Source organism: Sus scrofa, unplaced genomic scaffold (genome assembly GCF_000003025.6).
Source record: "Sus scrofa isolate TJ Tabasco breed Duroc unplaced genomic scaffold, Sscrofa11.1 Contig1052, whole genome shotgun sequence".
Lineage (NCBI taxonomy): Eukaryota > Metazoa > Chordata > Mammalia > Artiodactyla > Suidae > Sus > Sus scrofa.
The window spans coordinates 170,514-241,406 of NW_018084804.1; the positions used below are offsets into that span (position 1 = coordinate 170,514).

The following is a 70,893-nucleotide window of genomic DNA, read 5'->3' on the forward strand; positions in this document are numbered from 1 at the left end:
GTGGAGGGGAAATACCTTGATTATGATTGTGAAATATTTCAATGGCAGCTTCTTACTTCACTCCAGTGTATGGTTTTTGTTTCACACCACCAAGCAATAAACTCAATCCTGACACTATTTACCTGGTATTAGTGTCAGAGCCCATGGGTTAAGGGATCAGTCCCATAAGACTGCACCCTTTCCCACTCCCCTCTTCAGAAACCAGTCTCAAGTCTAGGTTATTAATCTGTGCTTCTGACTAGATCAGAGGTTCCCAGGACCCCACTCCCTCCTTGAGTTCAATTAATTCTCTATAGCAGTTCATAGAACTCAGATAAACATTTACTTGAATTTATCATTTTATTATAGAGGCTGTTACAAAGAATACAGATGAACAGCCAGATGAAGATCTGGAAGGGTCCAGAATCTAGAAGATTCTTCCCCCATGAAATGGGACAAATTAGCTAGAGCTTGGTTTAGCAGGGATAAATTTAAGTTTTTTGTCATACTCCTTTAGGAAAGAGTTAGTCTCACCCAGAAACCAGTTCCAAGCTCCAGTGTGATTCTTAGGCAAGAATGAAGAATAGTTCATTTGAACCTGTAGATATGTGAAACTCAGAAGGTAGGTAAAATATTGGGAGTGTTTATTCACTCTGAGACTTCCCTTTTAAAAATTGTTTGTAATATTCAGTCTTTCTGTTTCAGGAAAATATGCTCATTATATCCAGAAAGATTTATAAAACACATAATTGTGTACTGGCTAAAAATTGTTTGGAAGGTAATAGGGAGTGACTATCTGACTTGTTTGGCTTTTAAAGTGCGAGTAAATAATGCAGAATAGTGCTTGCTTTGGCAGTATGTATATTAAAGTTGGAAATGATACAGAATTACTATGGCCCTTGCTCAAGGATGACACATAAATTCATGAATATTCCTTTTTTTTTTTTTTTTGTATTATTAGGGCCGCACTCGCAGCACATGGAGGTTCCCAGGCTAGGGGTCCAATGGAGCTATAGCCACCAGCCTACTCCAGAGCCACAGCAATGCCAGATCTGAGCCGCATTTGCTACCTACATACACCACGGCTCACGGCACCTGAGCTGTTGCCCACTGAGCGAGGCCAGAGATCGAACCCACAACCTCATGGTTCCTAGTTGGGGTCATTTCCACCGCACTAGGACAGGAACTCCCCCTTTTTTTTTTTGACTGTGCCCATGGTATGTGGAAGTCCCCAGGTCAAGGATGGAACCCGAGCCATGGCAGTGACCTGGACTGCTACAGTGACAACACCAGACACTTAACCTGCTGCACCACAAGGGAACGTCTATATTTTTAGAAGAAATTCAAAATTAAAATATCAATAAATGAAGCTTTGACTAAGCTATCCCAGGAATGGTTTGTTTGTTTTTTCTTTTCAGGGGTGCACTTGTGGCATGCAGAAGTTCCCTGGCTAGGGGTCAAATCAGAGCCACAGCTGCAGCCACAGCAATGCGGGATCTGAGCCTCATCTGCTACCTGCACCACAGCTCATAGCAACCTGGGATCCTTAACCCACTGAATGAGGCCAGCGACTAATCCCACATCTTTATGGATTCTAGTTGGGCTTGTTATTGCTGGGCCCCAGTGGGAACTTCCTGGAATGAGAAATTTTATCCTAGCAAGTGAGTTCGTATGATCGACCTAACCAATACTAACCAGTGTAAAGCATGTATAAGATTTAAAAAGTGAAGATAAAATTCAACTAATTTGTGGACATCTCTGGCTGAAATAAAAATTAGAATACTTTAAAATAAATGTGCAATACCCAGCATAGAAAGTAAGTTCAGAAGGAGACCACACTATACCACTGCAAAACAGGCCCCATATCTCCACTAATGCATGGATATACAGTTGTCCCTTGGTATCTATGAGGGACTGGTTCCAGGAACCCCAGTGGATACTCAAGTTCCTTATATAAAATGGCATAGTTGGAGTTACCTGGTGGGTTTCATCCCTAGCCTGGGAACTTCCACATGCTGAGGGTGCAGCCCAAAAATTAAAATAAAAAAATAAAATGGTATAGTTATTTGCATAAAATCTACACACATTCTCCTATTTTGTTTGTTTGCTTGTTTATTTTATGCTTTTTAGGGCTGCATCCGTGGCATATGGAGGTTCCCAGGCTAGGGGTCGAATGGGAGCTGCAGCTGCTGGCCTACACCACAGCCACAGCAACACCAGATCCAAGCAGCGTCTGTGACCTACACCGCAGCTCTCAGCAATGCAGGATCCTTAACCCACTGAGCAAGGCCAGGGATTGAACCTGCAACCTCATGGTTCCTAGTCGGATTTTTTTTTCTGTTGGCCTATTTACTTTAAATCATCTCTAGATTCCTCATAATACCTAATACAGAGTAAATACTATGTAAATATTTGCTGGTGCATGGCAAATTCAAGTTTCCTGTTTGGAACTTTCTGGACTTCTTTTCTGAATATTTTCCGTATGAGATTTGTTGAATCCATGGATGCTGAACCTGCAGATATGGAAGTCTGACTGTAAATGAGATGAGTGTGGTCCACCAGCAGAGGGCTCCTAGGAAAGCTCTAGCACAAGTCTCAAAGTCTGATTTCTCTTTGAAACATCATTAGGCCAGTGTTTTTTAGCAGAAAATTCAATTAACCATCTGCCTTAGTATCCTATATATATAATACATTTGATATAAAAAGGTAGCACTTTATCAAAATGTTACTTATTCCTATTTTAACCCCATTTCATCCATTTTTATCAGAGATACCCCATTTTATGGAACATGAGATGAGAAAGAGATTGTACTTCACCACTTAAAATATCATACTCTGCGAGTTCTTGCTGTGGTGCAGCAGTTAGGATCTGGCGTTGTCCCTGTGGCAGCATGGGTTCGATCCTGGCCCGGCTCAGTGGGTTAAGGATCCTGAGTTACTGTCACTGTGGCATAGGTTGAAGCTGCAGCTTGGATTCATTCCCTGGCCTGGGAACTTCCCCATATGCCATGGGTGTGGCAAAAAAAATTTTAAATAAAATATTATGCCCTTCTTCAACATGATAACGAGCATTTATAAAAAATTGCAGCTAACATCATCAATACCCTAACATTTTGAAAGACTAAACACTTTCCATCAAAGATCAAGAATGAGACAGGATTCCTGTTTCACCACTGCCATTCAACATTGTACTGAATGTTCTAGACAAAGCAATTAGACAAAGTCATCAAAAGCATCCAAATTGGAAAGGAAGAACTAATACTGTCTCTAGTCACAGATGACACAATCTTCTATATAGAAAATCCCAAAGAACCCACAAGAAAATTTCTAAAGCTGAGAGATGAATTCAGCAAAGTTGCAGAGTGGAAGATCAACGTACAAAAGTTGTGTTTCTGTGTACCAGCAATATACAATCCAAAAAGAAAATTAAGAAAGCAATTTCAATTACAACAGCATCTAAAAGAATAAAATAACTGGGAATGAATTTAACCAGGGAGGTGAAAGAATTGTACATTAAAATCTATAAAACATTGCTGAAAAGAAGGGAAACTTAAATGAATGGAAAGATATCTCAAGTTCCTAAATAGGAATAGTATCTTTAAGATGTTAATACTACCCAAGGTGATCTATATATTCAATATAACTCCTATCCAAATTCCAGCAGCTTTTTTTTTCCAGAAAATCCATTCCTTAAATTCATATCAAATTGCAATATGAATAACCAAAACATTCTTGAAAAAGAACAAATCTGGAGGACTCTCAGTCCAGAATTCAGCTCCAGAATTCAAAGCTTAGTTAAAGCTGCAGTAACCGAAATGATATGGTGCTGGCACAAGGACAGGCATATAAACCAATATAATAGAACTGAGAATTCGGAAATAAACCCATAGGCTTATGACCAATTGTTTTCAGTGAATATTTATTTATTTATTTATTTTGTTGTGGTAAAAAATCTTAACCATTTCAAGTGTACTGTTAAGTAGTGTTAGGAGTGTCTGTATTGCTCTGGAATAAATCTGCATAGCTCTTTTTTTATCTTGCAAAATTGAAACTCTATACCAATTAAATAACTCCCTATTTCTCCTTCTTTCCTTTTGATTACTGTAGATACTTTGTGATGGAATAAAATTTACCTTTTTAAGGCAGGACAAGAAAACTTAAGTGTAACATACTCCCTGTCTGACAAAGCCTTCTCTAATGTGGAGTGTGCATCTGTATGGTATATTAACCAGACCTCCTCAAAGACAGGAATGTTGGCTCAACCATAAAGGTCAGTGTTTTTTCCTTCTCAGTGTAATGCCAGCAGCATAATTTCTTAGAAGATAAAATTTGACCTGCTGATCACTGTGTACACGTAGATCTGGACTCTGTGTTTTTGGTGAACTTTGTGTAAAATGTCATTGTGTCATTTTGATGAATGATCCTTTGTTTTGAAAACGTATATAACTCTACCTCTGACCTCTAACAAGCAAAACAGTCCTCGGTTTTCTGAAAGATTGTCTCCCAGGCTATAATCTTCAGGTTGGCTTGAATAAAATTCTTTTTCTTCTTTAGGTCAACTGTTAATTTTTCATCTACATTTATATAAACGAAACCATATAGTACTTGTCTTTTTGTAACTGACTTATTTCACTTAGCATAATGTCCTTAATGTTTATTCATGGAGTATCATGTGACAGGATTTCCTTCCTTTTAAAGACAATATTCCATGGTATATACCACATTTTGTTTATCTGTGTATCCTTCCAAGGATATCTGGGTTTATTCCACTTTTTTTTGGCTGTTGTGAATAATGCTGCTATGAACATGAGTACAAATATCTCTTTGAGACCCTGCTTTCAATTCTTTTGGATATGTACCCAGAAGTGGAATTTCTTGCTGGATCATATAGTAGTTCTATTTTTAAATTATTTGAGGAGCCTTCCAACTGTTCAGATCCATTAATGACATTTGTACTCTTGCTAAAATGACTACAGAGAAGTTGCTCCAGAGGACAGTTTGGAATAAAAGCCTGCTGGTGGCTCCCTCATTTAGGCTTTTCTCTGAGATTGCTATTTGGGAGATAGAGCCAGTTATGTTTATGGTAGCTAATGAAAATCTGGGGAACACTGCTGGAGGAATCAGACTCCCTGACTTCAGAGTATACTACTACAAAGGGACAGTAATCAAAACAGTGTGGTACTGGCACAAAAACAGAAATATAGATCAATGGAACCAGATAAAAAGCCCAGAAATAAACCCAAGCACTATGGTCAACTAATCTTGCCTCTAAGGCAGCAAGAACTTACAGTGGAGGAAAGATAGTATTTTCAATAAGTGGTGCTGGGAAAACTGGAAGGATGTAGAAGGATGAAATTAGAACATCCTGTAACACAATACACAAAAATAAACTCAATGGATTAAAGACCTAAACATAAGGCCAGATACTATAAAACTCCCAGAGGAAAACATAGGCAGAATGCTCTTTGACATAAATCACAACAACATCTTCTTTGATCCACCTCCTAGAAATGACAATAAAAACTGAAATAAACCACCGGGACCTAACTAAACTCAAAAGCTTTTGCACAACAAAGGAAACCATTAAAAAAAAAAAAAAAAAAAAAAAAAGACAACCCACAGAATGGGAGAACATCTTTGCTAGTGATGCAGCTGACAAGGGCCTAATCTCTAAAATATACAAACAATTCATACAATTCAACCAAAAAAACCCCACAAAACAACAACAACAACAAAAAAACCCCATACCCAATAAAAAAATGGGCAGAAGACTGAAATAGGCATTTCTCCAAAGAAGACATGTGGATAGCCGATAGGCACATACAAAATGCTCAACATCACTTATTATTAGAGAAACGCAAATGAGGAGTTCCCGTCGTGGCGCAGTGGTTAACGAATCCGACTAGGCTCAGTGGGTTAACGATCCGGCGTTGCCGTGAGCTGTGGTGTACGTTGCAGACGCGGCTCAGATCCCGCGTTGCTGTGGCTCTGGCGTAGGCTGGTGGCTACAGCTCCGATTGGACCCCTAGCCTGGGAACCTCCATATGCCGTGGGAGCGGCCCAAGAAATAGCAACAACAACAAAAGACAAAAGAAAAAAAAAAAAAAAAAGCAAATGAAAACCACAATGCCTCACCACCTTACTCTGGTCAGAAGGGCCATCATTAACAAGTCTACAAACAATAAATGCAGGAGAGGGTGTGGAGAAAAGAGGACCTTCCCTCACTTTTGGCAGTAATGTAAATTGGTACAACCTCAATGGAAAACAGTATGGAGTTCCTCAGAAAGCTAAATATAGAACTACCATGTGATCCAGCAACCCCACTCCTGGGCATATATCTGGACAAAACTGTAAATCAAAAAGATACATGCACCCCTATGTTCACTGCAGCACTCATTGCAATAGCCAAGACATGGAAACAACCTAAATGTCCATTGACAGTTGAATGGATTAAGATGTGGTACATAAATGCAATGGAATACTACTACTCAGCCATAAAGAACAAAATAATGCAATTTGCAGCAACATCGATGCAACTGGAGATTATCATACTGAGTGAAGTAAGTCAGAAAGAGAAACCATATGATATCACATATGTCGAATCTAAAATGTGGCACAAATGTACCTGTCTACAAAACAGAAAGAGACTCATAAATATAGAGAACAGACTTAAGGTTGCCAAGGGGGAGAGGGAGGGAGTGGGAAGGACTGGGAGTTTGGGGTTGTTAAATGCAAAGTATTATGTTTAGAAATGATAAGCAATGCGGTCCTACTATACAGCACAGGTATGTCCAATCTCTTGGGATAGAACGTGATGGAAGATAACATGAGAAAAAGAATGTATATGTATGACTGGGTCACTTTATTGTACAGCAGAAATTGGCACAACACTGTATGTCAACTACAAAAAAAAAAAAAAAAAAAAAAAAACCGTCTGGAGTTCCTGTAGTGGCTCAGTGGTTAATGAGCTCGGCTAGCATACATGAGGACGACGGTTCGATCCCTGACCTCGCTCAGTGGGTTAAAGATCCGGTGTTGCTGTGAGATGAGGTGTAGATCCCAGACCTGGTGCGGCTCCTGAGTTGCTGCGGTTGTGGTGTAGGCCAGCAGCTGCAGCTCCGATTGGACCTCTGGCCTGGGAACCTCCATATGCCGCAGGTGCGGCCCTAAAAAAAGACCAATAAATAAATAAATTTTAAAAAATAAAATAAATCTGAATAACACCGATTTAAAATCATTGAGAGTCACAATGGTAGAGAATTCTAATCAGAGACTCACCATTACCATATTCACTTGATTTTTTTATAGTGACCCCTCCTCTCACCAAAAAAAAAAAATCAATATTTCAACTTTGAAAAGACCAAATGCCTTCAGATTCTCAGAGTCAACAGTATTAATCCTCTGCCAAGAATAATTAAACTGTCTAAAAAAGCCCCCATCTCTTATTTATTTCTCAGCCGGTGGTACACTCATCACACACACTTTAACAAGTGCAGGCATCCATACATACAACATATATAGAGTTGGTTGGTGGATTGATTGATTGATTGATTTGACAACTAGAGGACAGCAACAATAAGGAAGAGGAAAGTTAGACTTGTAGATCTTGGAAGTTTCATCTAGGTCAGCAGCAGATCACATCAGCAAAGGTGAAGAAAAGACGACCACGAAGGGACTCGAACCCTCAATCTTCTGATCCGGAATCAGACGCCTTATCCATTAGGCCACGCGGCCATCCGCTGGGATGCCTTTCTCAGGTATGGTACAAAAGGTATATAGACTGGAGGGGGCGGGGGCTTTTCTGTTTGAGATTAAATTCACCAACAGTTAAAACTCTCTACAATAACGTCTAAAATTTGTAGAAACTAATATGTAAATGTTTGGAATTGTTATATGGTTAATCAATGTGGACCCTGTCGAAATTTTTGATTATTGACTTCCAGAGGTAGAGTAGAGAGAAGACTTTGAGCTGATGCTGCATTCCTTTTGGAAAACAGCAAAGAAGAGGGAGGGAGCACAAACAGCGCTTACGGAGGGCGGGAGTCTGAAAGGAATGATCACGGTGCTGGAAGAAGGGCAGTGATGGTCTAGAAGGTTCGTAGAAGATTCTCCTGGAAGTGCAAGGTTGGCTTAAGCCTAGTAAAAATACTTTATTCAGTTCATATATACTGTAGGTTTAAAAAGAATGGGGCGAATGGACATTGTCAAGGAATTTGGCGATTTCCTCGCTTGACTTGAATTCTTCCCATGTTTGACTTGTTCTTGACAAAAAGATGTCCACTGGTTCATTTATGGGTTAAGCTACAGAACAATAGGGTTTTTTGAAAGAACCACGGACATAAAAAATGTGGGTGGAATAGGAAAGATGTGAAACGTCCAACCGTAAAAGTAAAGCAATGACACTCGTCTATCTACTCAATAGTTTTGGCCCCTTGAAAACGGCGACTTATTTGAAACAAAACCAAATCAAAGCAAAATTTATGCCCTCCTGCATCTTACACTCTTTCATAAAAAGACTTTCTCTGGCCCACGTCTCTCATTTCCACCTCTCTTTTCTCCTACAGTATCTTCTCTCGGGGTTAATGTAAAACTCAAATTATCTATGAATTTGTCAGTCAACATTTTTGGAATGTCCACTGTAGACTTTGACATATAGCTCAGGGGTGGAATCTAGGGGCATTGATGAGGGAGCAACCACTGGGGTGGAGGGGGTGGGTGTCCCAAAATGAGTACAAGTGTGCTTCCCCCAGTCACCACAACATAGGATGACACAAACTATTGCAGAGCACAAGAAGCGACAAAAATATTCCAATTCATTTTAGGAAGGTAGTGTAGGGGAGGAAAAAGTTTTCCTCCACCCTCTTAGGGTCTCTGCCTGTGTCTGAAAATTCAAATGTCAAAGACAGTTTAATAAGAGAAGAGCATACAAATTTATTAAATATAAGTTTTCCATGACATAGGAGACTTCGTAAGGAAGTGAAGACCCTAAGAAATGGTTAAACCTGGCATTCCCATTGTGACTCAGCAGGTTAAGAACGCAACTAGCATTCCATGAGAATTCCGTTTGGATCCCTGGCCTCCCTAAGTGGGTTGAAGATCCCTCATTGCCCCAAGCTGCGGTGTTGCTGTGGTGTAAGCCGCCAGCTGCAGCTCTGGATCATCCCTTGCCTGGGAATTTCCATGTGCTGCAGGTGCGTAGCCCTAAAAAGAAGGGGGGTGGGGGCGGGGAAGGTTAGACCTGAGTATTTTTATGCTGGGTTTGATGAAGAGCGTACAGTTGTGGAGAAATGATAGGTCAAAAAGTATGAGGAGAGTGTAGTAAACTGGGGAAAACTTAACAAGGCTTTTTTGCTAGGATTCCTCTTAATGTCCCTCTTTCTTTGGAGATAAGGATGCTCTTCTCCTCAGTGTAGAGGAAGGGCACCTCTCACTTGAGGGATTTATGATCTGTTTCAGGGGAGAAGGGTGGGAAGAAGGTCAGAGTAACATTCCTGCTTCAGCCCTTTTCTCCAACTCCTTCAGCTTAAAATATTCAATATGCCAAGATGATATGTTTTGGGATAGCAGGTCCTGGACGCCATCATATCCCTTGGGTAAAATGTGAAAGATTTACAATTCCTGTTCACCAAGCATTTTCACTCTTAAAGATTTATTTCTGCAAAGGATGGGACTCTTTAGTCAAATTACTTTTGGAGTAGGACCTTGAGATAATAATTTCAATTCAGCCCAGACTATAACCACAGAATATTAAACCTGAGTCTTAACACTCTGCCAACTGAACTACTTTGATTATTAAAAACAGTGTATGTTTTTTTTGCGTAAGGTGATCTTTTAGCAGATGGGCTTCACAAAGACCATGCTGCTCATGATCAGAGAAAGCCACTTGAGTCCTAGGTAGGGCTGGTTTAACAGAGAAGAAGGAATGCATCTTCTGTTTTCAGAGACCTGGGTAATGGTTGGGCTCACTTGCCCCAAACCTCACTGGAAAGAATCTCTGTACATTCTGTCTAAATGGAGTCTTCCCTCTTGCTTTCTCTCTTGCTTTCTCCTCCCCAACTTTGACTGCTTAACAGATTTTCCTTCCCCCATTCATACTTAGAAATCAAAATATTTGCACTGCCATAAAAGTAACTTTAGGATTAAAAACCTTATAATTTTACTCAGCCATAAAAAAGAATGAAATAATGCCATTTGCAGTAACATGGATGGAACAAGAGATTATCATTTTTAGTGAAATAAGTCAGAAAGAGAAAGACAAATGCCATATTATTTATCCCTTATATGTGGAATCTAAAATATGGCACAAATGAACTTATCTATGGAATAGAAACAGACCCACAGATATAGAGAACAGACTTGTGGTTGCCAAAGAAAGGGGTTGGGGGAGTAGGACTGAGAGTTTGGGGTTAGTTGATACAACACATTATATGTAGAATGGATAAACAATAAGGTCCTACTGTATAGCACAGGAAACTAGATCCAATCTCTTGTGATAGAACGTGATGCAAAGTAATATGAGAAAAAGAATGTACATATATATATACATACATATATATATGTATGACTGGGTCACTTTGCTGTACAGCAGAAATTGACACGACATCGTAAATTAAAAAAAAACTTTTTAAAAAAGAAAAGGGGGAGTTCCCATCGTGGCTCAGCAGAAACGAATCTGATTAACATCCATGAGGATGCAAGTTCCATCCCTGGCCCCTCTCAGTAGGTTAAGGATCCTGCATTGCCTTGAGCTGTGGTGTAGGCCAAAGATGCAGCTCGGATCCCGAGTTGCTGTGGCTGTGGTTTAGGCTGGCAGCTGAAGCTCCAGCCGGACCCCTACCCCGGGAAACTCCATATGCTGAGGGTGCAGCCCTAAAAAGCAAAAAAAAAAAAAAAAAAAAAAAGACTTTGATTAAAAGCTTTCCCACAGCACTTCTCTTGTGGCACACACTGGGCTAAGGCTCTGGCATTGTCATTGCAGCAGCTAGGGTCACTGCTGTGGCATGGGTTCAATTCCTGGCCTGGGAACTTCCATATGCTGTGGGTGCAGCCAAAAAAAAAAAAAAAAAAAAAAAAAGTAAAGGTCCAGCAATAATGATATAACTTTAAGTATTTTGCTTTAATTGAAACATCACCGATCTTTTGAAAAGGAAGAGGAGAAATTCCTTGTATGTTTCTTTCATTAGTCACACTTAAAAGACATCTTGTACAGATTCCCATTTCTATTTATTTAAAGGGAGTGAGAACTTCAAGATGTTTTGAATCTGAGTGGAGAATCCTTTTAGATGTTTACATCACTTCCCTTCTTTGTTCATGACGATAATTGTGTTTTATTAATAGCTGTTGCCTTTTTAGGCAATCTTTGCAACTTTTAAAATCAAGGTTAAGCTACCAAAGGGTTGAATCAACTTCTTTCATGCTGTTAATGTGATATTTTGACTTCTGCTCATGAATCATGAATGCTGTTAATGATATTTAGAATAGTGACTCTTTTCCAGAAGGTTTTCAATTTACTTTGCCCAAATCCATCAGAGAAATCACTATCTATGGAGTGGAATCTTAAACCAGTCAATCTGGAATTACCTGATCAGCACTAGTGGGCTAATCTGCCTGATAGATCCCTCCCATCTCCAAAGGAAAATGACCTTGCCACAAATAATCCTCTCTTTGCTACTAACCTTGTCCTGCCCTCTTCTGTCTGTAAAAGTCTTTCATTTTGTACAGCTCCTTTGGCCTAGTAGATGAAATGCTGCCCAATTTGTTAACTGTTGAATAAAGTTACTAAGATCTCTTAAATTTACTCAGTTGAATTCGTTTCTTAACAATGCCCATATTCAGAAATTGTTTTGTTTTTGTTGTTGTTTTTTTCCTGAAAATCATGTAAAGCATACACATTTGTCTATTGTCTGTCTTCCCATACTCTGCCTGGGAAACCCAACCAAACATAAAAACAACCAAGCAGAGTCAATGTTTCCCATTGCTGCTCCAGCCACTCAGGTCTAAAGAGACAGCATTCTTCAACACTCAACACTGCTCCCTGATAACCATACAGATTGACTTCCCTGTTGCACTTTGGAGAGACATGTGGTATATATGGTTACATAGCTTTCAACTTAGGAGAGGAAAAATAATTTTCCCTCTGCCTTCTAAGGCCCCTGTAACAAAACACAGATGAAGGAGAGAAGAGCAAACATGTTTATTAACACATATTTCATATACACATGGGCGACACCCAGGAAAATAAACTCTCAAAGAAGTGGCTTAGAATTCAGGCTTAACTATGACCTTCAGCAAAAAACAAAACAAAATAAAACAAAAAAACAACAAAAAACAGAGAAAAAAGGGTGTGAGGAGTTCACCCAGAAAAACTGGGGAAAAAAGGGTAAAATTTATTATGCAGATTTAATTCCCGGCCTTCTCCATTGATGAGATTCTCTTATGATTTAGAGTCTACAAAAGTTGTGAAATTTGGTCCCAGGATCCATCAGGGTAATCTGGTGACCTGTTAGAACTGCAAATTCTCCTGCCCCACCCCAGACCCCCTGAAACAAGTTCTGAGGATAATGTCCTCCATTTATTTTATTTTATTTTAAAATAAATTTTATTGGACTGTAGTTGACTTACAAAGTTGTGTTAGTTTTGATGTTCTCAGTTCATATTCAACGGGCCCTCCAGATGATTCTGACACACCTAAAGTTTGTGAATGACTGGACTAGTTAGGACCAATGTCTTCTGTTCTCTCACCTTAAAGCAAGGGGCCTTGTTTTCTCTCCTACCCAGAGAAGCGCAGAGGCGACAGGGATCTGGGATACATCCATTTTTTGGTGCATCCAAATCCTGAGCATCTTGAAGGACCCGATCCACAGCACTCTTCCTCCCATCTTTCTGCCTCATGCTCCCAAGTCTCCTCTTTCCTTCTTGTTTTTCTCCTCCTCCTGTGCTAACTTTCTCAGGATCCTAGTTCATTTCAGTTTCTGTCCCTAGATTTTCAGGCCCAGAGGTTCCTAAACGGCTTTGTAATAATGTGAGTATTTCTGCGTACTTTTCAGTCCGTGGAGCATTCGTCCCGAAAGGGGGCGCTCTAAAGCGGCTCGCTTTTTTCCCGCTCGTCTTTTCCCGGGGCGCGCGTCTCGGTGGTGCGCTCGTTCCAGGGCGCACAGCCGGGAGACGCAGCCGCCATGTTGGCTGGGAGGCTGGACGCGGCAACCTCCCGGAGGAGTAGGGGCTGAGACTGAGGCGGCGTAGGTGCAGTTCCCCTCCGTTCTTTTCCAACCTAGACCTAATTCCCCATTGCATTCTTTAGAGTTTTCCTCTTCTAATCCTCCAGAATTGTACTGTTTTCTGGTACCCGTTTTAAGCAGACCTCTCCCTGGGGGGCGGCCAGGCAGGCCTGCCCCCTTCTCCACAGACAGGTGGTCGTCGTGCTGGCGTCCGTCAGGGTGACCCGTAGTGGGAGATCTCAGGACCAGACGAGGACTTTCGGTATAATATTTAGTTTTCCTTTTCACATCCTAGCTACAAGTCAGTATCCAGATAGAAAGTATCCAGTATCCGGATAGAATGATGGAATAGAATTTCTTTTGTCGATACCGAACATGTAGTAGATGGTTATAGACCTATTTCTAGGCTCTGTTAGCAGGAAGGGGGTGTAGCTCAGTGGTAGAGCGCGTGCTTAGCATGCACGAGGCCCCGGGTTCAATCCCCGGCACCTCCACTTTTTTTTTCCAAAGAATATTTTCAGTTCTAAATCATCCTTGGGTGCATCATCATTTGCTGAGAATGCCCATGGCAAGCCATAGAGAATGCGTCTTACGTTTTCTTTCAGGTCTTTTAAGTCACACACAAAAAAAACAAGGAAAACAAAATGACTGTATTTTGTTTTTAATATGGACACTTTTTGCCCTAGGGCCTTGGCACCGCCTTGGGCAGCTGGGTCAACTGGTGAAAAACAAGATTGAAGAAGACGCTGGGGGAGCAGCAAACCGCTCAGGATTCCAGAAATCGAAAAACAACCGAGGTACTAAATTAACAAGACCGATTACAGTAGTTAGATTTTGCAGTGTTACTTAACAGCAAGAAACACAGAGAGAAAACAAATATGTAAGTCCACAGGGAATTTTCTTTAGATTCCTTAGTTTTCTGAGCAGTTCCCTGGTCAAGGAATAAATACAAGAAGAGAAAAGCTTTCCTATGAGTTTCCCTACTACCCTCTCCCCATTAAAGCCTCCCCTTCTTCTTTTCCTCATCCCACCGTTTTTTATACTTCATATGCATTTCTTTGACTCATTCCTGACTTTAACTGGAGTAACTTTTAAAGTATAAGGTAAGCTTCAGATCTAGACAGAAGTTCTTTGTGTTAATAAGTTCTGCCCTTTCTACCTGACTGGCTTGAAACAGTATGTGATTGGCTAATGTTAAAAGATGAGTTAAGGAGAGGAATCAATCAAAAATAAAGATACACGCTCCTACCCCTATTCTTACCACTGCTTATCCCTCTCACATTTTGAAAGGCCTCACACATGCACGTGTGAACATCTCAACACACACTTCCAAGATTCAGACATACCGCTGGCAAAGAGCCACTCCAGGGCCACCTTCTAGGCCTAGGAATTTGCACATTAATGTCATGGCCCACCAGCAGAAGGATTCATCTGGAAAGCGCCTGTGCAGGGCCAGGAAGAAGGGGAGCATCAGCACTATTTGAGTAGAGAATTCTGGGAGTCCTGGTACCATTAGGAAGATATTTGGCCAGGAGAGGACCCAGGGCATAAGAACTTTTTTCCCAGGGTACACATGATACTGACTGTTTGCTCCAGAGTTTAAGGAAATATTTGTGTTTAACAATACCAAAACAGCCCTTTCCCAGTGTAGTTCTAAGGTTAACCTTCCATGCTGTCTTTTCCAAAACATCTTTTCCTGACTCATGTGTGTGTGGTCTGGTAGTATCTCTTGCAATTTGTACCTGCTGGACTATATACTTGACATTAGATTTTGATTCTACTGGCAACATTTGGATATAATGTAGGGGAGGAAAACATTTTCCTTGACTTTTTAGGAGCCTTGGCTGGGCCTGAAAATTGAAACAACAGAGACAGATTAACAGAAGAAAAGCACACAAATTTATTTAAATTTTATGGGACCCCTTATGAGGAAATGAAGACCCAAAGAAATAGTTATACCTGAGTATTTTATGCTAGGTTTGATACATAGTGGATGGTCATGGAGGAATATGATAGGTGATGAAATGAAATTCATACTTTGTGGTAAGATAAGAAAAATTTAAACATAAAATTTTTCTCTGCACATTTGGGTATCCTGTCCTTTAGTGTGTATTAACCATACCTTCTTAGGAGATAATATTTCTTCTTAATCTTGTAAGGGGTCAGGATGACCTACTACTTGCTTTTTACATGAAGATCTGGATTGTGTAAACTATCAATGTCATTTGATGATTTATCCATGACGTATTGTCCCAAAAACTTATGTAACTGTATTTTGACCTCTAACAGGCAGAACAGTCCTCAGAACTTTCTGAACAATTAGCTTTCCCAGGTTATAATCCTCAGATTGGCTCAAATCATATTTTCCATTTCTTTCTTAGATCAATGGTTGATTAATTTTTCATCGACTTGTGTTAAGGAGAATTAGGTATAAATGGGGGAAATTTAGCAAGGATTGTTTTCTATGCATCTTCTTTCTTCTTGGCATCCCTTTGTCTTTGAAGGTGAGGATACTCCTTTCTTGAGGATGGAGGGTGCCTGTCACAGGTCACTTTTTATGACCTGTTTCAGGAAAGAAAGGTAATGAGGGAGATCAGAGTGACCTTTCTTTCTTTGTCTCTCTTTCTTTTTTTCTTTCTTTCTTCTAAGTTTATGTGATTTTTATTTTTTCCATTATAGTTATTTACAGTGTTCTGTCAATTTCTACTGTACAGCAAAGCGACCCAGTCATATATATATATGTGTATGTATATATGTATATATATTCTTTTTCTCATATTATCCTCCATCATGTGCCATCACAAATGACTAGATATAGTTCCCTGTACTATATATATATAGCAGGACCTCACTGCTTATCCACTCCGGATGCAATAATTTGCATCTATTAACCCCAAACTCCAGGTCCATCCCACTCCCTCCCCCTTGGCAACCACAAGTCTGTTCTCCAAGTCTGTGAGTTTCTTTTCTGTGGAAAGGTTCATTTGTGCCCCAATATTAGATTCCAGATATAAGTGATATCATATGGTATTCGTCTTTCTCTTTCTGACTTACTTCACTCAGTATGAGAGTCTCTAGTTCCATCCATGTTGCTGCAAATGGCATTATTTTGTTCTTTTTATGGCTGAGTAGTATTCCAGAGTGAATTTTCTGCTCTTGCTATTTTTCCAAATTCCTTTAACTTAAAATATTTAGTATGCTAAATTTCCATATTTGAGGGTAGTATATCCCAAACTCTGTCAGTAACAAGATAGAATCTGTCAAAGGAAGAATCAATCTAAACTTTATCCATTCCTCTAACAATGTTATATGTTAAAGGTTTATGGGAATTTTGGTGGCCTAGATCATATTATCTTAGTGTTACCTGAAAATTAAGTTCACCTCTTGGTGGATGTTGAGTCAACAGATACAACCAAGCCAAAGAGCAGGAGTGGGAAGGAATTATTACCTGCATGCAGTGAGGAGAACACTGAGGATATTTCTCAAATCTATGTCTCCCGGAACAGCAGAATCGGGGAAGTTTTAAGCTAAGGGTACATGCATATTCATGAAGGGGCTTAAGAGGAGAATTCAGCACAGAATTGGGCCAAAGGTTGGCAGAGTCCAGGCTCTAGTTGATTGAAGACACAAGGATCAGCAAAGGTCAGCATCATCATTCCTTAAGTTCCAGTTTGTCTGGTGGTTTAGCGTTTGAGGAGGTTTGGATCCTGCGCAATAACTCAAGAATGTGCTTCAGGATAATCTCTACCTTTGAAACAGAACTGGGGGTCATTTCAACTGATATACTGTCTCTAATATGGTTAAGTTATTTTCCTAGTCTGGCAATAGCTATTTGTTCTTATATTCTTTTGTTCCCTTAAAATTATTAACTACTGAAACTTACTCTTCTGCAAGGGAGGCATTGTGGCAGGCTTAGATCACAAAATGGCTTAGGCCTAAAATGGCTTCTCTCAGGTCAAGAAAGCCATGCCTGGTTCTCTTTCTCTGTGGACCCCCTTACATATCTGCCTGGATTAGGGCTGTTAAATTAATTAAACAAGGAGGCTGAGAGACTGAAGTGGCTGTAACGCCCACATAAACAACTAAAATTAAGTGTGTAGGAGTTCCCGTCATGGCGCAGTGGTTAACGAATCCGACTAGGAACCATGAGGTTGCAGGTTCGGTCTCCGCACTTGCTCAGTGGGTTAACGATCCGGTGTTGCCGTGAGCTGTGGTGTAGGTTGCAGACGCGGCTCAGATCCCGTGTTGCTGTGGCTCTTGGCGTAGGCCAGTGGCTACAGCTCCGATTCGACCCCTAGCCTGGGAACCTCCATATGCCGCGGGAGCATATAATAAAAATAAAGAGAAATAAGTAGCAAAATAAAGTGTGTAAATATTACTTAAAGGTTACAAAATACAAACATTAAGGACAACCAATCACAAACAGCTTTGAGCTATAATTTGAGAAAACCGAATAATTTTGTTTCTTTGCTTCTGCATCTTTTTTATGTAAGTCTTTCCCCTAGCTCTTGTCAGAAGAGCTCCTCTAACCACTCTGATTTGGTGCTGCCTGACTAGAATTGATTTTTGCTCAAGTAAACTTTGGTTTTTAATATGGTTCAGTTTATCCTTTAATAGAACTAAAGGTAGGAGTTCCCGTTGTGGCTCAGCTGTAACGGATCTGACTAGCATCCATGAGGATGCAGGTTCACTCCCTTGCCTGGCTCAGTGGGTTAAGGATCTGGTGTTGGTAGTAAGCTGTGGTGTACACCAGCAGCTACAGCTCTGACTGGACCCCTAGCCTGGGAACATCCATATGCTGCATGTGCAGCCCTAAAAAGCAAAAAAAAAAAAAAAAAAAAAAAAAAAAAGACTAAAGGTAGAATTTTAGGCTAGAGGAAAACTCTTCTGAAAACTTGAAAATGCTGATTTTAAAAAAATATGAGTGTGAGTTTGGGAGTTCTCTGGTGGCCCGGTGGTTAAGATCTGACATCGTCACTGCTGTGGCTCAGGTTCTGTTGTGCCTCGCACTTGATCCCTGGTCCAGGAACTTCCACATGCCATGGGTATGACCAAAATAATTTTTTTTTTTTTTTTTGGTCTTTTTTGCCATTTCTTGGGCCGCTCCCGTGGCATATGGAGGTTCCCAGGCTAGGGGTCGAATCGGAGCTGTAGCCACCGGCCTACACCACAGCCACAGCAATGCGGGATCCGAGCCGCGTCTGCAACCTACACCACAGTTCACGGCAACACCAGATCGTCAACCCACTGAGCAAGGGCAGGGACCAAACCTGCAACCTCATGGTTCCTAGTCGGATTCGTTAACCACTGCGGCACGACGGGAACTCCCCAAATAATTTTTTTTTAAATGAATTTTTACTACTTTCTCAGAGTTTTGAGAATTATAAAGACAATGAAATAAATGTCTTAATGGGAGACTGTAAAGAATTTCCACTTTGTCAATTAAGAGTGCCAAAGGTATTTCCCAAGTAGAGAAATAAATTCTGTAAACTTTAAATAAATAAATACTATACTTTGGAGTTCCCATTGCGGCTCAGCATATTAAGAACCTGACATAGTCTCTGGGATGCAGGTTCATTCCCTGGCCTCTCTCAGTTGGTTAAGGATCTAGGGCCTACCTGTATAGGTCACAAAGGCAGCTCAGATCCAGCATTTCCATGGCTGTGATGTAGACTGCCAGGTGTCTCCATGAAAAAAAAAAAAAAACAACCAAAAACAACAAAACCGTATTTCTGTAACAGAACTGTTGCCCTAGTCACACTTCAAGCGCTCAACCGCCGTGTGTGGCTAATAGCTACCATTTGGACAGCACAACTATACAATATTTCCATTGTAACAAAAAGTTCTATTCAATAACATTAAGTTAAAATATTAGTCTTTTGGAAGACAAAGCTTCACTCCAACCAAAAGTACAGTTTTACTTTTTTTTTTTTTGGCTATGTCCATGGCATGCAGAAGTTCCCAGGCCAGGGATTAAACCCATACCACAGCACTGACAATGCTGGATCCTTAACCACTAGGTCAGAGAACTCCTATACAGTTTTACTTTCATTATTATTGAAACATTTTAATTTTCAAAACATTTGGATAACTGAATAAAATCTATTTGTAAATATCCAAATGGTCTTTGAGGTAAAGGATTGAAGCCTTGTCATAATTTGAGTTTTTTTCTTTTTTGGGATAAATACAGATAGAAAAGATTCAGCTGCACAAAGAGCTTCTTGGGTAATGTTTTCCTAACAATAACTTTGGAAAGTTTGGCGGAATTTGTCCTCTCCATTATAAGTGCTTACATGTAATTTAAGCATCAAAGTTCTGGAGAATGACTTTGGTACCACCAGACAGTCTTCTTGGGAACACCAAAGTCCTTTGCTATGTATGAGAGTTTTGAGATGGCTAGTATCTTTTTGTAATGGTAGATTGTTGTTTTTCAATATGTGCTTCTGGATTTTTAAAATCATATCAAGAAACCATTTGTACAATACCAATAGTAGTTGTCTAGCGCATTTTTCTTTAGCTCCAAAGGTCTACCTTCAGAACAGGATTTGATATTCATAATTGAGCCATTTTTCAGATGCTGTTTTTCCTCTAATAAATCATTACCATTTTCTAATTTTTAACTGCATTTCCCAAGACAGCTAAAAATCTCCATATATCCACATTATAGCATTCCCAAACCACAAAACCCTGAAGGCATGTGTACTCTCAATAGAGATGTTAACTCAAACCTTTAGCAAAGTATCCTGCTCACATTAGAACTAGGAGTCCAGCCATCTGAGTAGATGTTGGCAAAGAAGTAGCTTCCTTTCCAGAGTGATAAGATGTTACATTATCTCCAGCACAAAATATACCTTGAATTTTTAAAGATATGAACCATTGACAAATCAGAGTTGCCTAGAGGGAGTATCAGTCGGCACATGGAGGTCAGGATATACTCCACCTTTCTTTGACAAAAGGATCAAAGGAGGCTCTTTAGTACAGTCAAATCAATAGGTCACCTCAGTCTTCTTCATCAGCTTTTAAAAATACTCATATCTGACCTCACCAGACCTCTTGCTTCTGAAAAGCTTGGCAGTCAGCACAGGCAGCAGCCTCCTGTAGCTTGGATCTTAATAGGATACTGTTTTAGAATTTCCCCCTCCTTTTTTTTTTTTTCCCCTCGTGCCTGCAGCATGCGGGAGTTTCTGGGCCAAGGATGGAACCCGCCCCACAGTAGAGACCTGAGCCACTCCACAGCATGACAACACAGGATCCTTAACCCACTATACATATATACACATATACTTGCTTATGCGATTCATGTCTTTTCTGAGCTTACAAAAATCAGTAAATCAGAGGAAGCGTTTTTTCTCTGCTTCGGTATTTCCCTCATCTTTTCCTCTGGACAATGTTTAACCACTAAGCTTTTCTTAGGGAGAATCACTAGGTACACCATCCTCGCCATGCAAAAGAACCAGGTGCTGCCTGCAGCACAGAGGGACAGCTGCAGAGATGAACAACTGTGCCAAATACTAACATTCCTAAAGTATTAAAGGAGTTTCTCACTTTATTTGTTTTTAAAATAATTCAGTAAATTTTATTAGATTTACAGTTGTACCACCATCATCACAACCTAATTTTAGAACATTTCCATCCCAAACTCCCAGGAATTCCCCACTTACTTTAAATCATGCTTCAAAGCAAAATCTCGACAAGAACCAGCTAGGAAATCAGAATCTCCTTTCAGCTCTTTTTGTTTAGTTTTGTTTGTCTGTTTGTCTAGCCGTGCCCCTCCTCCCCAATGTGGAAATTCCCAGGCCAGGGATCAAACCCCTCACCCCAGCGGTAACCTGAGCCACAGCAGTGACAGCACAAGCCGAATCCTTAACTGCTAGGCCACCAGGGAACTCGTATTTGTCTACTTTTTAAAAACTCTTTGTTTTTTTTAGTTTGTCTTTTTTTTAGTTTGTCTTTTTTTAGTTTGTCTTTAACCCTTCCTTCAGCATTCTTCCTGGGCTTATTTTGTTCATTTTCTAACATCTTGAATGGAATACTTTATTCATTATTTGTCATTGTTATTAACATCCTTTAATCTCTGATTTGGGAGGTGTTATTTACCGCATTACCTTATTATGACTTTTGCTCATATAAGCGTCTTCCCCAGTGTTATCTGAGGCTCTGTAGGTTTGTGGGGCTAGAAGAGAGAGACTTAGAGCCTCAGAGAAGAATGCGTTTAGTGAACCAGTTCAGCTGTGCAGAGAGTTTTACAAAGAGTTAAGGCGCGTCACAGGCGTGGCCTTCTTTTTAGGCCTTCTATTCTACCCTAAAGGGGACCCGATCTTAGCCCAAGCATCCTCTCTCCTAGGCGACCAAAACAAAGAGCTCCATTGGCCCTTCGGTCTTCCCTCTGCTGCTGGTGCTAATACGGCCTGTATTTTTGGATCCCCTTATTCTTTGTGGCTTTCTGACAGTCCCTTAAAGCAGCAAGGAAAGAGGAAAGAAGAGTGAAGACAAGAGAAAATGTTTCATCCGGGACCCTTCTAACAGAGGCAGGGAAGGGACTCCAGACTGACAGGAGAAGGGTCCCAGGACTAGCAATAGGGCCTTTCGGTCTAGAATGCAATTTTTTTTAAAAATGAAAATTACTCTTCTTTCATTAAAGCGTGACATAGGACCTAGATCAAAAGTTTGAAAATAAAGTTAGGTAGACTGGCTTTTATTTTTAATATTTGCAAAATTTACCCCAAATGACCGTATTGTCTTGAATATATTCCCGAGAGCATAAGTGCAGGAAGGGGGTGTAGCTCAGTGGTAGAGCGCGTGCTTAGCATGCACGAGGCCCCGGGTTCAATCCCCGGCACCTCCAGTTTTTTTTTTCTTTTTCTTCCCACTGTCTCTTGGCTCAAAAAGAAAGTAAACCTATTTCACAATTTGATATCAGTATTAGTGCTGCCCCATTTCTACTCCACCTTAGCGACATACAGGGTAGCTGCATAAGCAAGAGGAGGAAAAGTTGGAAAGAGGACAGATTAGCAGCTCGAGATTCTGAAGCAAAAAGCATGTCACCAAATTGACAAGCCCTTTATTTGGCCTTTAGTTCCATTTTGCAGTATTATTAATAGAGCAGAAAAGAAGAGGTAAAGATGGAAAGATTTAATAAAAGAAAAACACAGAATCTCAAGCCAATTTTTCTTAGTTTCTTTTGTTTTCTGAGCTGTATTGGCCACGAGCAGACTGCAGTTTCGGGGAGAAAAGAGAAGCGTTCCAAACTGGGAAATTGAGAAATTTATTTTCATCAATAGATACAGAGAAGTCACACGTAGGCCACAGTAGCTCTGTTAAGAAGTATATCGCCTGCTGAATAGCATTGAGAACTATGTCTAGATACTCATGTTGCAACAGAAGAAAGGGTGGGGGAAAAAACTGTAATTGCAATGTATACATGTAAGGATAACCTGACCCCCTTGCTGTACAGTGGGAAAATAAAAAAAAAAAAAAAGAAGTATTTCGGTCTGAAGATTTCAAAAGTCACTGATTAATTTCCGGTGTTGTTCTGCCTTTGCTCTTACTCGAGAAGAGGACTCAACTAGGTAACTTGGATGATTAACGGAAGTAATTTTGGCCAAGACTGTTGCGCCCTCTATCGGAAAGAAAATCTCCAGACCTCTGGTCAATGAGGTCTTTGGACCAAGAGTTGGTGGTAGCTGAGAGCTTGTTACAAATACAGGATGTCAGCTCCATCCAGACCCAGTGAACCAGAGCCAGCATCTCAACAGGATCCCCAAGTGTTTCTTTTGCACATTAAAATTTGAGAGGCATTAGTTTAAGCGCTGTGATGTGGATTAAGAGAGTATATAACTATGTGGTTGTATTTAAAATTTTTCAATATCTATTGTAATGCAGAAAAAACAACCGAAAAACATGTATTTGTTGTTGAGCCATTTTGTGTTCTAATGATTGACGCTGTTTCCCCCCTCATAGTAATATGATATTTATTAATATTTTGAATCAGTATATATAATTTAATTTGATGTGAAATTTTCTTTTATATACAAATTTTGCAGGTTTTGCAATCAAGGCTATACTAACTTGCAACATGAATGTGGAAGTTGGTATCTTTGTTTCTGCTTAGCAACTCTTGTTTTTGTTTTTGCCCACCCTTGAGGCGTGTGGAAGTTCCAGGGCCAGGGATCCAACCTGTGTCACAGCAGTGACCCCAGCCACAGTGGTGACAGCACCAAATCCTTAACCCATTGCACCACTAGGGAACTCTCAGCAATGTTTTAAATAGGATAAGATCTTTCTCAAGTTAAAGCGTCTTGGCTTTGGGCTTTATCTTTTCAAAGAAAGATTCAGAGCTAGTGCTCAGGAGCTAGACTTTCTTTAATAGGAGCAATAGGTCATTTTCTGTTCTATTGACATATTTCCTCTCTTCTTGTTTTCAAAGTACAGTTTTATAATGACTCTTTGCCACTTACATTCACTGTGTCAGGAGAAGTGTATTCACATGCCCCAGCCATAGAATTCATCCAGTTGCAAAAGGAAAATAGACAAAATATGCAAAGAATATAATGAATCATTACCATTATTTTTATGTATTATGTTAGGGCTCAGGTCCAGATGGAAATTTTCTTTCCCTTCCAACAATAGACTTCTACAAGGAAATTCACCTCTGTAATTTAAAGGAGAAGATGATGGCGTGGAAAAGCCCAGAGCTTATTATGAGAAAACTATAGAAAACATAAGATGGAAATTTCAAAAAGTTATATGCAGTAAAGACAACATGTGATAAACTGATGTACTTTTTTGAGGACAAGCTGTGTCTAATTTTGGCCCAAGACAAAATGACTCATTTTAAAGTGCATCGTAGATGAATTCTGGAAATTCAGTTTTAATTGGGGGCTCTATCCTTCAACAAGCTCATCTTTTGTTTCGCTTTGTTTAGGGAGGAATTAAAGATTAAGGTGCTCTGAGAGGGAAAGGAGGTGTGTGTGAGAGACCTTCTATGAATGTGTGAGAGGTGGCAGTTGGACAGGACTAGTGGCCCAGGAATATGAAAGCAGATAGTGTCCATTAGGCCATGCAGTCGCTCAAAAGCCAGGGATTTGTTTTTTCAGACATATTTAATAGAAAAAAGGATTACTTAATCCTTTACTGCCTATTTCAGGAATAACTTCTTCATATTCAATCAAATTGAAACTGCACTCCTTCTGTGGGATGCCAACCCAGCCAAAATTCAGAATGGGACTCAAACCCACGATCCCTGATTAGTAGGGGACTCCAACCCATTGTCTTTTAATTAAAACTGCTCACCTGGTATCAGGACTTAATGAAGCTCAGGTTCTTTTGCCTCCTCGCAGGAACAATTCAGTGTGAGGCAAAGTGGCAGGCAGAGAGTGAGTTTATTAGTGTAGGATGTTTGTGAGGGATACAGGCAGGTTGGCAAAGGAATACAGCAGTCCTGAGAACAAAGAGAGCTACATCTTTATAGTCAAGAAAAAAGTAGGGAGGGTCTTGTCAGACCACCTTCTTCCTCATTTTTGGGTAGATATCAGGCTTACATCATTGGTTCCTCCTTTGAACCTATATGGGTCCCCTAATTGGGACTGTCATGGTGCCATTTAAATTATTTATTAGCAAAAAGGTGGTAACATATACTAAAACGTAGTAATTCATCTCAGGTTTTGGTATAACGTCCCCTTTTACTTAGTTTCCCCCACACACCTATATTTCTGTCTCGGCTACATGTGGAAATGCTACTCTTCAGGGACTATTAACTCCTTGATCTCATGTAATGAGGTTGACTTCATGTAACCCCATATCTGTTATCTTGTGTTTTAGGTATCAGGGTTTTTGGCTTGAGTGTGTCTGGCACTTAGATGCACCTGGTCTTCCTTCAAGGTAGTATAGATTGTTGCTAGGCTACTGGATTCTTTTTTTGAGTGGTCATTAGCTTGCAACAATCTCCCAAACTTCCTCAAAATTCTCTTTCTATCTTTAATCCCCTAATGAGATTTTTAATTATTTTACTCTATCTCTATCAAAGATGGGAGACTTAGAGTAATATGACTAAACCTCTCTGTCCATGTCAACAAATTGAGATGTTGTAAACATCAAAGAACATCATGAGTGTTCATTCAAATTCCAGAGCGTAACATAAAAGCTTTTTACGTGTATAATTTACCCCTTTTAGTCTGTCAACTTTGTGTGTGTGTGTGTGTGTGTTAGCTAATGTCTCTGTTGCGTCACATATTATCATTTCTTCTAGTGGTAGAAACAATTAAGTCTCTTAGCAAGTTAAATGTTTTCACTATAGTTTTGTGGTCTATAATCCCTGTACTGTTTATTAGAGCTCCAGGACTTATTTATCTACCAGTTGCAAATATGTACCTTAAACAAGGTCTCTCCAATTCCCCACTCATAAGTCTTTGGTAAGCACCATTCCTCTGTTTTTTCCAGGTTTTTTTTTTTTTTTTTTTTTTTTGGTAAGGTTCCACATATAAGGGACATCATACAGTATTTGTCTTTCTCTGACATTTCACTTAGTATAATGTATTCAAGCTCCACCTATGTTTCTGTTTATATATATATATATATATATATATATATATATATAAAGATGCGATGTATATATATCACATCTTCTTTATCCATTCATCCTCATCTGTCAACTTTTAAAAGATGACACCTGACTAGTTACAATTTTCTCTCTGGTTTTAGATGCATTGAATAGCACTGTATATATCTGCTAATTGTTGTCCCAGAAAATTGATAAACTATCTTTAGCACTCAGTTTCAGTGAAACCTGCACTTCTTTTTTTTTTTTTTTGGCCATACCTGAAACATATGGATTGAATCTGACAGCTGCACCAGATCCTTAACCCACTTCCATATGTTTCCAGGGATCAAACTGCCGCCACCACATAGACAAGCTGGATCACTAACCTGCTGCACCACAGCAGGAACTCTGAAACTTGCCACTTCTGTTTCATTCTATCTGTTCTATCAGCCCCATGAGCCAAGTGAGAAAGAAATTATGCTAGGCCAATAAGGTTTCTCTCAATTTCAAAAGATACTCAATGATATATTTACTAATATAGGCAAAAGCATAAGATGAATGAGGAAGAGATAACACCTCTGGAAGTCTGGTACCAGGAAATGAGTCTTTCTGAATCTTCTATGAAAGTTTCAATGCCATGGTGCTAACCAGTGTGAATCCTAGTGTTTAAGATCAGACTAGGAAAAGTTAAAAACAGTTTTTTGTTTTTGTTTTTGTTTTTGCTTTGCACAACTCTAGGTAAAAGAGTTCCTGATCTCTAAAGCACACTTTGAGTTCTCATTCTCCTCACTCTCAATATGCTTGTGCCTTCTGATCACTCCCACCCCCAAGCATTGGTTCAGAGCACTGGCGGAACCTGTGGATGGATATGTTAAATTCAGCACATCCAAGACCGACCGACCTCATCTCCTTCTCATAATCTCTCTTCCATTCTGAAGAAGATGAAGACAAAGATGAAGGAGGAGGTGGGGAGAGGAAGAAGGAGAAGGAAAAGTGGAAGGAGAAGGAGGAGCCGGAGGAGGGGAACAAGAGGGGAGGGGGGAGGAAGACAACAAATCTCTTTTTTGCTTTTCTTCCTGTTTCTTAAATGACTGAACTCTCTTTTATGTGCCTCCCATTTTGTTTCTTGCTCTGTAAATCCAATAGGTCTCTCCAACTTGTGTCTGGCTACCTACTAACTTGCTTTTAAAATTCCACACGTCTTTCCACCCTTGAATCTACGTTTTAGTTCAAGCCTTGAGCACTATTCTGTAGACTATTCTATGAACCTTCTGAGTTACCTTCAGAATGTATAAAAATGATTCAAAGGTTGAGAGTGAATCGCTGAAGGAATCGTCTGTGGTTTTTATTTTCACCTAGGGGTTTCCCATTAAAATATTGCCCTTAACATTCTTTTGGTGCAAACAGCAAATAATGCTTTGTTTAAGGAAAAGCTGGTCATTTTCTGACACGTTTTCAGTATTTTTCATTCCATTTTGTTTTATTTGCTAAAGAATCGGTCTGCTTCTACAGCTCCTGGGGTCCTCTATCTCAAAGCCATCATAAATCTTGCTCCAACACCCAGTGCTACTATAATAAACCGCAGTTGGGGGGAGAGGGGCCCAAGGAAGATATTCCTTAGTGAATCTCCATAAGCTGATCTTCGGTGAGGGGGTGTAGCTCAGTGGTAGAGCGCGTGCTTCGCATGTACGAGGCCCCGGGTTCAATCCCCGGCACCTCCAACCAACAGTTGCTTTTTTGCAAATTACTAACCAAGGGCAGATTGAGCGGTTTTTTCTTGATTCCTTTACTCTTTGCCGGCTCACAAGAAAAGTAAACATATGGCCCAAGCCGTTCATTTTAATGCTGCACTATTTATATTTTATGAGCCTCAAAACTATTCATGGCAGCTGGCAGAGTAGAAGTTTACCAGGTCAATTAGTTTTCTATGGTTACCTTCTGGAGTCCAGAAGTCCAAAATTAGTATCATCAGACCCACATCAGGGTGTTGGCTGAGTGGTGATCCCTTCGAGGGCTCTAGGGGGTTCTTGCCTCTTCCAGGTAGCTACTGTCATTCCTTGGCTTGCGGCTGCATTGCTTCAATCTCTGCCTCTGGTCACACTGCCTTCTCCTCTCTGTGTGTGAAATCTCCCTCTGCCTCTCCTTGAAGGACACATACATCGAGCCTACCGGCATAATCCAGAGTAATCTCCCCATTTCAAGATCCTTAATGAAATCACATCTGCAAAGACACTTTTTCCATATAGAGTAACATTCCCATGTTCTGGGTATTGGAACCGGCTATCTTCAGAGACATTATTCAGCCTATTAAACGCAGGATCCCCTAAACTCAAAACAAGTCATCATCTTAGCAAATTTACCACCTTGGCTTCTATTTTCCCCTATTACTGAGAGGAGGGGAAAAGAAGAAAGTAAGAGGACTCAGGGAAAACTGTTTTAGTTTCTAAGTTTTAGGATGAGAATCAGGAACTCTTACCTCTGATTTCTCTACTCTCTCTGTTGTCAACAGTGTGGTCCAACAATAAGCCAGAGAATGCTAGATGAATGAGCAAGTGGATGCTACAAGGTAAGGACAGCTGTCAGAAGCTAGAGTCCTATTAAACCTGAAGAAGAAGAAAAAAAATCTGCTTTACATGACTCAGCTTATGCATACCATAGCATAAACAGCTTATGCTGTTTCATACTATCCAATTTCCTTTTATTTTATCACTCATCTGTTTTTCTTCTTTTCAAATCTTTAAATAAAATTCTGCCTGGAAATGTCAGTTAACATCAAATAGGCTAACTATGAAGAATTGTCAAAAAATTTTTTCGTATGTATGTCAAAATAGAAATTATTAGCCTCCAAAACAAGAAGATAAATAGTTCACAAGTGTCTAAGACATTTGCACTGTAGTGAAGGAACAATCATTTCCTCTACTGTTTCCTGTTCATAGAATCACTTCTGCTTTGTATTTTCCAGGCACGCCTCAAAATTTCTAGTCCACTAATGGCCCCAGTAAGGTACTGTTATGGTTTCAAATCCATCACTATCTGTGCTCATCTTTACTGCTGAATTAATAGAGGGGGAAGGGAATTCTCTTTCTCCAGAAAGAAATCCATCTCTCTCAAATGTCCTTAGTAACTCACGAGCAAGAAGTGTGAAGGGAAAATAGAGCAAAACATCTGCTAAATTCTAACATACATTGGGAAATTTGCATCTTTGTCTCTGCTTAGCAATGTTTTAAATAGGTTGGGAACCACTTGAGAACCACATACTGTCCAAATCTGGGGATCATTTCAGAACATTGGGTTGCCTCTCCCTCAGTAGTCAACAACCATGGAATATATATTTACTTAGACAAATATTATTATTTCATAAACCATTTGAGATAATCTGCTGAAATTATATATTCTTATCCACAATCTTCTTATACTTCCACCGTAATTTTTTTTTTACCATAATTTTTAAAATTTTACACTTCAGTGTGTGTTTCTTAAGAGTGAAGACACTTAAAAAAAAAAAAAGAGTAAGGACACTTACCACAGGACAATGATCATATTCAGGAAATTTAACACTGATAGAAATGCCATGTAATATACAGTACGGTGGTTCTTTGTTTTTTTGTTTTTTTTCTTTTTGCCTTTTCTAGGGCCATTCCTGCAGGATTTGGAGGTTCCCAGGATAGGGGTCTAATCGGAGCTGTAGCCGCTGGCCTACACCACAGCCACAGCAACTTGGGATCCAAGCTGAGTCTGCAACCTACACCACAGCTCACGGCAACGCTGGATCCTAACCCACTGAGTGAGGCCAGGGATCGAACCTGCAACCTCATGGTTCCTAGTCGGATTCATTAACCACTGAGCCACGACAGGAACTCCCTTTATTTTATTTTATTATTATTTTTCTTTACAGTGCATATTAGCTAATTTTACCAATAAAATCCTTTATAGAAATTTATCCTCCCCCAAACTAGGGTCTATTTCAAGATCACGTGTGAATTTAGCACTCCTTAGTCTTCTTTAATCTGGCTCAGTTTCTTAATCTTGTCTTTTGTGAGACTAATATGTTTTTGAAGAGCACAGGCTAATGATGTTCTTCAAATTTATGTTTATAGAATGTTCTTCAGTTTATGCTATGATCAGATTCAGGTTATGAATATTCGGGAGGAATATCACAGAAATGATGTTTCCCTTTATCATACCAGTGGACATGTGAAGTCAGTTTTTCCCATTATTGGTGATGTTGGCTTTGATCATGTGGTTAAAATTGTGTCTATTAGTTTTCTTCCCCTGTAAAATTATTATTTTTCCCTTTTATATTATATGTAGTCTGTAAGGAAATACTCTCAGACCATAAAATTACTCTGATCCTCATCAAAATTTTATTTATGTATTTTAGCATTGATTTATGAAGTTTGCAAGAATCTATCATTATTCTGATGGTGGCTAAATTATTTAACTACTTTATTATTATCTCTACATTTATTAGTTGGCATACCCCTGTATAGAAATTTTTCTTATTTTCCATATTTATTCATTTAATTATCCAAGGATTATAACCATTCATTGTCATAATTCATCTAAAAGTGCCCCAGATTTGACCCATGGGAGGCCCTTAAAGTTGACTTCTGGATCATTTTGAATTGTTCTCATGATTTTTTAGCACTTATGTTCTAGCACAGAGAGATAGCTTGTACTTCCCCCGGTCCAGTCCTAGAATCTATGAGTCCTACAAGCAGCTCTGGTTCCTTTTAGTGGGAATGGTATTTAAAAATCAAGATATGGGGCAAGCATTGCTTATTGCTACTAAAGCATTTTTTCTAGGGTCTGGGAGGAAACAGATCTGGGGAAGAAAATTGGATAGATATAATTTCCCATCCAGGGCTCTTTGTTACTTACCTCCTTCAGCAGTGAGAGCCCTGAATTCCAACATCAGTATTTGTATTCCTTTTCCCAATCACACAAAAGTAAGTTTACATACACACACAAATAAGACAGATTCACACAAAATATCAGAATTGCTATCCTCTTGGAGTTCTCTTGTGGCTCAGTGGGTTAAGGATCTGGTGTTGTTGTCAGTGCAGTGTGGGTTCAGTCCCGAGCCTGGGAACTTCCACATGCCAAGGGTGCAGCCAAAAAAAAAAAAAAAAAAAAAAGGAAGAAGAAGAATTGTTATAACCTTAACACTACAAAAAATAACCCTGCTACATAAAAGTTATGGTTTGCTTACTTTTTTTTTTCTTCTCGTCGTTACAGTTGGGATAAAATGTATAAAACATTTTCTTGGATTTGTTCTCTCTTTTTTCTTCAATATGATTATGTTATTTTGAAATGCAGTTAGATTTGTTTCTATTTATCCTTAATTTTAGAGTATTTTAATACACACTTGAGTCTTTTTTTTTTTTTTTTTTGCTATGTAAAACACTAATGTATCCAAGACTCAACAGAATAAAGAAAGTAATAGAAAGATTCCAGGAGGATATTGTGTACGGGGACTTCCCAAGTGATGGGATGCAAGTGCAATCCGAGCAATCTAATCTAACGGGAATCTGACTTTGAGGTGGGCTGAGTATGAGCTGACCACGAATCAGGAACAGTGCCTTTTTTTCTGCCATTAATGTTCCTTTTTCCTAAAGTAGCTATCTCTGGGAGAGGAGGTCGTAAGTGTAAGGAGTATAGTGGCAGTCACTATAACATCACAAAAACCTTCTGAGAGGGTAGTGCACACACGGAAAGTGTAGTTCAGTGACAGAGCACACTCTTAGCATGAATGAGGTCTCAGATTCAATCCCCAGTACCTCCATTCTTGTTTTCTGACTCAGCCATACCCTGTCTAGCTCTTCAGCTGAAAAATGTCTTTGACAAACTGAGTTTGTCTTGGCTTTGGCAATTCAATTCTTTTTTAACCTCTTTGGGATGTGGGGAGGGTTATTTCACTCTTTTATTAAAGTTATTCATTGTTAATTCTGTTATTTGCCCAATCTCGCCAAGCACTCTCAGCAATCACTAGGACGTGGACCACTGTCAATAGGTTACAAAAAAGCAAGTAGCAGTTTTCCCCACCCGATTTCCAGTTGTACAGAATCTGAAAGCAACAGCAAATGTAGGTCTGTGCGGCCTAATGGACAGGCCCTCTGATTCTGGATCAGAAAGTTAAGCGCTCAAGTTCTTTTGTAGTTCTGTAATTCTAGCTCCTTCCTATCCCAGGTTACAGAAGGCCAAGGTGGAAAAGCTTTCACCAAAATATTTCATTAGAATTTCCTTGCCAGAAGTCAAGGACTTGATGTATTGGTTGTTGTTTTCCCAGTCAGAGACCCTCAAACTCTGGAGCTTACCAAAAAAAAGCCACTTAACTACAAACAAATGACAAATGATGAAAAGATAGCAGTCACCTCAGCAGAAATTTATCAAGGCAAATAGTACTTCTTTGGCTATTCTAAGAAAGTTTTCATCTGAAATGGCAAACATTCTGAACTCCAGGGTCTAAGATCAGTCTAGGCAAAAGCTCATTTCCTTGTTTTGCACAAATAAAAAATGAATTCTTATTCTCCCAATTCCAGTAGATCCTTTTCAACCTTACTCTACCTACTCTCCAGGGTCACCCTTCTTCCAAACTGCTGAACAACTCATATCTCCAGATCAGAGGTCTTTGCACAGTTTCAGAATCTGGTATCACATTGCTTAAGTAGAGATGCACAGGAGGATACACTGTCAAGCATCTTAATATCATCTTGTTTAAAAAAAAAAAAAAAAGATCTAGCCACTAAAGGGAAAACCAAGCAAGCTGCTGAACTCTCAGAAAGGAGAAAAGCAGCCCCTCTTTCCAGCTACAGAAGTCAAGAAGCCTGGAGGTCTTCCATACCACCTCATTCCCTTTTCTTACTCTCCAGAAGCTGTAACTACTGTCCACCAGGGTCACAAGCCACCTGTTCAGCCAATTTTGAGGTCATCCACTTGAAGTGTGAGGACTCACGTGTATTGCCTCTGAGCCTATACCAGGAGTGAGGAGAGGTGGCTTCCTCTGTAGGTACCACTAAAAGCTGAGGCTTTTTGCAACCAGAGTCTTCAGACCATGCCCAGCTCTTTAGACTCCTTTGTTGTTGTTTAATTTTTTATTTTATATTGCAGTATAGGTGATTCTTCAGACTACTTTTGAGCCAAGAGCATTATGTGAGGAACAAAGGAGCCTGTCGCAAAAGCCCGGAAGAGTTTCTTCAGGAGAAAGTTGTGTTTCTGGAAGCGTCTAAGAGCTAGAAATATGTGGAGCAAGCAAAGGGGAACTTTCTTATCGTTTGCTTTGCCAGCAAAACCTTAAAAAAAAAATGAGACGCTTCCACGGTCTCGGTTGTGTTCAATCTCAAAGCTGCCGGCCGACGGATCCCTCTTCTTCTGTCCCTCTGCTCCCGCCGCATCCGCGTGCGGACACTTGGCACCCCTGCACCTCCCTCACAAGCTGCCAATCCCAGCGGTTCCTGAACTTCAAACAGAAGTTCACCCTCAGTGCGTCCCCCAAAGGCCTCAGCCTGTCCATCCAGCGATGGAAAGAGCCGTGAGGCGCTCTCGAAGCCACGACAGTCTCGGCAAAAGGAGCCAGATCCTCTACCGCGACAAGCCTAGCTCCCTTGAGAGAACAGCGCATCTCCTCCCTCCAACTTGGACGAAGCAATAGAGATGTGGAGCTTAGACGCCCCCCCTCCCTACCTTCCCTCAAATCTTTTTTGAGGATGCTTCTTTGCCTTTCCCCTCCTCCCCTCTCACCTTTTTCTCCTTTTCTTCCTCGACTTCACCCCATTCCGCCTCTTCCTTCTCGTGTGCTTCCGAAGGAAATTTTCACTGTAGCTCAGCGCAGTACTAGTATTTATGCACGTGTTGAGACTCACGTGTAGCTGATATTTTACTTTCCACCTAGCTTTCTAATTTCTTTTCTTTCTTCTGTTCCCCCGCTCAGGCTTTCACCAACATAGGCTGAGACTTGTTCTGGTGTGGAGTAAGGTGCATGGATTGAGGGGAGAAAGACTCTGTAAGAGAATCTAAAGTATTTTTGGAGGAAGTCATCCAAAAACTTGAATCTGAATTTCCACTCCAAATTTTGACTAAAGGCAAAAACCTCAACTTTTTCCACATCGGAGATTATTTGAGAATCTGTCCAGATATACACAGGGATTTATTAAAATTTGCTTGGTGGGTGGTCCATGGTGCTGCTGTTTCCTCACTCCAAAGATGATTGTTTCTGAAATTCTGAAAGCCCTTGAAATTGTTTCTACTTTATTTAACAAAAGGAGTCCAATGTCCTGATACTGTCCAATTTTTATAAAATGCTTCTAATGCTCACTGATGGGTAAAAAAAGCAAGTCTCAGTCAGACCACACTCTGAAAAACACTAATTATGAGATAAGATGTATTGGAGGTGAGGAGGAATCCAAGAAGATCTTTTTTTCTTCTCCTTTTTCTTGTTATTTAAATTGAAGCTTACCTCACACCAGTTGGAATGGCCATCATTAATAAGTCCACAGATAATGAGTGCTGGAGGGGGCATGGAGAAAAGGGGGAACCCTCCTGCACTGTTGGTGGGAGCTTAAATTGGTACAACCATTATGGAAAACAGTATGGAGGTACCTTAGAAAACTATACATAGAACTAACATATGACCCAGAGATGCCCCTCTTGGGCATATATCTTGACAAAACTCTCCTTGCAAAAGACACATACACCCACATGTTCATTCCAGCGCTATTCACAATAGCCAAGACATGGAAACAATTTAAATGTCCATTGACAGAGGAATGGATTGAGGATGTGGTGTATATATACACAATGGAATACTACTCAGTCATAAAAAAGAACAAAATGATGCCCATTTGCAGCAACATGGATGGAACTAGAAACCCTTATACTTAGTGAAGTAAGTCAGAAAGAGAAAGACGAATACAATATGATATCACTTATATCTGGAATCCAACATATGGCACAAATGAAACTTTTCACAGAAAAGAAAATCATGGACGTGGAGAACAGACTTGTAGTTGCCAAGACGGAGCGGAAGGGAGTGGGATAGATTGGGAATTTGGGGTTAATAGATGCAAACTACTGCCTTTGGAATGGATAAGCAATGAGATTCTGCTGTATAGCACTGGAAACTATATCTAGTCACTTATGATGGAGCATGATGGAGGATAATGTGAGAAAAAAGAATGTATACATGTATGTGTGACTGGGTCACCTTGCTGTACAGTAGAAAATTGATCAAACACTGTAAATTAACTATAATGGAAAAAATAAAAATCATTATAAAAAATAGATGGAGGCTTAAATAATATAAACCAAAATGCATAAAACCTAATTATTTCAGCTTGACAGGTTATTACATATGCACATGCCCATGTAACCAAGAGCTCTGGCAAAGATACATGATTTTTGAGCCCCCCCAACAACTTCTTTGGGCCTCATCCCAAGCAATACCACTCTCTGACCTCTGTCGCCATAGATTAGTTTTTCTTGTGTTTTGAAATAACATAAATAGAATCATGCAACATGTACTCTGAATATGGGGACTTTCAATTTTTTTTAAGTTTAATGATCCATATTGTTGCTAGTAGCAGTAGTTTTTAACCACTGCTCTGTAGTATTCCATTGTATGAATACTGTTCTTCACAACTTCTTAGTTCATTTTATTGTTGATGTACATTTGGAGTGCTCCCAATTTGGGGCTGAAATGTCTAATGCTGCCACTAGCATTCCTGTATATGTCTTTCAAGGGAGATACTCATGCATTTCTCTTGGGTATAAATGTAGCTGTGGAGTTTCAAGGTCATAATTTCTATGTGTATTTAGTTTTAGTCAATATTCCCATTGTGGCTGTACCAGTTACAGTCACATCGGCAGTGTGTGAGTATTCCAGTCACTTCACATGCTTAGCAGCATTTGATATTGTCAGTTCTCTTAAGTGATTCTGGTGAAGAGTGATATTATTTCATTTTATTTTTAAATTTGCATTTCCTTGAGAAAAATGATGTTGGGCACCTTTTAAATTACTTCTTGGCTATTTGAAGTAACCTCATTTTAATTTTTTATTTTATTTTAGTTTAGTTTTTCTCTCTCTCTTTTTTTTTTTTTTTTGCTATTTCTTTGGGCCACTCCGGCGGCATATGGAGGTTCCCAGGCTAGGGGTCTAATCGGAGGATCCAAGCCGCTGTCTGCAACCTACATCACAGCTCACTGCAACACTGGATCGTTAACCCACTGAGCAAGGTCAGGGACTGAACCCGCAACTTCATGGTTCCTAGTCGGATTCATTAACCACTGTACAGCAAGGGGATCAAGTTATCCTTACATGTATACATTACAATTACATTTTTTTCCCCCACCCTTTGTTCTGTTGCAACATGAGTATCTAGACAAAGTTCTCAATGCTACTCAGCAGGATCTCCTTGTAAATCTATTCTAAGTTGTGTCTAATAAGCCCAATCTCCCAATCCCTCCAACTCCCTCCCCTTCCCATCAGGCAGCCACAAGTCTTTTCTCCAAGTCCATGATTTTCTTTTCTGAGGAGATGTGAAGTAACCTCTTTTTTGAGAAATGTATGTTAGTTTGCTCTTTTTAAATGAGATTTTCGTCTTTTTTTCTTGGTGTTTTGTAGAAGTTCTTCATAGACAGGGTCTTTTGTAAAAAATACTGAAATATCTTCTCTCAGATTGTAATTCATCTTTTCTTAAGGAGGAAAAGACTTGGAAAACTTTGTAAAGATAGGAAAGAGAAAAGGAGAGAGAGCTTGAAGTCAGAAGAGAGTTGCATCCAGAAATCTTTTCTGGTGGTTGCAGAAATAATGCTGGGAAGGGAACTTTGAAGAACTGATATGATGAAATGTCTTAGGAGCAGAAACAGTGTTATTTGGTTTACGATCCTTTCATTTCTCCTACTGTAGTAGCTTAAGAGGATATAGTCTACAGGTTTAAAGAAATAGTGGGATTTAAGACAGTGGATATCTTCGAAGTCCCCTCAGAAATATGGTTACTATTTCAAGGAGGATCTTCAAGACCTTTCTGCTGTGAGAGGTGTTTTTCAGTGGTGGTATGTCCTTTCCTTATGAGAGGATTCAAAACCTTACACATGCCTCTACTTTTGTCCTTCTAAAAACACATTTTGCTTTGTCACATGGAAATAAACACATTATCTGATGGATTGCTCTTAATTGCTTCTGGTGTCTACTCTGTGTCTCTCCATAACCCAGGGTGGTGTGTCAGTACAAGGAAGACAAGGAAAAGGAAGTGAATACAGGACAAGAATTGGCTCCTTCAGGATTTCTTCAATCCTAAACAAGAAGCCCATCTTCACATTAACACACCCAATAGTCCTGTTAGCCTTGTCATTGAAGAAGAAGAAGAACCAAAAATGAGGCTTGATAATTTCATTTTGAATTCCCTTAGTTTTCTGAGCAGTCTTTGAGCAGTGGAATAGCCCAAGGCGGCAAAGCAGAAATACATCTTTCTGTACCTGTTTCTCTCCCTTTACTTCCCTCCTCCTTTACCAACCCATCCACTCTCTCCAAAAACTAGGTCCTGTTTTTAGACATGGTTTTCAGGGGAGCCCACATATTTTTGAGCAAACAAATGAATGATATTGAACAAAGCAAGAGTGGACTAACTTTAATATTTTGAGAAAACAAGTAAAGAAGAGAAAATCAGGGGGCCAAAATAGCTCAGTTGGGAGAGCGTTAGACTGAAGATCTAAAGGTCCCTGGTTCAATCCCGGGTTTTGGCAACTCTGCTTTTACCTTGGTGTGAATGTTATACAACCTTGTTCCCCAATTCACAAGGTCTGTATATAACTACAACTTTTTCCTGCTTTTTGCAAATATAGTCAAGGAATATGTGTGCGTATGTATGTATATATGTATATGTATATATGTTACACTTACCCAACAGCTCAATTGTTCAAGTGTTTAATTCTCAAAGTGGCTAGTGGCTACTATTTTGGACAGTGCAGGCTTAAACATACATGTTACATATTTTTAGATTTTCTGAATTGAGTATATATGGTGTCAGTGTGTTCTGTCTCTAAATTTAGGTGTTTAATTACTCAGAAAAATTCTATATTAAATAACTCTGTAGTCTGAAGATCACTATAGATTTTTTAAAAATTGAGTTTAGTTGATTTACAATATCATATTAGTTTCAAGTATAAACATAGTCATTCAATATTTTTATAGCTCTAGATATTTAATTTTAAAAATTCCCTCTTTATTCAAGGGGCAAAAAGAAAAAAAAAAGCATATATTACTATTAGGAATTCCTCAGAACCCCATAGACATGCAGTTTTCTCCAGATGCAATACAACATTATGACCAAGCTGTGGTCCTCCCATCTTTCCTAATATTGGAAATTATCATAACCCTAATATTTTATATCAAATAATCAAGATAATCCTCCTCAGCATTTCATGAGCTAAAAAATTCATGAGCCAACTAAAAGAAAAGTCTGCCAGGTAAATCATATTCTTCCCATTTCAAAAGGGACTCAGTGTTATTTTATGAATATTGGTAAAAGTTCATAAATGAGCAAACCAGAAGGAGAAAAAGTTAACCCCTTGAAATATTATGCCAGGAAATGGGTTTTCTTGTAGTCTTTTTAAGTAGTTCAAAGAACATAGTCTTAACCACTGTAAATCCCAGAGTTCGAGAGCTGTCCAGAAACAAATTTATTTTTCTAAAATATCAATAATGAGCACACTTTTCTGTCCTTATCCACCTTCACATACTTGTGTCTACTGATTATTCACAAACCCAAGGCTGGAGACCCAGGTAATTACCTGAATTCACCATACAACATTCTCACAAGTGTTGGCCACGTAGATCTTGAATTTATTAACATGATCAAATCTAGCTCATCTTCTCCATCTTCCAGTCCTCATCCTGTTTCCAAAAGATTTTTAAAACCTCTCCTTTTTGTGAATTTTCTTCTGTTCGGTAATGACACGGCTTCCCCTCCCCTAAATAAATGAATGAATGAAAATGTAGATAAATACTCTTTTTCGTTATCCCTAAAATCCTGGGGCTATTTGTCTTCAGTCTAGCTCTCATAATTTAATACTCCTCTCCAACTCTCAAGCTGTTTTTTTCATTCATGCCTTATGAATACCTCATGAAGAAGAGATTTTGGATTATTGGCAGGGTCTCTAAATCATCCTGATGCCTAGATTAGAAAAGTCCCTTACAATGCAATGCTGACTGCATCACTCTAGGGTTTTTAAACTGGTCATTGCTTTCCTCCGTCAAACCTGGTCCTTAATATTTCGATGGAACAAAAGACAAATATGAACCGTTTGATGCAGGAAAAAAACTAAATGTTGATAGCCTTATGTCTCAAGTTAAGACATCTGGAGGAAATCAAAAGAGCTGAAAACTGGGACCTGATTTGATCTCTTGTGAAACATAATTAAAGGGAACCCAACTATGTTTTAAAGCCACGGTGGAAACTTCTTAAGGTTATTTGACACGTTTCCAATCTTTCACCTTCCATTTCAAGTTGCATACTCTAAAGCATCAGTATCCTTTGGTTCCCAAAGAGTCTCTTGCCTAAAGTACCTCAGCATCAATACTACTGCCAAAAAACGCTTAGGGACCCAGAACGCCAAGAAATAAAGTTTATCCCCACAGAAGCAATAAGCAGCACTGTGGAGGAGGGGTGTAGCTCAGTGGTAGAGCGCATGCTTTGCATGTATGAGGCCCCGGGTTCGATCCCCGGCACCTCCAGAAGCCAACTTTTTTCTCAAGCAATAGTAGAGTTTGGCTCTTCAAGCTTCTTTTCGTTACAGTCCTGTGTACATAAAGTAAAAAACATAATCTAAAGGTTTCCAATTAATACCCTCACCTTTTGCTTGATCTTGAGCCTCTATCTCACCAAGGCGACTTTAACAACAGAAGGAAGACAAAAAGAAAAGGGGAAAAAGAGCCCTTGGTCCTGACGCCCTGTACATTGACTATTTAAGAATGAGGTGACTGCATTTCTGAAGACTATTTCACATTATTAAAAATATTCAATTACCTCCTTACCTATCTTATTTTTCGTATCTTGTATTACAAACTCAACACACTAAAAAAAGATTCATTCCTACCTATACCCCAGGTGCTGAAGCCTGAAGGTGCAGGCGGATCCTGTTTCTGCTTTGAACGCTTCTGCTACCACTGGCACGTGGAGACTGAGACTCTGTGGCTTCCCTGCCGCGCGGTCGGAAACCGCAAATACGACCCGGACGCACCGAAAACGGAAACTCAACTACATGGACTCTCTCAAGTGTTCCAACAACGGGAAGAGCAGCGAGGCGCTCTGAAAGCCCGTGACAGTCTTGGGCAAACGAAGGGGCTCTTCCTGCGGAAAAGCGCTTTCAGCTCACTTCTCTCACCTGGAATGGGCCTGCCTGCTTCCCACGTACCCAGACAGAGCGCAGCAGAGACGGATAGCAGGGATGCTCACTGCCTCTCCGCCCATCCAAATTTTATGCCAATTTAAGCACTCTCCACTTTTTCTCTCCTTCACCTTCCTGGAGCCGCTGCAACTGCTGCAGCCGCGGACCCCACAGGGTCTCAGCCTCTCTTTCGTTATCATGCTTTCCCTTGACGCATGAATTGCCCTCCGGGTGTTAACTTTCCCACGCATCTCAGCTCTCAGAGAGTCTCAACGGCCGAGAATGGAGTCTCAACGGCCGAGAACGGCCAAGCAAGCCTGGCTGATTTTCAGAATCAGCGGAGAGATATTTTAAACAAGGTCGATTTCTGGCTTAGCCCATCAGAGATAATGTAGGACTTCCTCCAAAGCTAGTACCTGAGCTGACTGTGGCACCAAATTGTGGCTGAAGGTGGGAAGCGTCTACCTTTCCCGCAGGAACTATGGCATCTTAAGAACTAACTTGGCAAACGGCTATTTCATTTTGCACGTCGTGCCCAGAGGCTGAAACTCCTTATAAAAAGTCGGTGCAGCATCCTGCTGTCTCTTCTCGCCCTCACCTTGGCCTTCGTGCGTCTCGGAACCAGAGCCCCAGCAGCTGGGGAAACAAACCGATGCGAGATTTCCCGACCACGGTGCTGGCCCAGGCGTTGGCAAAGGTATTTTATTATTATTATTATTATTATTTTCTTCCTTCTGCTTGCCTTGGGTTTCTTTTGCTCTTTTTCCCTTGGCTGTCTCAGTGAAAACATAGAAAACTAATTTGAGACATTTTTCTTTTCTTGTATTCATTGACTGCTATAAATTTCCTTCTCAGTGCCGTTTTAATATGGTTCAGAAATTTTAATGCTGCTTTAGTGTATCAGAATTTTTGATACCTTGTATTTTTATTTTTTCTATTTATTTTTTAATCTCCATTGGCACTTCCCCTTTATTCCCCGAGTTACTTATTTTTTATTTTATTTTTTAATTAAATTTTTTTATTATAGTTGATTTACAATGTTCTGTCAGTTTTTGCTGTACAGCAAAGTATGTTCCCTGAGTTATTCAGAACTGTGTTGTTTAATTTCCAAGTGTTTGAATATCTGCCTCATCTTTCTGTGACTAATTTTTTGTTTGATTTCACTGTGGTTAAAGAACACACTGTACCAGTCAATTCTATTCAATTTGTTGAGGTTTGTTTTACGTCCCAGGATATGTTCTATACGTTCTGATAGATTTGAAAAGAATGTGCACTCTGCTCATATTGGATGAACTGTTCTGTTTATGGATTCTATTGGTTGATGGTGTTTTTGAGTTTTCCTGTACCCTTGGTATTTTCTGTTTAGTTGTTCCATCAATTATTCTGAGAGAGATGTTGAAGTTGCCAACTCTAAGTGCGGACATGCCTATTTTTTTTCAGTTCTATCCATTTTTTGTTCCTTCCTGTATTTTGCCGCTCTATTATTTGGTGCATGCATATTTTGGATTGCTATGTCTTCATGGCGGATGGGCATTTTTGTCATTACGTAATGTTCTTCTCTGTTAATTTTCTTTGTTCTGATATTTACTTTATCTGATATTAATACAGCTTCCCCTGCTGTCTTTTGATTAATGTTTGCATGACATACAATTTATATATATATATAATTATTTTTATTTTTTTCCTTTATAGCTGTTTACAGTGTTCTGTCAATTTTCTACTGTACGCATGGTGACCCAGTTACACATACATATATAGATTCTTTTTTCTCACTTTATACACTTTTTAATCCCCTTAATTTCCAACTGCCTATATATTTACAGGTTATGTTTGAAGTGAATTTTTTGTAGACAACATATAGCTTGGTCATGTTTTCTAATCTACCCAGTGGATTTAATTGGTGCACTGAGACTATTTACATTTAATGTAATTATTGGTATGTAGGGCTTAAGTCTGGCATTTTATTTTTTTTGTTTTCTGTTTAGTCTCTGTTATTTTTCTGTTCTCTTTTTCTTGCCTTTTTATGGACTACCGTACATATTTTAGAATTCTGTATTCATCTGTCCATAGCATTTTTTATTGTATCTCTTTGTATAGTTTTTTTTTTTTAGTGGTTACTCTAAGAATTACCTTATGTATATTTAACTTACCAGTGTACTCATGTCACCATAGTACTAGTTCAAGTGAAATGTAGCAACATTACTTCCCTTTTTGTCACTTTACTCTTCCTCATTTGTAATATAATTATCCTAACTAATTCTTTCGTATGTATTTACAACTATATCAGACAGTGTTATACTTTTGCTTTGATTTTCAAACACAATTCAGAAAGCCCAAGACAAGAAAAGTTTATTGTACTTACCATGTTTTTTTGCTTGCCATGCCTTTTCTTCCTTTCCCAATAGCCAAAATTCCTTTTTTAAAAATCATTTCCTTTCTGTTTGGAGAACTTACTATAGCCATTCTTTTAAGGTAGTACACTTGGCAGTGAACTAAGGCAGCAAATTGTCTTACTTTCCCTTCATCTGAGAATATCTTGATTTCCCCTTCATTCCCAAAGGGTATTTCACTGGATGTAGTATTCTTTATCATTATTATTACTATTGCTTTTTAGGCTGCACCCCAGCATATGGAAGTTCCCAGGCTAGGGGTCGAATTGGAACTACAGCTGCTGGCTTCACAGCAACACCGGACCCCTGACCCACTGAGCAGGTCCAGGGCTTGAACCTGAATTGTTTCCAGGGCACCACAATGGCACTCCCTGGATGTAGTATTCTTGACTGACAATTTTTGGGGGGCTTCACCTATTGCATATGGAAATTCTTAGGCCAGGAATCTGAGCTGTAGCTGTCACCAACTGCCAGATCCTTAACCTATTGGGCCACTCCGGAACACTGACATTTCTTTTCTTTTGTTCCTTCTTTCCTTTCCTTTCCTTTCCTTTCCTTTCCTTTCCTTTCCTTTCCTTTCCTTTCCTTTCCTTTCCTTTCTTTTCTTGCTTTTTAGGGCCACTCATGTGGCATATGGAAGTTCCCAGGCTAGGGGTCAAATCAAAGCTGCTGCTGCCAGCCTGCACCACAGCCATAGCAACACAGGATGCATGCTGCATCTGCAAGCTGCACCACAGCTCATGGCAATGATGGATCCTTAACCCCCTGAGCAAGGCCAAGAATTGAACCCACATCCTCATGGATACTAGTGGGGCTCGTTACTGCAGGGCCATGAGAGGAACTCCTTTTTTCTGTTTTAAAAAAGTTAAAATGATTATATTGAGGTATAATTTTCATATAATAAAATGCACAGATTTTAGGTGAGTACAGTTTGAGCTTGACAGATACACACACCTGAGTACTCTTACACCAGTTGAGATATAGAACATTTTTCATTCCCTACAAATTGCCCTGACTGATAAATCTTTTCTTTAAGCACTTGAGAAGTATCGTGCTGTTCTTTCTGACTTCCATGGCTTCTGATGAGATAGCTACAGTTATTTGAATTGTTCTGTAGGGGTACAGTGTTATACATCTCTGTATTCAAGATTTCCTCCTTTGTTTTTAGAGGTCAGAAGTTTTGGTTAATGTTTCCTCAGTCAATTGATGAAAGAGATTCTCTTCTAAAAACCAAATAAAATCCAAATCAGCAATCCAAAGTTGGCCATCTCTATAGAGTTTACCACATAATCATAATCACTCCTGTAAAGCAAAATGCAAAGTTCCGTGAACTCTTCCAAAATGTTTAGTAGGCTGCAAAAAGGACAGCGCCTGAACAGGGACTTGAACCCTGGACCCTCAGATTAAAAGTCTGATGCTCTACCGACTGAGCTATTCAGGCCCTTATGCCCAAATTTTGGTAAGCACCTGATCGATCTCCTTAAATTTGGCCAATTTGGCTCTTCATGTTCTAGATCTGGAGTCAGATTTCTTGAATTTTCTTTATTGCTAACAAGATTCTGTCTAAGAGAAATATTATAATCATTAGGATCATTTTCCTTCCTCTTCTCTTCTTTGTTCCTTCTAGGTTTTCAGAACCAGAAATGCACAATCCCTTAGACAAAGCTTTGATGAGTTTCAGACTACATTGCTGGACACAGAGGGTTTCATTTCTTGACAAGTACTTCACCTAAATTTCTCCAGGCAACACTCACAATATTTCTGTTGTATCATTCTATGTTGTCTTGGGCATCTTTCATGCAGCCTTTGTAGTCAGAAGGAAAGAGAGTTGAGGAGGAGGAATTTGAAGATGGAAGAATGTTCCATTAATGGTCCCTTTCTGTTGGTGAATGAAACTGCCCCCAAACATTGCTTTGGCAAGTGGGTCTTGGAGCTGGTAAGCGAGAGGGTGAGAACCTCGTGGAAGAGTGTCTTCAGTTCGGTATTCAGTGACACTTCTCCTGGAGTAGTCACAGCTTCAAAGTCATAGAAATAGTAGTTTGAAATACACCACGCCCTGTGCCAACTAGTCATTCTCCAGACACCCACAGACAAAGGTGACAATTAATCACAGATGCTGTCTTAATAGCTAAGTAGCCAAAGGGTTATTCCTCTGTGGAAGAGAGAGTATTTAGCAAGCAAAAGGGCATGGGTTTAATTTTCTGAGTCTCCATGCTTTCCTTTAAGCTTTCTTCCATGCTTTCCTCTATGTTTGAGCCATTCTTCCTTTAATTTTCTTTTATCCTTCCTTCATTTAATTTTCCTTCTTTCTCTTTCTCTATTTTTCATTTCCTTCTCTCTTTCTCTTCCTCTGTATCTGCCTTTCCTCCCTCCTCGTCCTCCTTTTCATCCTCCTCCTCCTCCCCTTCTCCTTCCATATTCACTTCCTCTTCCATCTTCTCTCCTTCATGTGTTTACTCACTCTTTGCTGCCCATACCCAGAGAAGAAGTGTCTTCAGTACTCGACCATTTAAATTCCATGGGCCTTGGCAACAGTGTGATTATTCCAGCATGAAGAATATTAGACTGAGTGAGACAACAAAAAGATAGTTTTCTCAGGACCTCTCCAACCAGAAGCAATAAATATGCCAACTCCATATTAACTAGCATAGGTTCCTTTGGTTCCAATCACAGTACTACTAAGGAGCAAGAAAGAAAAATGACAAAAAGAAAAAAAAAAGAAAAAGAAAAATAAAAAGAAAAAGAAAGAAAAAAGAAAAGAAAAGAAAACAAAAAACCCACCACCAACAAAAAGATGACCACAGATAATTTTCTGTCCCTATTTTCTTAGCCGTGTCTGTATCAGTGAGAAAGCAGGCAGCAGGTTGAATAGAAAACCTTAAGCCACTGATTTTTTTCTTTATCCTTTTTCTGCATTGTCAACCCCACCTCTACAAATAGGCAAGTTGGGTCAATAGCCAGACCATGAGAGCTGCAGATTTCAGTTCTTTCTGCATAAGTGAGTGAATGTTCATTGCACAAAGGAATCACATCTCATAGAAAATGCAGTGTTTTTCCAAATTCTAAAGTTGAGAAAATCATTAGAGTCTTGGATTATGGGTTTTTGTAGTAGAACAGAAATAATGAAATTGGAAGGTTCTTACTCTGAAGGTCTAAAGCATTGCCCAGTTTGATATAGGGTTTGGCAGGAACAAAAACCTAAACACCTTTCATCAAAGCTCAATAAACAGAAGCCTTCTAACTATGGAACCCCCTCCATCCATTTCCTTAAGAGAAATATCTACACATATAGATATAGTGAGAATAAGGATTCTATGCTTCCAAATATCCCCTAAAATTCCCCATAAAATATTTTTGTTCAAAAGTTTAAAAAATTTTGAGTAACTCCTGCCTCAAAATTAAAAATCCCAGAGAAAGGTACCAGAAAAAGAAGCACTGAACAGCTTTGTAGGGAAAAGTTATTATTTATATAAACACAAGCTTATACACTTTTCAAAATCTACTTCTTAGCTCTTTAGTATAATTTTTCAGATCCCTGTGGCACTCTTTCCTGTAATGCCATAGCATACTCTGAAAAGATAGAAATGTTGTTGGTTTTGCTCAATATGTCAGCCTTACTCTGCTGCCTTTGCCATTGAATTTTTTCCTCCCCGACTGAACAAAAACTATGTTTTTAAATTTTTTAGTGGTATTTCGAGGTTTTGGTCTGTATTCTTTGGGCACAAAACCCACAAGGGAGAAGGTGTGGAACCGCAACTGGGAACAATCGCTAAACAGGTGAATGAGCCTGAGAGCTTGAGAGTCCGTTGTAACCTTTATGCTGGCTGAGCATCCTGCCCAAGTTGGTGTGGATTTTGATTCTTCAACTTCTACTGGAGCTAACAGCCTCCCCAAACAGGAAAGCAACAAAGGACTATTATCCAATCGAACACATCTCTTTGAATGCATTTTGAGGAAGGAAAGGGATTCAACTAAAACAATCTCATAGGAAACAGCAGAAGGCATTTCCTTGATCTAACCAGACTCATTTAGCCCAGGCCCTAGCACTTAGCCCCCGCTGCTCCTGTTAAAGCTTACATATTTTAGTCCCTGAAGGAAGCACCGTTGTTTTGAGACGGAACTGATCAGAACAGACCAAACTCTGATACTCCCTCTCCTTGTGCTGTCACCATCCCTTCATTGCAGGCTTTAGTTCTTGGCTCACAGGAGAAAATTGTTCATCATTTTCGATGACTTTGGTAAGAGAGCCTTTGACGATTGCGTCACGTGTTGCTTCATTGTTCACTGCAGTTGTCTGTTGTCAGGAATCTGATGGAGTTTTGTTTCTTTTAAGGTGGGAATTTGGTTAAAGAAATCTCCCTCCAATTAAAGTTAAAATTTTTTAAAACAGAAACCTGCTAAATTTCAGCTTTCAAGACTGAAAGTGGACCTTTGTCGACCGGCCGCGTGGCCTAATGGATAAGGCGTCTGATTCCGGATCAGAAGATTGAGGGTTCGAGTCCCTTCGTGGTCGTTTGTTCCTTGGCGAACAAGAATTGGTCAGCTTTTTTGCGCATTTTCCAGCCAGTTTCCAATGGCTGACCTTTGAGAAGAAAATCTGAAAGGTGGCAAGAATTTTCAAAAAGGAAAATTAGCTTTTTAAAACAAATAATTGCCAATAACTTGCACTTTGTTATTGGCATCTAATTACCAAATATCAAGTAGCGAAGTACTCATGCCTGTGAGGTTATTGATACCATAGTGACCTTGGATTTTCTGGCTCAGAGTCCTTCTCTAGAACTGGTAGATAGTAGCTAAGAAAAGGATAGGAAGGGGTATAAAAGTGCACTGCGAATTTTTCTCTGAAGAAAGCTGGGTTTCAAAAATTGTCTAAGAGTTGGGAATATGTGTTTGAAAGGCAGGGGTAGATACTAAACCTTGGACATGCACTTGTGACTCAGAGTCTAATGCTTGTCAACTGAACTATCTTGATTCAGGAATCCAACTTTTCCTGAGAACTTACTCAAAGCTAATAAGCGGATTATTCTCTAACCTTTTTTTTTACTGTTTGCCTTCATTATAAATACAGGGCACCAATATTTGAGGAGTTCATGCCACACCTGGTAGAGTGTGGGCTGGACTCCCCCCGACCCCCTACTTTTCCTATCCCATCCTGTCTCCTTTTGCCAAAATAGCCACCCTGTGTGGAACTAAGACTATGGAGTAGAAGTGGGACGGCTGCAAAGGCAATACATTGGATCATGGGTTTTCCTTTCATATGAGCAGGGAAATTGTGAGAAAATGAATGAAAAAGTTCAAGAAGGATTTGGTTACAGAGTAAAGAACACAGATGGAGACACAGGAATATTACTCAAGATTTTGTATGTGGAAGGCACCTATGCAGCTGTAGTCTATCTAGGCACCTGTCCTCTCTTTTTCATTCCCTCCCCTGCCAGAAGATTTAGGATTTTCTCTAAAATCTGTATCTAGATTAACAGTTTGCCTAAAGGTGGGAAGTGTCGGCTTTCTGCCCCTTGGGGACTGATGAACTTTTAGGTTTTGTCCACGCATAGAGAAGGTCTATAAAGAGGAAATTTGTTTCTCAGGTTGTGCCTTGTTTCCCTTGCGCTCTCCTCCTTGCATAAATAATTTAATTTGAAAGAGACGCTTTAATAACAGAGCGCGCACCTTTCTCCTCTCTCCTCTGGTCGCCGCCTCTCTAGCATTGTCTACAGACCCAGAGCTATTAGCTTCGCTATAACAAAACCGCAGTCACATTCCAAATCCAGATGCTAAATATGGTTTGCAAGAGGTGCGAGACTGCCTGAGACACGTACTTACCGCTCTTTGTTTCGGTCAAATATTGGGGATTAATTTATTAACTTCACAACTGGACCTACTTTTTCCTTGGCCGCTCTCACGGAACGCGTCTTTTACTCCCGGCACTCCCTTTTGCGTCTTTTAGGCAGAGGAGGACTTCCAAAAAAAAAAGGAAGAATCTGAAAACAAAATAAACATTTAGTCCCGAGACTCTCCCACGTGGTGGACTGGAACTGATACAAGAGGTAGTTTGGCTAAAAGCAGTCCTTGGTGGGGATGAGGGGTCTGAGAAGATCTAAGGGTTTCTAGTCCTGAATCCTCTTCTCTTTTTTCTGCCGTAGCTGAGAGACAGGATTCAGTCCAGAGGTTTCAGAAACAAGAGAACTGAATAGAATAGATTTTAGCTTGCCAACACCCTCCCACAATGATAAATAAATAATATGGGATAAACAGTAAATGCAGGCGTTAGGGGGTGTAGCTCAGTGGTAGAGCGCGCGCTTAGCATGCACGAGGCCCTGGGTTCAATCCCCAGCACCTCCAGTTATCAGTCGTTGTTTTTGTAACTCCTCACTGCTTAGGTCTACAGCTTTCTTCGTTAAGACCTTATTTTGAGTGTCTTTTGGTACTTAGTCATTTAACTATGGATGTCGACGTTGGACCTTGATATACTTTGGACCTTCCAACTTTGACTACTTCAGTAGGAACAAAACCGGGAAGCAGGTGAAGTAAGGACGATGCTCAGTCAGTCAGTCTCCTGAAGGCAAAACAGCAAACACACCATATATAGCTCATTCTCCTTTGCTGCCCTTTTTTTTTTTTTTTTTTTTTTTTTTTTTTTTTTTTTTTTTTTTAAGGAGCCGGGAAGAAAAAAAGACAGACTGAAAGAGAAGGTTGAAAAGGAGGCCTTTGGAAAAATTCCTTTAGATTACTACCCCCCAACACGGTTTTCCCCTCAGCTGTGCTTGTGGCAATGGACAGACTGCAGGCTCCAGAGAAATTTTTCCTTCTTGCTTGGCTTTCCCTTCTCGCCCCTGCACTTCCGCCACACACGGGACTTCGGTTGCGCAGGAAACAGTCAATCACCAGTCACGAGCTCTGAGTTCTGCGTGTGGAGGTTTAGGATACTGTCCACGGGAAAGACGTTCCTCACGAAACTCAGAGGCTTTCAAAATCCATAGTTGAAAAAAGTATTTCCAGAGTTGGAAAGAGCAGCCAGTCTGTCTCAAAAGCCGCCTTGGGCAAAAAGGGCTGTGCCTTCCTGTGGCACAAACGCTTTTAATCCCGCTCAATTTAGGAGGAAGAGAACTTTCTGGTTTCCTGCATCCCTCGAAGGAGCAGAGGAGACAACAATGTGGGCGCAAATTACCTCCAGGGCCATCCAAAGAGTGCGCATCCGTAAAGACCTAGCCCAAAGCCCCCTTTGCCGTTTCCTCTTCTAGTTCCTCCTCTCCAGTCGCTACTGCCTGCCTCTTCCTATTTCCCCCCTTTCCCACTACCGCTGCGTCACCTTCTCCTCCACTTTCCCTCCCCTTCCGTCTCCCCTTTTATTCCTTTTCACCACTTCCTTGTGGCTAATTGTGTCAGCAATTCACTTCAGTTCCCGCAGCTCCACTTTCTTGGTTAGCAGTTCTCAAACCTGGTTGAGAAACAAAATCATCGGGGGGCGGGGGGGCATTTCAATTGTATAAATCCACCCCACCCGGTCTCGAGATTCTTAGTGCACTCAGGTGGAGGGTAGGAATACAAATATTTTTTTAAATTCTCAGACGGTTCCCCAGGTTCGGAAACCATTGCATTCTACCCTAAAACCTTTATCTCTATGTTAGAGGGTCACTTCTGGCGTCGCCTTTGTTATTCACTAAGTGACTTTTAAAAGTCATCTTGCCTCTAAGCATGCATTTTAGGACTTTTCAGCTCCAGCTGAGCCTCATTCGGTTTTTTGAGGGAGGGGAGGATCAGGGGAGGAATGGAAGAATTGATATAGAATTGGTTTTGATATTCAGGAAAGTACAGATTTTGCACTGGTGAGAAAAAGTAAAAGAGAAGACACAGTGATTTAGGATTACACCTAAAACTCTGTTTGGTCACCACATGTTTTGGCAACAGGAGGAAAATGTCTCTTCCTTGCACCTCTGTGATGGCCGAGGTTTGAGTATTTGTTCAAGAGCATTGAATTGGGGTGGGGAGGTTGTTACACAAGTTTAATTCGCTTCACCGTTCTTGCTCAGCCTCTGAAATGTCTCCATTATGCTTCTTTGTGGATCTCAGAAGCAGAACTGCAGAGTCCCAGAGACAAAGCACTGATGAGTTTCCTGACTTTAACCCTTGGCTCCAGAATTTGCTAGAGTTACTGTCTGCATCAACATATACTTGATGTTTTGGGACCCACTGTCTCTTTCTGTCTAGATCTAAATTCCCCAGGGAAAGTTTCATGTTCTGCTCTTTTGCACCTTTTCCCTAGCATTTTCAGTCGGGGTTGACAGCCAGAAAAGCATTGAAGATGCAGGGCCCCAGTGTGATGAGGTGGAAAACCCATCATCTCACCAGAGGCTACGGGGAGAAGGAGCAACCTATTTGGAGTTCCAGCCTGAAGCCGCTGGAGATAACGTGGGCCATGCGCATCCACGGCTAAGTCTTCATAGTCTTAGGGTTTAGATATTCCCTTCTGGAAAAATGTATCCAGAGTGTGGATTCCCTCATGGGATACAGTGGTTAGAGTACTGTTGCTTATTCGGACTTTTAATCTCTCATGGCTTTTGACAGGTGACTGAGAGATTTCCCTAAGGCAGTATGGGTGCTCCACACCAAATACAGTGAGGCTGTAAAGAACAAAAGGAAAAATGCCCTGAGAATCCATGCTTGGCAGAATGGAAAAAGTTAGTCTAAGCTGTTTTTCACTGCTTTGTCTACTCTCCCAAGTCAGGAGTCTAGAGAAGGAAAGCTCATTCACTTAGTCTTTGCCTTCAAATCGTTTAGACAGCAGCATGACAACTGCATACTTGGATAGAGACAGCCTGAGATGGTCCTGGTAGGAAGGAGGCTTTGGGCTTGGCTGGTTTGAACATCTGTCCAGAGGAAGCTGAGCTATGACTGATCCTGCTCTTTCTTGAGGTCTTAAAGGGACTGGGAGGAGCTTGCTTTCAGTTGCTCCAAATGAGGGAAATTAGACATCATCTTTTAAATGTCGACCTCATGTTTTAAAATATTCTTTTCTAATACCAAAAGTATCATGCAAAGGTTTTGGTAAAGAAAAATGGAACAATTTTGGTACATTCACCCAATATTTCATGTGCACAGAAAACAAAGTGCAGGGCAATGATATTCTGAAGTTTATACTAATTCCTCAACAAGTGTTTTCTGTTTGCTTGTTTCGTTAAATATAAGCAACTTATATGTTTATTCTTATTCTCACCCAAACGGCTTTGGCGACATCTTCCTCTGGGACTTCGATGTGGTGTTACATGAGGTGTTGTTTATCATTTAATGATTTAAGAACAGAAACGTGAAGTTCAGGAAATGTAGAAAGTAAGGAATCGAAATCCACTGCATGCCAGTGTTCCTGAGATTTTACCTCCACTAGATGTATCCGTTGAGGCGATGGTGAGGAGTTAGTATCTCCCAGTACATATTTGGCATAAATTTCCCGTGGAAGTCGATTTAATATGGAATAAAAATAACTGCTGCCAAAACTAGGATCTAACTTTTAAAATCCGTTGGTGAACAGAAGAAAGGGTGGGGGAAAAAATGTAATTGTAATGTATACATGTAAGGATAACCTGACCCCCTTGCTGTACAGTGGGAAAATAAAAAAAAAATTATTTAAAAAAAATCCGTTGGTGGCTTTTCATCTCATCTATTTCTGGTGAGCCTAAGTTAGCCCTTCAGTCTTCCAAATCATGTTTTAAACGTTCGCGTGGCAAAAGTTTTGCTAAGGGCCGCGTTACCTTTGTCCAAGGTCCATGCACTCACCAAGAAATACTTGGGCTCTTGTGTCCTGAACCTCCGTTGCTCACCTCGGATTCCCGGCCGCCCAGGCAGAAGTGGAGGGCGAGGGGATGGCGGTGGGGCCGCTGGAGCTGGGAAAGAGATGCTTAAGGAAACCAATGGGACGCTTTTCTGCTCTTCCGCCTTAGATGGCCCGGTGCTCAAAAAACCAAGGAAACTTCGAGAAACCAATTATTATTATTATTTTTTTAATTTCTGTCCCTTTTCGGTCCTGCTGTTTAGAGATCCTGCCAAATGGAACCCAAAGTGAAATGTCCGTTAATGCGGCAGATTTCGTGCTTCTGGCAGAGGAGGTACTGTCAAGTGTAGTTCTTCCCTTTCTTCTCTTTCTTATTTCTTCCTTCTTCCTTCTGTGAACGCCGGCGTGTTGGTGGCACCAAGCCCCATGGAGTAGAAATGGTGTAATACTCAAGGGAGTCCACTGGCCTACGTATTTCTTTAAATGGGAGCAGAGGAATAAGCCGGACGGGATGAGAAAAAAGAGCAGATGGAGGAGCCGGGGGTTGAACCCGGGGCCTCGTACATGCGAAGCACGCGCTCTACCACTGAGCTACACCCCCTGCTGCCAAGCCCTTTCTGGGAATCATTTATAAAATATTGTTTTTGTTTTGAGATTGTTGGCTTTATTTTCTGATGGCTGGAGAAAATCCATTGGGTTAAACTCCACCACATGTGAAATTACTAAACTGGATATTGTCTAGTGGCTTCACTAAGATTATAGTCCGACTGACACAGTTTCTAATTCTAGGACTTTCCCACTTCTGTTAGCCTGCTCCAAGGTCTACTTACAAGAAAGTACATGAAAATTACTTTCTTTCACCAGGAAAACTCACTGGAAAAAATTTACAAGTTTCCAACATAAATCTTCAGCAGTACTGGTTCGGATAAAGTGCTTCTCAGTCCAGAGGCAGCCGAATTGAACTTCACTCCGTGTTGGGTGGGACGTCCCGCTCATACCCAGCTGACTGTCATTTGCTTGTGCATCTCCACATGTTATGACATTGTCTTCAGTGTTCTGGTTCCACATCACCCCATCTCTTGAGGGTTATGTCCACAAAGGATTTCAGAAAAAGAAAGAAAGAAAAAAAAAAGACCTTTAAAATTCTATCAACTTAAAAAACAAAAACAAAAAAACCCCCACAAAACCTGACTTTTTTTCCCCCTAGACTAGGGGAATGAAAGAGCAAGCAGAAGGCAATGAAGCAAGTTTGGGGAATTTAGCAAACTGTCAAACTGCTTCCCCTGGGAGAATCCATTATCACCATGGGAAAGCCTGTTACAGATATAGATACTTGAAAAAAATAGAGCCAAAAAGCCCTGGAAATCTATAGAGTCTCACCTGTGAATGTGAAAATTTGAGGAGGTCCTGGATATCACAAAGCAGATAGAATTGGCTGGCAGGGAAGAGCAGAGGTGACCGCTGTTTTCTCACTGGGATGTGTTCAGATTTGTATAAGGCCAATAACTTCCATAATGAGTCCAGAGCCTTATACTGCTTCGTTATCAGGGTCTTCCATGTGATACTGATGCAAGTAATCCAGGAAGCTTTTCACTTACTGGTTTGAAATACTGAACCTAAGTGTTTATTGGTGAAGGCAGGGAAGATTGAAGGAACGCAAGTGGGATTCTTCTCACTTTAGCCTTCTAAGCCCTTTTCTTAGAAAGTAAATTTAGAAGCATTTATGTTAGGTTGACATGTTACAGGAAAGATAATTTATTTTGACATAAATTGTGGGCTTTTCAAATCATCGAAAGGGATTCCTGATTTTAGACCTTCAGGGCTCTTCCAACTGAGCTATGCTGATCGCATCTCTACTTTCTTAGCACTAATAATTTTCTCCACTTTCAAGTACAGAAAGCATAGCATTCCTTGAGAGACATAATTTCCTCACTTTAAAAAAATTGGGTTTGCTGTCCTGCCACATCTGGTCATTGGTTCCAACTACTGGCAACAATAGATGTGGAAGGGAAATGGAAGGAGAGAAAATCAGTGGGTAGGTTTTCTGTTCCTCAATCTTCAGACTTTTAATTGATGTAGGCACAGCTGAGAATACAAAGGAATCTGTTAACAAAAATTGACTGTGAGCCTCTTTTCCATCTTTTTCTTTCCTCTTCCTTGGTAAACTGTGATATGGAACAAAAGGGGAGTGGGCTCACTGTCTTATTGTGCTCCTGCAGTAAGGTTGGTAGATGCCAGAGTCATGGAGTTGAAATAGATCAGCTTGAAGGCAATCTTTTGTGTAGTGGATTTACTTTGGATGTGATTGGGGGGAAATGACAAAATACATTTTAAAAATGGGGAAATTTGGATGTGTTCTTGAAGTACAGCATTGATTAGGAAAGAGAAAACATTAATGGAGTTCAACATTAGCTGGATTCTCCTGCATACTTAGCCCGTGTTCTGTCAGTGAGCTATACAACCAGGTAGACCCTATATTCTACAGTAAATCTTCTTTAACTGATGACTGCCTCAATTCTTGCTGAGGAGTCATTTTTCTTTTTCCCCTACATTATTTCCAACTTTTATACAGAAGCTTCCTGGAACTTGACTTTCTTCAAGGAAGGTCTTTAGAGAATATTAGTGTGTTCCTCCACCTTTCACATCCTGCTGTTGGCTTTGACTGGCTTCTGAAAAGCAGGACATTGAGGGGGGAAATCCAGGGCTGCAACAGAATGAGAAGGTCATAAATGTATATAGCTCAGTGATGTTTTACTCTGTCCTAATCTAGGCAGGAAGGCAACTTTGGAGATCCTTTCAAGGAGCAGCTAGACAAATAAAACAGTAAATTTAATGATGAAACACAAGGGAGAAATTTGATGGAACATAGAATAACATAGGATTTGGACTTCCTTTTGGAGTCTGATATTTAGTACTTAGGAAGACTTGCAAGTAGATTAGATTATGCAGATGATGATCATTATCACAAAGATAGTAAAAAAAAATAGGAGAAGAGATGGAAATTCAGTTTGTTGTTGGTTTGTTGATATATTTTTGTGTTGGGAGCAGAAAGTGAGGCAATAAAGGGGAAACATTGAGTTTTGGTTTGGATAGGACATATTTTAAATGCCTACAGTTAAAAAAAAAAAAAAGCCTACAGGATAGACTCTTGAGGATGTCTGCCTACCCACATTATAACCTGACTCTAGAATTCTATGGCCATCTCTGAGCCTCAAGTTTGGACACTCCTGTGCCTAGGAGTAGAAGGCCTCTGAAGAGTAGATAGAGTGAGAATTTAAAGTGATCTCATAAGACTAGTAGATAAGGAGGTTGTTGTTAGTATTTGTGAAAAATAGGGAAACGAAATTGCTCCTAGACTGATCTCATGCTTTTTTGATTTATACTAGTTATTGTTATGGTCCTAACATTTCCTCAGAAGACCAATAAAATTTCCATTGTCTGCCATCAGCTTCCAGGTAAAGTGATTATCCCTGCAGAAATTGCACATCTTTTACAGGCTGTCTGTAAAAAGAAATAGCATCAATTCTACCAGTCCCCAAAGGATCACCTTGGAGCAGAAATACTGTCCATGGGATCTAGTTTATTGAAAGGGAGTGTCTCTTATTTCCATAGCACACATCTGTTGCTGAGCATCTGTTTCTCAACTTTTTGAGAATTCAGTGGAAAAGATGGGAAAGAAACAAAGAGATGGTTGACTTTTTAGAAGCCAAGATCTCTTCATTGCCTGAAGTTATCCAAAAGCCAAGTGCTCTCTATGGCAGGGAATGAACATTAATTACTTTGTCTACAAAATTAAAGCAGATTGGTGGTGAGGCTTTCCTTATTTTGTCTTTTTTCCAGGCTGTTACTGGAGAAACAAAAGCCCTTGTTCAAATTTAAATGTTCATGAATAGTTATGTGTCTAAGGCATTCAGTTTGTGGTCCAAAATGTTTTTCCAGGGCCAGTTGGAATCTTGCTCACAGCAACCTAATTTTTCTATGACTAGTGTCTTTAGGATTAGTTATTCTGGCTAAAGAAATTGCACACAGATTTCTTTCTTTCCCTCCCTCCCTTCCTTCCTTCCTTCTTTTCTTCCTTCCCTTTTTCCAGTCTTATGTTGGATCTTCTTTCTCTTTTGTAGCATCGTAAAGTGATAGTCTAGGTTAAAAAATAAAATAAAATAAAGCTGATTTAATTGGTGGCGTTCATACATGTTGAATAACTCTGGGTTTTTTCCTTCTTTTTCTTTTGTTTCTTCCTTCTGCTGTTCTAGCAGTCATGTTTATTTTCCATGTGAGCGGGAGGGAGGGGAAAGTAGAAAGTAACAAAAGATGAAAAAGTAGGAGAGCACATGGGCCTGAACTGAAGGAATGTATAAGATAATACACAGCAAAAAACAAAACACCCATGGAGGAATGTATAAGATAATATACAGCAAAAAACAAAACACCCATGGAGGAATGTATAAGATAATATACAGCAAAAAACAAAACACCCATGGAGGTGCCGGGGATCGAACCCGGGGCCTCATACATGCAAAGCATGCGCTCTACCACTGAGCTACACCCCCAGACAAAGACTGTGTTTTTTTTCAATATATTAGGAAATATACCCATTTTCTGTATTATTTGGCAAAACTATTTCTTTTATCAGAAAATTTATTCTAACTCCATTATTTCTACAAATTTTAAAATTAGGGCTTTTTTTTTTTTTGTAGATGGATATGCTCATGAATAGTAAGTTCTAAACCTAAATTGTTACCATTCCTGCTTTTAGTTTCTTTTAGGCTGCGTCAGTCCTCTCCAAAATCTCACCTGGCCAAAAAGCTATGACAAAAAATAGATGGAAGAGCATAAAAGAAAGGAAAAAACTCACTCAAAATCATCACCAGGAAACAGAAAACTGATCCCACAGTAACAAAAATTAATGCGTTCCTCAGCATCTTTGATGATTATGTAAGAAGGAATGAAGGTAAAGAAAAGAATAATAAGGGACACTAAGAAATTAAAATTTTTTCCTATAATCTTCTGAGCTGTGTCGGTGGAGCAGAAGGCGTTCCAATAAATTTCTATTACTTCTCGTCTGTCTCTACCTACCTTCCCACACTGCTAGGAAGTGGATCTAAGCAGCATACATGGAAGACATTCCAAACTTTTTGGCTGAGTAAATACATTAAACAATCAGGCAGTAACAATTGCGGAGCCTGAAACAGTCTAAAGAAGCCAGTTGAAAACATCTCTTTTGAAAAATACACATCAGGAAAACCACCTTTTTAAGTGGCCGAAATAGCTCAGTTGGGAGAGCGTTAGACTGAAGATCTAAAGGTCCCTGGTTCGATCCCGGGTTTCGGCAAGTATGGTTGTTTTGGTTGACCCAGTGAGTTCTGGCAGCCTTGTACTCGATGTTCATGATGAGCAAGGCGCATGACCACAAAAGACATGAGGAGTGGCAGCAGTTCCTGCTTTCTCCCAACTGTATGCAAAATAAAATTCATGCTTCTAGTTTACGATACCAATCTCTCTGAATTACAGTGACATTAAGTAGCAAATTAAAAAATACCACAACGGATCGAAAGAACAAGGAAGAAAGAAAAAAAGCTACACTTAATGTTTTATTATTTTACTGGCACCTTTCCCCCTTTTTTGGAATAAGGGACCCTACATTTTCATTTTGCTCCAGTCCCATACATCGTGTAGCCAGCCCTGACCAACATTAAGTCAACATTCATTTTATGCTTTCACAAATTTCTTGGATTAAATAATCTACCTCCAAGTCCATTCCCAGTCTCCTCATACAAATCGATGAATTATAATCTCAGGAGCACTGGCTGTATTAAAATCCAAGTTCACAGTCTTGTATAGAGAAGTCTATGCTCCTCTCTGAATTTCAATTACTTGTTCTTAACTCTTTACATGAAATTTGGATTGGAATACCTAAAATAACATTACAAGGAAAATCCCCATGGAAGATGTGGTTTGTACTTACAAAAGGAAACATCAAAAACATAAATAGTACACTAAAGCCACAGTCCTGCTCTTTGCTTTCTTAACATAGTCCTGCGTTGTGGTGATGTACCAAAGTCAGTTCCATTTTGTTTTGAAAGCCTTTGGAAACGACCTGTTACATCCAAAATTGAAGGGTGGAAAGAGGCCAATGGAAGGGAAAAAACCTGCCAAAATCTAATTTTAAAGCAAAAAAAAAAAAAAAAAAAAAAAAACAACACAGGCTAAGCAGGCGGGTTTAGGAAGGCCCCGCTGGGATTCGAACCCAGGATCTCCTGTTTACTAGACAGGCGCTTTAACCATCTAAGCCACGGAGCCCACGCTAGAGTGCACATTCTATTTTCTACCTGCAGAGAATATTTTTTGTAATGATATATTTCCGAATACGGTCTGAGATAAGAATTACGTATATTTCTCTTTTTCATAATAATGATGTTATTCTTTTCTTGGACTTTCACTTCCTTGGCTTTTGACTGGGGCCAGTGAATAATAGCTTTGACCCCTGTGTCGTTCGACAGTCTTTCTTTCCTTTTGCTCTGCATGACCTTGCCGTATTTGCCTTGAAGGCTCGATGCTGCCTCAGGGAAACTCAGGCAGAAAAATTCAAGCAAGATAGAAAGGCAGGGGCTATGCATAGATTCCCTCAGGCAACACTGGGATACGGACTTTGGTAAACTACAAGGAAGTCAATATTCTGCGTGGACCATTTTCTCCAGGAGATGAAACCACCAAAACCATAAAATCCTCAAACACTACCTCGTCCATTCGTGGCCTCGCCACATTTGGATTTGCTGCCTCTTCTCTGGAAAAGACCCTGTGCTACCCGGCATTTGCCACATCTTTACACCAGGATTCCTGCCCCTCCACGTCTCCTGACTGTCAGGGCTGTAGCCGACAATGTGGGGTAGAAACTTTGAAGAGGAAAATAAAGTTGCCTCAGGAAATAAAGGACCTGTTGGAGAAAGAACACAAAACCGCCAGGAGCTAAATGAAAAGAAGCAAGACAGTCCCTGTTTGCAAATCTTTTGGCTCAGCAGATGGTCGGGAGTGGGAGTTCTAAAGCCTGGGTTCTGAAAACCTCCGAGTAGATCCTGTCCTCAGATACTGACAGTGCAGAAGTAATCTTCTACCCAAAGGAGAGAACAGGAGGGATATGATACTTGGCTTGGGGACATGATCTGAAAAGAGAATTAACTTTTTGTCACACCCTGCGTACAACTGAACAGGTTCCCAAATCTCAAAACCAATGAGGCTTAAAGTAGACCCCTATTGCCTTTAGCCAAAATTTGACCTGTCAAGTCAACCCACATAGAGTTTAAGAATTTTTTTTAATTTAAAGATAATTCTAAGTCATTCTATCTTCTGCCTTACTTTGAGGTTTCATTTAGACTTCTCTTACTGGTGCCAGGTTTCTATATTCCTGAGGACAGAAATGACTAACTCCATTTCCTCTGTACCACTGGTCAGTTCCCTTCTCAACCCATTAACAAGGCAGAAGCTCAACTGGCTCTGGGGATGTCACTGAAAATATATATGAAAACATATCAACATTACTTTGTATGCACTTACTATATTAAATAAAAATTTAAATATATTAGCATTAATGTTATAATAAATAGCAAAGTCAACCACAAGCAACCTTCCAAGGTAGTTTTCAACAGTTTAGTGTCATGCCATGAATGGATGACTCAAAGCTACTGGGCAGCCTGGAGTGGAGCCCCTCCTATGCTGAATCAGAAGTTCCAGCTGAAGTAAAGGCTCTGTCATACTCTGAGATTGTTCTCAGTCATTGCCACACACTTCATCTTGTGAGTTTTGTTCCAAATAATATCAGAATGAGACTTTAAAACTGCACCTACTCTTCGTTTTCAGTTGAAGGTGGGAAAATTGTAAGAACAGTCACAGGGAGGCAGAGTAAGGTTAGTAGTGGGAACAAACTTATCAAATTACTTTCCCTCTGAGAATGCGATGATTCACAGGAAAGGTTGGCATAGAACAAAATTAAATAGCTGAAACCTCTGAGATGGGATCACGTTTGTTTATGCAGTTGATGAAGACCGTTTCAGCCCAAAAGCATTTCAATTTTTGCTGCTGGCTTTTCCAGTGTTTTCTGTGTGATTTTCTGACATGGGTCAGGCAAGGTTTCCTTGATTTATTTATATATGATGACAAAGATTTGTGAGCATAGAAATCTGATTCTCCCCCATTTCAGCCCGCTAGAAAAAATTACTTCAAGGATGGAGGAAGGTATCTGTGGTCAGACACCTTCTACATGTGAACTGGAAAAGAATTATTGACCAAACTCAATGGTCACCAAATTCCAGGAACACATCAAGGTACTCTTAGGCTAAAGGATCTCTCAGTATAACTATTTGAGTCACTCTAGAAAACTTTACACTCACTGACCCAAATGCCCATTTTAATGAATTGGGGTTTGGATAGTAACAACACTCTTATGAGAAGTGGATATATTGTGCAGCATCTACATACACAGATGGAACTGAGACCTACAGACACTTTGTCTGGTGACTGCACTGAATTGCCCTCAGGCAAGCCTGGAAGATAAGGAGGGAGTGGAAGAAAATTAGTGGGCAGCCTTTCTGTGACTCAGCCTTCAGTCTGTTTCTTGAGAAAGGCACAATTGAGAAAATAGAAATAGGATATTGTTCATGGTCTTCTGATATTTTTCTCTTTATGTTCTTCCCCCAAGGCCCCCCCCATCCTCAACTATTTTGCTAATGAATAATTAACTGGCTCATTAATGTGGATTTAGCTTATTTACTACCCCGGGTGAACAGTATCTCTCTTTGTTGTTTCAGTTTACTTAGCCATCATTATTCTGACACAATCAGATTGGGCCTGGACTCCAAAACCCGTGGAGTAGAAACACTCCCCACTTATTTTCCAGGCTCCTCTGAGGACAATTCAGTGCAGTCACCAGCCACTGAAGTTTATAGATCTCAGTTCTATATGTGTGGATTGATGCTGCACAATAAATCCACTTCTCATAAGAATGTTGTGACTATCCAAACCCCAATTTGTTAAAATGAATATTTAGCCAGTGAGTATAAAGTTTTCTAGTGTGACTGAAATAGTTATTTTGAGAGATCCTTTAGCCTAAGAGGTTGAAAAATAAAAAATAGTATTGTGTAACACATGAAGTTTTTATGAAATTCAATTTCTAGTGTCCATAGGTAAAGTTTTATTCTAGCACAGCCACTTAACTTCATTCATTTGCACACCATGTGAGGCTGCTTTCCCGCTACAGCACAGCGTGGTTTGCCCAGAGACCAGGGCACCCTGTCCAGCCCGCAACACCCCCACTGTTTCCAGAGCATTACCCTACACACTGCAGCGACTCAGTAATTGGTTCCCAGGTTTTTCAGCGTCTCGAGCATGTTTTATTTTGTTTAATTAGAAAAAAAATTAGCAGTGTTTACACATCATTTAAAAACAATAGAAGTAGGCTTCAACTCCTTTGTGGCTGAACTAACCATGGCGCAGCACTGTGTTTATCTTGCAATTATGCTTTAACAGGCTGTAGAATAAAACAGCCTGTTAAAGAATAAGCACGTTGAATGAAAAAGAATAAGCACTTTCTCATTCAAAGGGAGGCAAAGAACTCCTTGAGATGAGCACCTCTTCATTCAAGGGAAGGCAAAGACCATTTGGAGTGACGAAAACTTCTGGCATGCCAAAACCCGGGATCGCACCAGGGACCTTTAGATCTTCAGTCTAACACTCTCCCAACTGAGCTATTTCGGCCCCCTAGGAAGACCAGGCTGTTGACACTTCTTTTTCAATATTTGTTTTCTATTTTGGGTCTTGTAAAGTTTCATTTTCTTAAGCATGATTAACTACTTCCTTAAGCCTGGCTAGCTAGTTGGCCGATATATTTGCACACCCAGGAGGAGTTGGACTACACTGTTTTCTGGGTGTGCCACTTAGATCCAATTCCCCACATGGAAGTAAAAAAAGAGATTTTAAAGAAGAGTTAGCGAGGGATTCAGTGGAAAGACTTTTTTCTCATCTGCATTCTGTCACTTGCTCAGAAACTAAAGGATACTAAAGAAAATATTGACTGGTGGTCCCTGATTTTTCTCTTCTTTTTGATCCACCCCTCTCACAATATGCCAAAACGAAGAGAAATGAAGTCCACTGACCCCATAAATTTGCTAAAAGAAAGCAAAACATAAGAACAATACCAGACTACTAAACACTTATCACAATACTCCAACTGACAGGAAAGGTCACAAAAATGCAAAAATTTAAAAAGGTGTCTCTTGTTGCAAAATAATTTCCTCACAAAACAGTCTTTAAACTTTCTCCAAATCCAGGAAAAACGCCGTCGATGTGGCACTTGACACTAGTTTGGTGAAAGATGAGAAGAGGGCGTGGTGAGAGTGATTTCATTCTGCTCTCAGAAGTCCTGGTAGATGATTTTTGTGGACTATCAGCCTTGGCCAGGAGAGGAGTAATTGCGCAGAGTGAATAGAATGGATGGTTTTTTAAAGAAAAGGTTAGGCGCATACTTCTATGAAAGGAAGCACCAATTGTGAGCTTCCATTACGTCTTGTTTCCTCAGAGTTGGGAGCAAAGAAGAGGGGAGCAAATGGACGTGGACTTTGGAGATGCCAGGGATTCAACACAGGGCCTCCTGCATGCTAAGAACGCACTCTACCACTGAGCTACACCCCCACGGCCAGCCAACACGTTCCCTCTTTTCAGAAGACGATTTAATGGCAGTATGTCCCTGCCTTGCTTTTTGAGAACCTGAAACTGCTGGAGCGAAGATCTTGGATGCACAACTCCATTCTTTCTGAAACTCCTTTACTGCCTTCTCTTTCACAGCGACACGAGGACAAAGGCAACTTCAAGCTAGGCAGAAAGGCACTGTGAATACAATCTATTCCCCCTGGTCAACCTGTCCCCAAAGACCCAGCTCCAAAAAAACTTGAACAAAAGAAGGCAAAGAAGAGCCCTTTCCTAGCCCTGTATCTTGGAAGAGTCTAGAATCCACAACATTCAAAGAGCAATGAGGGGAAACAGTCCTATAGCCTAAGTCACTAGGGAGGAAAAGACATGGCCTGTAAACTAGAACATGCCAGGGAGGTTTTTGTTCTACAAATATTTGATACGGCAGAAAGCTGACCCGTTTGTTCCTAGACAAGGCGATTGACTGGATTACCATGTGAGTGAGGAAGTGGCAGCCTGAGAGGATCCCCACCTTTCTCTCTGAGGGTGGCAGGGATGCTTCTAGTGCCTGCCAAAGACACTGGGGACTTGCAGACTTAAGTCTGAACTGAGAGACCAGTGCCCAAACAGATAAGTCAGACCCGTGGTGAATGTAAGTTCTAAACCTCTCCTGCATTGTGGCCAGAGTGAGACTCCATAAGTTAGTTCATTGTGAATTCATTCATAGAAGAGTCCGGAGACATTTAGTGACCATCAGTGTGGCCTAAAAGACTTGTGACGCGGAAGACACGAGAAAGCATAAAACCCTAAAACAGGGCGATTATAGCTCTTTCTCTTGACTTATGCCAGGGCTCCATTCTCTGAAGATTCAGGAAGCCCTGGGAACGGCAACTGATTTCCCGGCACACCCTAGGAACTGAGTGCCAGCCTCTCTGCCTTCTAGAACATGGTGGAGGAAGAGCTGAGAGCACACAAATGTGGAAATAGGGGCCATGCTTTCAGTAGGATGATGAGTCCTTTAGCGGAAGTTACCCGGAATTCTCATGCTCTTTGCCACGGAGAACACACATTGCTTTTCCCCTCCAACCAGAGGGATCAGGATGGCTGGTCCCCGTGCTTTCTTGTTTTCTGCCCTTTAATTTATTGGTGTCAAACTTCCCCGGATCCAGGAACACGAACTGCTCTTGAACTGAATTGGACGCCTCTTCCAGGTGAGTGGTGGGTGATGCACACCCTTTCCTGTCAGATTTAGGGAAGGTAGAGTTTGGAGGGCATCGACCCGCGGAAGATTTCCAGGGGGCAAGTTGAAATCTTACTCACAGACCCCCTAAGTTGACCCTGGGTCAGCATGGCACAGTTTTGGTTGTTGTTTTGTTGGTGTTCTGCAAACGATAAAAGTAAAAACTGGGGCTTGTTCATAATGTAGCTGGCAGTAGCAGGTGGATAATAGCGGTAACAATGGGTTGCATGAGATGACTACATCAGTTCCTCGATAAACCCGCTTCCTTACAGGCGAGAGAAAGAATTCCTTGGCCACACGGTTCACAGCCAGGACGGAGGAGGGCAAGCTTCAAAGCCAGAGCCTCTTAGCGCACCTATTTCAGATCTTTTCTTGGGAGACAGGAATCCTGTCCAAAGACAGCTGGAGGTTAGTGGCTTCTGGACTCATTTCTCTTTGAAAATGTCAGTGTCATTCACGGGGAAAGAAGCTTTGGTCCCACACAATTATTTCGTGTTGAGGAGAGAGGGCAGGTGTCTGGGGAAAAGGAAGGAACTCATGATACTCACCATGAGGTGAAATGCCTTCAGTCCAGCAGTGTGGTCTGCAAACCGTGCTGTGACGTTTTGCTGGGGGTGTTCTGGCTCTGGTTGTGGGTGCCTAGAGGAATGGAGGGCAGAAAAGCGTTCATAAGAGCTAGCGATTACAGTCTGTCTTTCAAATGGAATGTTCCCGGCGACGGAGAGAATGCAAAGGAGATTTGCAACCAGGACAAGGTCCATCCGATGCGTTAGCTGAGTGTATGTATGTCCAGATCTGCAGAGCTGGGCGAACTCCTGGCATTTTTTAATCTTGGCGAAACGTTTGAATTCGTAGGGGCTCAGGTCCTAGTCTCTTCGTATTTATTCTGCAGTTGTTGTCGTTGTTGTTTTCCTAACAACTGGCAAAAGGCTGCGGGACACCGCGCCTGCTCTTGATGTTTCGAGTATCTGCATTAAGCTCTGCTGCCTTATGGCTGGTAAGCTGTCGATTGGCTGTGAGCTGGGACTGGTCTTTGGAACGATTCGCGGCTGTGCCTGTCACCCTTCGGCAGGGGCAAGGCCGGTCTTCTCTGTGTGGTTCCAACGTTATTATACGTCCTGCCGAAGCGAGCACCCCTTTAACACTTTAAATGGTTGGAAAAAGGAAAAGGGAGGAGGTTATTTCGTGACGCGTGAGGTTTACGTGAAACCCAGCTTTCGGTGTCCACCCACAACGTTTTGGGCGAACGCCGCCGCTTCCTTGCTTTGCAGAGCGTCTCTGGCCGCTTTGGGGCTGCCCCAGAGAGTTGTCGAGACGGAAGGGGTGTGTGGCACCTTGTCCCTTCTGGCTGCGCTGGTAGAGGAGGACGCCGGCGGGCAGCAAAAGGGAGCGCCTTGCCGAAACCCGGGATTGAACCAGGGACCTTTAGATCTTCAGTCTAACGCTCTCCCAACTGAGCTATTTCGGCCGCCCGGGCGAAGGGGGAGGGGGGCAGCGCTCCTGGCATTTCTGTTTCAAGAAGTGGGGTTCAACGGCGGCTGGCTAGGCTTCGGCTTCCCCACCTGCGGCGGTCCCGCGCGGAGTAGCCGTACCCCTGCCGGCCGGAAAGGCTTGGACTGTGTCCTCGGCGCTTGCTGCTCGCATCCAGTTCCTGACCGTGGCGGAGGGCAAGTGGAGGACAGAGATGGAAGAGACGTGCCAGGGATTCGTTGGAAAACCTGGCCTGCTCCTCGGCATCCTGCCTCGTGAGCCAGACACGACTCAGAAACGGCCTAAAGGCACTCTTCGGGGGCGTCTCTTGTTGTAGTCTTCGTTCTCTCGTCTCTCACAGTCTCCCGAAGGGCTGAGAGATGGGCTCCAATCACGCGGCACCTTTGCGGAAAGAATCTCCTGTGCACGAACACCGCCAGGCTGAACTCTCACCACCGTGTCCTCAACGGACAGGAGAGCAACTGCCGCAAACATGCGAAAATTTGAAAAGGCGTCACTCGTCACAAACGACGTTCCTCGCGCGAAACATCCTTTAAACGTTCTCCGAATCCAGGAACAACGCGGTGGCGGTGGCTGCCGACGCCGGTTTGGTGAAAGATGAGACGAGGGCGTGGTGAGAGTGATTTCCTGCTCTCAGAAGTCCTGGTAGTTGATTTTTGTGGCGTATCGATCGGCCTTGGCCAGGAGAGGAGTGATTGCGCAGAGTGACTAGAATGGATGGGTTTAAAAAAAAAAAAAAGAAAAGAAAAGAAAAGAAAAGAAAGAAAAGAAAAGAAAAGAAAAGAAAAAAAAAAAAAAAAAAAGAAAGAAAGAAAGAAAGAAAGACAAAGTTGGACGCATACTACTTTCGCGGCAGTCAGCAGGGACTGTGAGCTCCCGCCTCGCACTGTCTCTCCAGAGTTGAGAGCAAGGAAGGGCGGAGCAAGTGGACGTGGCGGTTGGAGGTGCCGGGGATTGAACCCGGGGCCTCGTGCATGCTAAGCACGCGCTCTACCACTGAGCTACACCCCCGCGGCTGCCGAAACCTCAGAGGCAGGAAAAGGGAAAGCAAACAAACAACCAAACACACAAACAAAAAATGGTATGGCAACTCCTCACGTGTTGGTTCGAAGCTCCGTTGTGTACAACCCGGTTACTTGCGAAACTCCTATTCCCTTTCGCCGAGGACATGAGGAGAAAGGCAACCGAATGCCGGCCTAAAATTTAGGCGCCCTTCCTAGGATCTAGTCCCGCTTGTCAGCCTACCCCAGTGTCAGGCCTACAGACAACTTGAATGGAGGAAGGCAAAGAAGAGCCCTTTCCTAGTTCTGCCTGTTAAAAAAAGCCTAGACTCAAAGACACCCAAGGGGCAAGGAGGAGAGCTGGTCCCCCATCTCAGCAGCTTAATACACATCCCCCCGGATGGAACCAAAGCTCCGGGCAAAACTGGTCACTAGAAGCACTAGGGCAGGAAAAGTACAAGATGCCCTAGACAGTCTTTCGAGTGCTCAAAAGAGGATGGCATGCCCCAAAGAGCACAGTGTCTTCGAGTCCACTCTTGCAAACACTGAGCATTAACTTGAAGAGTAAACCGCCAAGGATTACAACCTCCTGGGTGAAAGAAGAATAGGACACCAGATAAGTGATGGCAATACGGGGTCTAAGTGAAGAGATGGGCGGCATCAAAAGGTCCCCGAATTACATCCTGAGAATGGTAAGAGAGGCCGTGCTGTCCCTCACAGACCTTGGGGACTTGGAGACTTCAGTTTGAGTTAAGAGGCCAGTGGCCAAAAGAGGTATCTCAGACACTTGTTGACTTATCCTTGGGAAAACTCCCACGTATTTTAACTAGACTGAGACTCCATGAGTTCACCGTGAGTTCATTCATGGAAAAAGCTAAGCCATTGTGACCCTCGGTGTTGTCTAAAGGATTAGTGGGCTACGGAGCTCCCTTGTAGCACATCCCGGGTTAAGGATCCCGGGTTGTCTTTGCATCCCGCTGGGCATGCTGCTGTGGTGTGGGCTTGATCCCTGGCTGGGAAAAGAAAGTTTCTAACTACCTGTACCTCTACCGAAGGGGGAAAAAAAAAAAAAAAAGGTAGACTGGTGCCTCAGGTACAAAACGACTGTGTCCTAAATATTTGGATGTGTTGCCCTGAATCTCTGTTCTCCGACGCTTCCACAGATGCTTAGGACTCCAGCTCCATATCGCTTGTGCATGCAGCCTTTTCAAGAGGGGATGCTCTCCCAAGCGATACTCGGAGGGTCCGTTCAGGACAAGTAGAAGGAGGAAGACTGTTTCCCTGACTCTTGCTATTTCTTTCATTTTGGAGTGCAGCCAGGACAGGACAGGGCAGTGAGTCTGTGTGGTGTATGAGCACGTCCTGCCTTCTCGGCTCAAACTGCAAAGCATCAGTGAACATCCACGCCTCAGTCTTTTAGGAGAAGGCAAGGACACAAGAAAGTGGCTTGTTTTTGACTGGGGCGACCTCTCCTATACCTGTCATCATGGCCAGCCTCAAGGGCCTGTGACCAATGCATTTCAGAGGGCCTTGGGTCCAGCAAATCATGCAGCCAGTCTGTCCTACACTCACTGCTGGAGGATCCGGTGTTCTTCAAACCAGAGGAGGCAATTTTGTCCCCAAGTACAAGACCTATCCAGACTTTCTAGGCCTCTTAGTGTCAACCTTTCCCTCAATCCAGAGGGGAGAAAAGAGCCTTGACCTGATCCATGATACCTAGGGTGAAATGCATGAAAACGAGATGGGAGGGTGGTCAAGCGTATTTCAAGCTGAATAAAGGTGACTTATTTTTCCAGCTCTCAGAGGTCTGTCTGATTTTAGCCCAGTGGTTGGTTTTTGTTTTTGTGTAGCCTAAGGCATGGCCAAGGCATAGTAGAATAGAATAGAGTTGGAGGACAGGAAGGCCTGTGCTTTCTCCTCCGGAGTAGGGAAGGGACCCTCTTCCTGGGCTCTCCAGAGGGAGAGGAGGGCCGCCTCTAGGCTGGAGGTGCCGGGGATTGAACCCGGGGCCTCGTGCATGCAAAGCACGCGCTCTACCACTGAGCTACACCCCCCCACGGCCAGCCAACACCTTCCCTCTTTACGGAAGACAATTGAATGGCACTATCGCCCGGCCTTGCTTTTGAGAACCTGCAACTGCTGGCATGAAGATATTTGATGCACAATGCCATTCTTTCTGAAGCTCCCTTACTGCCTTCTCTTTCACGGCGACACGAGGACAAAGGCAACTTCAAGCTAGGCAGAAAGGTACTGCGCCTACAGTCTATTCCCCCTGGTCAACCTACCCGCAAAGACCCGGCGGCACAAAACTCGAATAGAGGAAGGCAGAGAAGAGCCCTTTCCTAGCCCTGTCTCTTGGAAGAGTCTAGAATCCACAACGTTAAAAGAGCAATGAGGAGACCTTGCCCTACAGCCTAACCTCTCGCTGCAGATTTCCACGAGAAGGCACCACAGCTGCTGGAGGAATTTGCTGTCGGCAGAAAGGGCTGGGACAGGAAAAGGACAAGACAGACAAGCTAGAATATTGTTCTATGCCGGGACGTGAGAAGGAGCTCAAAGACAGTAGTACCCTCAAGAGTACCTAGGCGTCACATCTTGGAAACACTAAGCATTAAAGTGATTAATACATGAAAGGATGGCTAAAATAAGAATCGTTGCGTTCATACTGATAAAAAAGAAGAGAAAGAAAGAGAAAGACACATGGGAAAGAAAGAAGAGAATGCTTATCCTGCAAAAGCATACCAATTATTAAATGCAGAGGGAAAGATTACCATCATTTTCTCCTATCCTATAATGATTGATTCAGGCAAAATTCATCAATCAGTGCCAAAGCCATGGGTGAAATTTTGATAAGCAAAGATGTCTTGAGTTTCCAGATGTATCCTCACATAGTTCTTATGAACATGGTAGCTTGACCATGTAGAAACTCAGCACAGAAGATCTTACCCCAAATGGTCAGAGTAACGTCATCATGATGGGCACGCTGACATCCTGTGGCTCTGAGGACAAGCTGAGAAGGACACAGCAACCCTCCTGTTGCATTCTGAGCAAAGTGCATCATCATCTGAAGCCAATCAGGCGGGAATGGCAGTCCAATCAAAACTGAACCCGAGTTATACCAGCCGACTTGTCACCTAGTCCTTACGAGATGCCAATGAATGAAAATGTCATGAGAGACAAGAAAGAGTTGAGAAATGGTCCCAGATTAAAGGAGACCAAGGAAACAATAACGTAAAGGAAACGGGTCACCCTGGCGTGGTCCTGGATCAGGGAGTTTGGGGTTTATAGGACATGATCAGGACAATTAGCAAATGTTGAATATGGGTGGTCTATTAGAAAATAGTTTTGAACCAGCGTTGAAGTCCCCACACTTGACAATTTTACTGTGCTGACATAGGGAGTGTCCTTAAAGGATACAATGGAGAATGTTGGGAGAAGGGATATATTTGCCAAACTGTCAAACGGTTTAGGGAACAAAAAAATTATATGAGGAGAGATAGAGAGAGGGAGAGAGAGAGAACCAGTAAAAATGGCAAAATATTGCAGTAGATGAACCTGGGCATGCAAGGTAGTCTTTGCAACTGTTAATTTATGTTTGACATTATCTCCAAGACCAGGTTTTAAGAATTCCTCCTTTTTACCACCGCCTTCCTTGTTGAGCCAAATGCTGCCGGAGGACATGAAAGGCAGCGCATGGTGATTCAGACCCGAGTGCTGTGCGTGACCCCTCTGGGATTTCAGACCTCCACGAGGAGATGGGAATGCGTTTGTAACATCTGACGACCCTCCATGTGGAGGAGGACGACAAAGAACACTCAGAGCTGGCATAGGAGTTTGGTGGGTGCCATCTGTTTGCCTCTCCCCTCAGGGGAACAGGCAGCAAGAAGGTCCCTTTCCCTTCCCTGAGTGAAGCAGCCTGAAAGGCTTTGTCCCAAGTAAGACTGGGCCTGTTTCTTCTCATCCTGTCAAGACCTGGGGAGTCCCTCAGTGCTCTTTCTTTCAAAGAGAAGCCAAACTGAGCACATCGGGGAGCCTGTGTGCAGTTGCGTTTTTGGTTTTGGTGACTAGCCAGTGGTGTTGGTGCCTCCAAGGAGGGCGGCAGGAAGCCCCGTGGTCTCTACCCCATTGTCGCTGTGAGGAGAACCTTTTGCTTGAGAAATGGGATCTGCTGGCCGTTTTCAGCTGCTGTACCTAAGATTTGGCTGGTTGTGTCTG

The 70,893-nt window shown here is 41.1% G+C and overlaps 1 long non-coding RNA gene and 17 other non-coding genes across 18 annotated transcripts; 9 read left to right on the forward strand and 9 right to left on the reverse strand.

Annotated features, from left to right (window-relative positions):
- Positions 1-7,640: 7,640 nt before the first annotated feature.
- On the reverse strand, positions 7,641-7,713 carry TRNAR-CCG. The gene has a single exon. It is a non-coding gene; the product is annotated as a tRNA-Arg (tRNA).
- A 5,400-nt stretch (positions 7,714-13,113) lies between these two features.
- LOC102163320 lies at positions 13,114-26,744 on the forward strand. The gene is made up of 3 exons (XR_304339.3): positions 13,114-13,458; positions 13,883-13,993; positions 26,473-26,744. It is a non-coding gene; the product is annotated as an uncharacterized LOC102163320 (long non-coding RNA).
- Positions 13,619-13,690, forward strand: TRNAA-AGC. The gene has a single exon. It is a non-coding gene; the product is annotated as a tRNA-Ala (tRNA).
- TRNAA-AGC lies at positions 21,970-22,041 on the forward strand. The gene has a single exon. It is a non-coding gene; the product is annotated as a tRNA-Ala (tRNA).
- A 639-nt stretch (positions 26,745-27,383) lies between the features above and the next one.
- Positions 27,384-27,455, forward strand: TRNAA-CGC. Its single transcript has one exon. It is a non-coding gene; the product is annotated as a tRNA-Ala (tRNA).
- A 9,945-nt stretch (positions 27,456-37,400) lies between these two features.
- On the forward strand, positions 37,401-37,473 carry TRNAF-GAA. The gene has a single exon. It is a non-coding gene; the product is annotated as a tRNA-Phe (tRNA).
- Positions 37,474-39,391: 1,918 nt separating this feature from the next.
- Positions 39,392-39,463, forward strand: TRNAA-UGC. The gene has a single exon. It is a non-coding gene; the product is annotated as a tRNA-Ala (tRNA).
- Positions 39,464-43,874: 4,411 nt separating this feature from the next.
- Positions 43,875-43,947, reverse strand: TRNAK-UUU. The gene has a single exon. It is a non-coding gene; the product is annotated as a tRNA-Lys (tRNA).
- A 2,999-nt stretch (positions 43,948-46,946) lies between these two features.
- TRNAR-CCG lies at positions 46,947-47,019 on the forward strand. Its single transcript has one exon. It is a non-coding gene; the product is annotated as a tRNA-Arg (tRNA).
- Positions 47,020-48,773: 1,754 nt separating this feature from the next.
- Positions 48,774-48,845, forward strand: TRNAA-AGC. Its single transcript has one exon. It is a non-coding gene; the product is annotated as a tRNA-Ala (tRNA).
- A 3,953-nt stretch (positions 48,846-52,798) lies between these two features.
- TRNAA-CGC lies at positions 52,799-52,870 on the reverse strand. Its single transcript has one exon. It is a non-coding gene; the product is annotated as a tRNA-Ala (tRNA).
- Positions 52,871-56,747: 3,877 nt separating this feature from the next.
- On the reverse strand, positions 56,748-56,819 carry TRNAA-UGC. Its single transcript has one exon. It is a non-coding gene; the product is annotated as a tRNA-Ala (tRNA).
- A 709-nt stretch (positions 56,820-57,528) lies between these two features.
- Positions 57,529-57,601, forward strand: TRNAF-GAA. Its single transcript has one exon. It is a non-coding gene; the product is annotated as a tRNA-Phe (tRNA).
- Positions 57,602-58,495: 894 nt separating this feature from the next.
- TRNAT-AGU lies at positions 58,496-58,569 on the reverse strand. Its single transcript has one exon. It is a non-coding gene; the product is annotated as a tRNA-Thr (tRNA).
- Positions 58,570-61,943: 3,374 nt separating this feature from the next.
- TRNAF-GAA lies at positions 61,944-62,016 on the reverse strand. The gene has a single exon. It is a non-coding gene; the product is annotated as a tRNA-Phe (tRNA).
- Positions 62,017-65,581: 3,565 nt separating this feature from the next.
- On the reverse strand, positions 65,582-65,654 carry TRNAF-GAA. The gene has a single exon. It is a non-coding gene; the product is annotated as a tRNA-Phe (tRNA).
- A 962-nt stretch (positions 65,655-66,616) lies between these two features.
- Positions 66,617-66,688, reverse strand: TRNAA-AGC. Its single transcript has one exon. It is a non-coding gene; the product is annotated as a tRNA-Ala (tRNA).
- Positions 66,689-68,660: 1,972 nt separating this feature from the next.
- Positions 68,661-68,732, reverse strand: TRNAA-UGC. The gene has a single exon. It is a non-coding gene; the product is annotated as a tRNA-Ala (tRNA).
- Between the last annotated feature and the right edge of the window lie 2,161 nt (positions 68,733-70,893).